The sequence below is a fragment of the Saccoglossus kowalevskii genome, chromosome 6 (genome assembly GCF_978046115.1).
Source record: "Saccoglossus kowalevskii chromosome 6, keSacKowa6.1, whole genome shotgun sequence".
NCBI classification, from domain to species: Eukaryota; Metazoa; Hemichordata; class Enteropneusta; family Harrimaniidae; genus Saccoglossus; species Saccoglossus kowalevskii.
The window spans coordinates 24,408,332-24,470,209 of NC_140646.1; the positions used below are offsets into that span (position 1 = coordinate 24,408,332).

General features: G+C 34.6%; 2 protein-coding genes and 1 non-coding gene across 3 annotated transcripts; 2 read left to right on the plus strand and 1 right to left on the minus strand.

Annotated features, from left to right (window-relative positions):
* Nucleotides 1-336: 336 nt before the first annotated feature.
* Nucleotides 337-36,507, minus strand: LOC100378270 (uncharacterized). Its single transcript, XM_006817277.3, has 14 exons — nucleotides 35,864-36,507; nucleotides 35,451-35,568; nucleotides 22,340-22,413; nucleotides 20,779-20,850; nucleotides 20,175-20,241; nucleotides 12,317-12,392; nucleotides 10,895-11,016; nucleotides 9,734-9,793; nucleotides 9,338-9,404; nucleotides 8,080-8,329; nucleotides 6,830-6,918; nucleotides 6,111-6,334; nucleotides 4,100-5,617; nucleotides 337-3,594 (listed from the first exon to the last, which is right to left on the minus strand). The coding sequence occupies exons 1-14, from the start codon at nucleotides 36,362-36,364 to the stop codon at nucleotides 3,536-3,538; spliced, it is 3,297 nt and encodes a 1,098-aa protein (XP_006817340.2). The 5' UTR covers nucleotides 36,365-36,507; the 3' UTR covers nucleotides 337-3,535.
* A 245-nt stretch (nucleotides 36,508-36,752) lies between these two features.
* Nucleotides 36,753-58,398, plus strand: LOC100378119 (kelch domain-containing protein 4-like). Its single transcript, XM_085500243.1, has 10 exons — nucleotides 36,753-36,969; nucleotides 38,674-38,765; nucleotides 39,872-39,950; nucleotides 45,201-45,299; nucleotides 47,083-47,219; nucleotides 51,151-51,243; nucleotides 52,799-53,031; nucleotides 54,525-55,114; nucleotides 55,747-55,870; nucleotides 58,185-58,398. Exons 1-10 carry the CDS (start codon nucleotides 36,859-36,861, stop codon nucleotides 58,205-58,207), a joined length of 1,581 nt encoding a protein of 526 aa, XP_085356369.1. The 5' UTR covers nucleotides 36,753-36,858; the 3' UTR covers nucleotides 58,208-58,398.
* Nucleotides 40,599-40,739, plus strand: LOC144353224 (U8 small nucleolar RNA). Its single transcript, XR_013420763.2, has one exon. It is a non-coding gene; the product is annotated as a U8 small nucleolar RNA (small nucleolar RNA).
* Nucleotides 58,399-61,878: the final 3,480 nt, after the last annotated feature.

The following is a 61,878-nucleotide window of genomic DNA, read 5'->3' on the forward strand; positions in this document are numbered from 1 at the left end:
CAAAAAGATTGCAGTTGGGTTGCATTTAGGTCTAAAGAGGGCACCATCTATTGAAATCCGAGTTTGTCACATGAATCTTGAATATTATGGTACAAGATGAGAATTTTATCAGGGGTGAAATGTCAAATAACTAAAATACCTGCAATATCTGCAATATATGAACTGAATAAAGATTATATATTGCTTGATAATGTAACCATGTTTGAAAAATATTTGACAACAATTATCTGGGTTATATTGGACACAAGAAACTCAACAACTGACAGACATGATAACCTTTATACCTCACCTTCACTTTTATCACATGTAAGATAATAAAGAGACACTACACATGAATCCATTTTTGTAGATCTTTTTAATGATTTTTTTTTGTAATCACTTAACAGTTAGCTGAATAAAATTATAAGTTCTTTTTTTCCTTACTAGAAATATACTTTGTCAACCTTTCTTAATAATGTATTGTATTTTTGTTTCTGTAAGTATTGAAATTCATAACACTGCCACTTCATAATAATACTGTAAATGAACAAAAAAGGCATCAAACAAACAAAAAATAATCTTCATAAATTATGTACATTTTTTTAAGTTAAGATCTCTATACAATGAAAACATTTTTCACCAAAAAATGGTTTGGGAGCAAATATTCATCTATTAAAGTCAAAAGCAAATGTTTTTTTTTTAATTTCATCTGAAAAATTTGATACAAATTATATATTTCATATACACTGAGATTTGTTGAAACACTGTAACACAATGTGAAATCAAGTATAAATATGAAAGATCAAAACAGTTTCTTGAGTGGTGATGTAATTTTTTTTTTTAACTTTAACATTGTTCTGCAATTAATATGCATCTTAGGATGGATGCACTAGGTCAAAATATATTGCATATAAACTGTTCTACCTGATGTGGCTGTTAATTTAAAATAACTCCAATGTTCTTGGAAGTCCACAATGTCAGAATAGTGATATAAATGATTGAAAGTAGACAATATCTTGTATTCAAAGATTCTAACTACACAAATTACATCATTTCCAGGGAATTATTGTGAATGCACATGTCAAAGGTCAGATGTACCCAGAATGCAATAGGTTGCTAGATTTTTTTTTTTCTTTTTTATTTGCTAATACATTTCAAAATTTTCTTGAATTTCAATGCTAATTTTTAACCAAACAGCCGCAGCATGATATGGCTTATATTTTGACTAATATGAATATTTTGATTGATATCTTGGTTAGAAAAGACTATACAAAGGAGTAATGAAATGTCTCAACAGAATTGTTACCTGTATATTATAAATAATTATGACCTGGTACATACACAGCCGCATAAGACACTATCATATCAGAAACCCAGCATAGACATACAGTTTGAGTAATAAAGTTCACAGCAACATTGGTAAAATATTGATACCAACAATGTTTTTCAGATAGGTTCAACTAAAAAATATGTATCTACAGGCAGTTGTCCCATGAGGCATTATTTTGGCACAGAATCTACTCACACTCACACAAACATACACACATACACTTAATAAAACTAATGTCATGGCAGATTAAAATAAATGTCAGGTATTTTTGCTTCCATATTGCGCAGAATGACATTATGATGTGTTAAAAAAATAGCAGCAAGACTGATATGCTAGAGCTACCTTGTTTTATCCTGTGGCTAGTGTGGGTTCTTTCCTACTCTCGAATTCAGCCAGGCAATAGTGTATGTCTGTTACAATTAAGTGCATCAAAAAAAAAACTGTACAACGCTGTACGAGAAAATGGAGAATGGGAAAAATGAGACGATTTACTTAGACAAGAATGATATACATTGTTTTGTGTGTTCTTGCGACACATAAAGCTAAGTGCAATTCAAGGAACATTAGCCCTAAATAAAATTATTGTTGACTTGTTCATATCTCCTTTTGTTTGTTTGTTTGTTTATTTTTTTTGCAAATAATTAATAAACCCAATGTAACTTAATTACTCTGTAACGTCATCCTTAACTAACAATATTTGATCACTTGAAAAATTTCTGACAGCTCTGTAATTTTATTCATTACTATCAGATATTTCAATTTACTGCCAATGCTTGGGTTGCTACATATTAAACAACTAGTTGCAGTGTATAAGACTTAATGTAATCAATGAATGAATCATAATTTGGAATCCCCATATTCTCTGAGCAAATCTTTTTAATTTTTATCTGACAAAATTGAACTATATCAAAAGAGAGGAAAATTAACAAGGTGCCAACAGTTTTGTTTTTGCCCAAAAAAGTCTGTAGCTCTGTGGACAATATGCATTGATGATATGAAGTGCTTTAGGTTATTCTTTTACCTTGAAATGTGCTCTAAATAAAAAAAAATTATCATCATTACGTCATTTCTCAAACTTTTATCATGTGTTCTCTGGAGTATCCTGTCTTTCACAAAATATTATTTAACACATACTAAGAATTTAAACACAGCAAAACAGTGATTTCTTTTGGACACGCATAGTCCTAGTGTGAAGCGGTTATAAAACAGCACAGGCTGGATGTGTTAACACATGTAATATGGTTTGGCAATACTGCTACATCAATTAAATTCTCGTCTTAATGTATTTTTTGTAATATATGTCAGCATTTCATAATGGTTAGGTGCACTTCAGTTTCTCATATAATGTTAACTTAATATTCAGCTTTTCTATACATGTATTCTTTATCACTGATATCAAAATAACAACTTTCTTACTCTGGGTCACATCGCATTTCATTTCCAACGATGTGGGTGAAATTATTTAAAGCTGTTGATGCAAATTGGGCATAAAAACGTACAGACATACAAGCTGATTGCATCCTACAAATTTAAAACAATGTCCATACAAACAATACAGGGCTGATAATGCACATGGGTAGAACCTCTTATCCCTAACAATGGCAGACATAATTTTATAGAAATTTTTGTTAAAAAAATTATACCCAACAATACTGATAAGAGTTAAAAAAGCTGCAATAACACTGTCATCAGGTGTGAGCTTCTCCACATAGCACACCCGGGATACAATGTTTTTTGTCATACTCTCGCTCTCTGTTTAAAACAAGCATGAGAAATTTTGCATTGTGACATTAAAAATAAGTTCCAACACATTCATTTTATGAAATTCCTACTCGTAAAGTTCAACAATGTTAAACTATTTCAGTAAATTTCTATTAACACTTTGTCATTTTTTGTTATTTTCGCAGAAATATTTATAGACTCATAGTCACTCAAAAAACAAATCCTAAATCAGTTAATTAAAATGCAATAAAGCTGGGTCTCATAAAACGTTATTATAAAGTTGTCTATCAGTAAATCTTAAAATGTTTTTTTCTGCACTTTTAAAGTTTTATCAAAAATACCAGCATGGATATCACATGCGCAATGTTATTGTTTACCGTCATTACAACGATGTACATTGTGTTATTGTTATTGTTTTTGTCATAACAGCGTTGTACATTGTGGTATTGTTTTTGTTATCAAAGTGTGATATTGTTGACTGCCGTCACGCAGTTGTACATCATGTTATTGTTCACTGTTATCAGATTGTTCACTCACTGGTGCATATTTCAGACGGAATTGATCTGTAAAAGAACAAATATATTACCGGTACATCAAGTACATATAACATAATTCATAAATCAGTAAACTGCATATTTCATATAATCATTAATGTGAACACCCCACCCCTCGTATGGTATCCAACAGTGTGCCTTCTAACAGAACTGATTTTGTAGGAACGGTAAGTCAAAATAGAATCTCCTTAAATCAAGTTGAGTCCATCTGTTGCCTGCTAGAGAGAAAAATCTTCAAGAGAAAAATGTATGTGACTGTGACTAGAGATCCGAATGAAAATGCTGTGGTCACTGATTTTCTTCATTTTTACATTAGTTGTTTATATAATGTGAATTTCATTTTACCAAATTACAAATTCTTTATAGTAGGATGTTTTTCAAGATTACTATTATATCAATATATAATGAAATCACAGATCCAAATTGTTTTGATGAAAATAAAATTTAATGTACACACACATTATTTTATGATATTTTATTAATCAAATGTCAGATATTAGACACTTATACTTACTTTGATGTGATTCTAAAGATGTTTCTTTACAATCTGATGACCTGTGTCCCACGGCTCCACAGTTATAACACACAGGCTGCACAGGCAAGTGTTTCTTGTGTCCTACCATGTGGTGATGATTACTCCCATGCTGAGCTATAAGTCCGGGAGATACAAACTGGGGAGCACCGTGCCCCATCATGCCATAATGACTACCATGTCCATATAAAAACTCCCCAACGCCATTTGGATAAGCAGAATGTTGCTGCAGTGGCGTTGTTTGATAGCGAGGCGTGGTTTGTATTGCGGGGTTGACGTATCCATTGGTGGCTACTAAATTACTAAGATTAGCTTGCAGTAAATTAGGATAATGCATGGCATTATTCATGAATCCTGGAGGTAAATATGCAGTATTAAAAGAGAATGGTAAACTGGAAGAATTATTTGTCATCGGATTATTACCCGAACAAGAATGGCCACATGTTGTGCAAACCATACTGTTAGTCGTATTACAAATGACTGACCCTCGAGTGTTTGCAAAAGTGGTACCGCTAGTTGCAACAGGAAAGTTAGTACTGTTGTTACTGGGAAAATTTGTTCCTTGACTATTATTCACGTAATTTGGAGGCATATTATTGTTGTACATTATGTTTTGTTGTTCATTGCCGAACGTGTTACTTGGCGGTTGAGCCGGAGTATTGAGAACATGAGGCGGCGGCGGCGGCAACAGTGGGGGTGTGGTCCGCAATCCCTCACCTCCTCCTCTAGGTGAAGAGCATGTGACTTTGCTTTGAGCTACTATTGGTGCAGGATTTACATTGATAGGGTCCATTTGAGTTGCATTACATACTGGCACACTACTAAATGCAGGGTGAACAACAGCAGGTGTGACAACTGTAGTGCTCATTGCTGCAGGCATAGACATCACAGATGATGGAGGCATCATGGCAATGGCTGTACTAGCAGAAGCACTTGGAACTAGAACTACAGAAGTCTTATATTTTGCAGCTTCAATGTTAGGATTATTTACTGCACTTCCTGTGGATTTCACAGGGATGTTAATCTGCTGTGGCACAATGGCTTCTCTGGGGTATGGTCCTGTTGGAGGCACTGCTGCTTCTTCTTGTGTTGGCAACTTTGGAGTAAACACCATGGCAGTAGATCTCAATGGACTTGCGGCATCCAAGTTTGGATTCATAGGTGGGTAATAGCTCCCTGGTGGTGGTAATGGTAGCGACATCTGTCTGGGCTGCCGGATTGTGGTTTCTGATGCAGGTGAAGAAGGAGTAGAATGCGAGTGACTCACAGGGACTATTGGTGATCTTGAATCGATGCGCTCCATGGATAGAGATTTGACAACATTACTGTAAGATGGGGTAGCCGCACATGATCTGTTAATCCGGTTCGCAACATTTTGTGCAAAATCTCTGTTGATTGGTTCTGAACTGTGTTGAGTAGCAACTGATGTTGTCAATACTTTCTTGATAGGTGGGTTGGAATCAGGTAGTGAAACAAGGGAGCTTTCACTTGCCTCGGAATCTATGAAAGTAATAATATACATGTATATAGTGAAAAATATAATTTGATGAGTCATTTATTGTAGATGTCACATCCATCCAAAGGTAAGAATAGTAAAAAGTAATCATCTGAAACAAGAAGTTCAAACTAGACCGTACAAAAAAAGAGAAAATTTTAACTTCTAGTACACCTATATGGTTATATAAAGTTAAACTATAGATCTGTAAGTAAGCCACAAAGCTAAATGCAAAATGATCAACCTTTCTCAGTCACACCAAATGAGTACTAATCTTCTTAAAAGTTCCATTTTTGTGCTAGAATAGGTTTTAGAGGATAAAAATTAAAAAACAAACAAATTAAGTTTGAGTACAAATTGGAGTACAGGCCTATTCAAAAGATATGGAGAAAAAAATTAAAAAATAGATCTAAAATTTAGACAAACATGAAAATGTTGAATTACTATCAACATTGGTGGTTCTGGTGAGAGTTTGGATCATTTTAAATTACTTAATACCTTTCTCGTTCTCATCAGAGCTCTCTCTGGGACTAGACGGCGACGATGAGCAATCAGAACAAGAGCATTCACTGGTGCATATATGTTGAGACATATAAAAGAGGCTCTGAATAGGTGCAGTATGCGTTGCAGATGAAGCAAGGTATGTCGTAGAATGATTTGTAGGTGACATATACATAACAGACGCCTGTGGTATGATTCCATTAAAGCCTTTAGCCTGAATCCTGTAAGAGACAGAGAAAGATGGTTTACACATTTCAGACTCACACCTCAAGATACTTCAGTAACTTTGATTCAATATACTAGTACTTAAAGCATAGTGGTTATCGTGCCATGCATGTACTCTTCTAATGGAAATTACAAGTATGAGCTTTGATCTGGGCACGACATGCACTAATTATCGCAGATGATTACAATGATACCTTCCAACAATATAACTATCTAATTAAAGCTTGGTAATGTCTCAGTTTGTACTCTGTGCAACAGCCAAAGTCACCATCTTTATTCATATGAGACCCATATTTCACGCACATGTGGTGCAATGACCACCACCCTTCAACAAAGTCATTTATCACATGACCATTGATACATAACGTGCATTTTTATACATCTGACACCGAAAACTAATGAATATTAAAAGGCATTGACATAAAATTAACACAACTGAAGAGGAACTGCAAAAATAATCAAGCAAACAATAAAGACATAAAAAACATTACCTCAATTTTTTCAAATTTGATAATAGTTTATTTTTAGCTCCTGTAGTTATTTTCCAGCTCTCCAGATCCTCTTCACGCAGCTGTAAAATCTAACAAAACAAGCCATGCATGGCACAGTTCCCATTAGTTATCGAATTTAAGATATATAGTTTTGTTTATAGTAATATAGCTGGAATATAAACATGTCAGGAATATGATTGTTTAACATTTAAATGATTGACATTTGTATCTGATCGTCAAACAAGTATTGAGAGATATTGCTCTGGAACAGCATTAATTAAAACAAAATCAGCCATTTTGTCCAACATATATACAAAGTTTAAACAAAATCCATCTGTAAACAGCCGAGAAATGCTTGATTTTGATGATTTTTTAAGCACAAAAATGGCCACCATTCGGCCATTTTTAATAGGATCGTCAAACCAATATATCTGTATATCTATGACATGATGTATAATGAATATTTAAAATTTGAACATAATCAGTCACAGCAAGTCAGAGATATGGCACTAGAACCACATTCATTAAAACAAAATGGCCACCAGTCGGCCATTTTGAATCTTATACGAAAACAAAATGATGTGCATCAAGATCCTATGATGTGCATCAAGGTCCTATAATGTCCAACGTATATACCAAATTTGAACAAAATCCATCTGTAAACAGCTGAGAAATGCTTGATTTTGATGATTTTTAGAACAAAAATGGCCGCCATTCGGCCATCTTGAATCAGATTGTGAAACAAATTGATGTGCATATTTATAATATCATGTATGATGTATATATGAAGTATGATTGTGATTGCTCCAGGCATTTCTAAAATACAGGACGCACACACGAACGGTCGGACGCATAAGTCCCCTATTTTCGGACTATGTCCGAACGGGGACTAAATATACTCATTGACATCAAGTGAAAATAGAAAGTGACTGCCAGCTCAGCAATCATGCAACAATCAGAATACATTCACGCAACCCCTAAATCTGAATGTTTCAAAGGTGATAGATCAATGCAACATTTGTAAGTCAAATACAGTTACTGTACATTCATACTATGTACACATTTTTGTGCATAGTGCAGTTGCCACTTTTCTACACTTTTGAACTCCAACGAAGCAGTATTGTAATTTGCATCCAGTATATTGCTTACGACTGCCAAAAAGTGAGAAAATTGACTTAAACAGCACAATATATGTACAGAATTCCTGTTAATGCAGGATAATGGCATGGTAAAGGTACAGAATCACTCACCTGCTCCATGGTTAAGTCTTTGAAGAATGGATAGTACTTGTGTAACCGCAAATCCTTCAACCATTTTTGAACACACATGAAATGCGGCTCAGTGGAAAGATTGACTGGTGGCGATGCTGGCGGAACCCATGCACCAGGTAAAGGAGGTCTTGTCAAAGGCAGCGCTGTTGGAGCAGGAGGTATGTGGGAAGATAGAGGCGAGGGTAATGGAGATACAGGCAATGGTGGCTGACCTTGTGTGAATGTTGGCCTAGGAAGAAAACAATTTGAAAGATGAAGACAAATATTAATAACAAATATTTAAAAGTAATTCATTTATATATCTTTGCAAATATACTTGAATCCATAGTGATGATATCATAATATCACATTACAAACATATATACAGTAAACTGTTTTATATTTTTGAGAGAAAGAAATTTTTAGAAATTTCAGGAGTTAGTATGAATCATGAAATTTTGTCCTATGACACCAGTGCCACAAAATTTCCAAATCATGGCAGCGAAAATTCACATTCTACAGTATAATCCAGGAGTTATAAATAAAATTTCTACAAAAATTTTTTTTTACACTAATTCTACTGAAAATTATGAATTATTATGCTAAATAAACATATTTTTACCAAAAACTAATCAGGTTTGTACTTTAGATATCAGTGTGAAAGTTGAAAATTGGTTAATTATGAAAATTAGATAATAAATATGCACAATTATTCACTCCAAAACTAATCATTTCTCTGCATATCCTAGAGGATCTATGCTATGTAGCAAGTTTTATTGAAAAGTGATGATTAGTACTTGAGATATCAGTGGAAAAGCCGAAAATGTACTAATTATTATGCAAATTAGTAATAAATATGCACGGATTTTTACCCGTAATTAATCAAATCTGTGCATTAGTTCAGAGCATCTATGTACCAAGTTTCATCAAAATTCAATGAATGCTTCTTTAGATATCAGTGAACAGTCATGGAACAGCTAATAATTAGCTAAATTATCGTGCAAATTAGACAATTAATATGCATGGATTGTTACCAAAAACCTAATCAAATCCGTGCATTAGCCCAGAACATGACATGGAACAGGTAAAAATTAGCTAATTATCATGCAAATTAGGTAATTATAAGCATGGATTTTTACCAAAACATTTTTATATGTCAAAATCATTGTGCTAATGTATACCATTCTGACTTCAGTGCAGGCATGTGAATAATTAAAATGATGTCAGACGAATAGACAGAAACTAAAAATAGTCTCACCTTCCATTAGATGTATTCGACGAAACCTTATTGATAGCGGGTCCCGCTAATGTACTACATGTAGTGACTGAAAAATAGAAAAGAAAAAGATTTTCAATATGTTGCTTATAATAATATATATAGTAGTACAGTATGAATGAATGAATGAATGAATGAATGAATGAATGAATGAATGAATGAATGAATGGATGAATGAATGGATGAATGAATGGATGAATGAATGAATGAATGAAATTTATTTTACCAATTAGGAGAATCATAACTCAGAAGCTGAACTTTCATTTGCCACTCAGACAATCATTAAACATATTAAACATGCTAAAGATATCAAAGGTACTCAAAGTCCAAGTTATAAAGTAATTATAAGAAAACATGAAATGTGAATGTCAGACTCACCTGGGGCAACTGATGGCTCTGGTGACAAAGATGAAGGTCCTAGGAAGGTGATTTCAGAGTCTAAAACAATAAATATAAACATTGACACTGAGTAAATACTGCGTTATTCTCTGTATGTAATATTCGACCCCCATATATAATTAAATGCACTGTAATGATCATGAATACTTCATTTCTACACCGGTAGATGGTTGGTCAGTTACCAAATGCATTTGTAATTCTAGCTGTTAAAGGTAAGTTTTCAGAATATGTACATTACCGTTTAAGTCCTAATATACGGTTTATATTACATACATATTGCAATCACTAAATGGGCAACAGATGTACAAAACAAACAATACACCGTACATGTATAATCTTTTGAATAAGCGTCAGGGAAGAGTAAAAGGCCATAATTTGGTTCTAAAATAGACGTCACAAAATGTTGAAAAATTAGTCAATCAAAACAACACATGATAAAAAAAATACTATATTTAATGTAATATGCATTGTTTTTAATTTTGTTGTAACGAAAAGTATATTCTAAGAGAAGTTTCAGATAAAAACAAACATGAATGCATTGCTTAGTAGTAAATGATCACAGTACAGTAGCGCAATCCGGTCATGCTGTGTTTCACAAGTGAATAACTTACTTATTTTCGAAGTGTTGCAATTGTTGATTGCAATTGCCTATTTTTAGGCACGTCGAAACAAATGAATAAAATTAGGAACAATGCTGTTTTTGACCAGCTGGTTGAAACAATGAAGTCAGTCACGATCTTGTTGAATTGGGGGTGCGGTCAGTAATAGGTACTTTTCGTGTTTTCAATTTTTTTCAAGAACGGAATTGGGGGTGTGGTTACTATTACGTATGCTGTTTATATTAGGACTTTAACGGTACATTACGTACAACCTTAAAATATTCAAAAATCATGTGCTGATTTTCTGCTCATCAACATCATTGCCTTTAAGAATTCAGAGGAAAACATCACAAAGGCAACTGTACACTCTGTATGTGAATACAATCGATACATAATCTGCATAGAGACAAAGCGACAAATATGGCAAACATGCAAGAATAAATATATGACCACTTGGGTCCTCTGTACAGTCTATAACCACTAGTCTAATAATTGAGCAATCATATACTCATGAAAATCACTCTGCTTGTATTAAACCTACCTTCATGCACTGGTTTGGCATTGGCAACAGCTGCACCACCCACTGTGGAAGATACTGGACATTGAAAAAAATTCAACATATCATCCCACTGAAGAATATGCTGAGGTAATGTCACCAATCGCCTATGTAAAAAAAAAAGACACCATTCAATATGAGACTTATTTGACTACTGCATTTGCTATATTAGTAGTGTATCTGTACATAAATTAAATACATTTTTTTCAAAAAAAGTTTACAATGTAAAGATGACATCACTAATATAAATAGCTCTACCTGACCTTAACAGTGAAGCTAAAAAATATAAGAACATAAAACACAAACTTTACATGTATCTTCATGGTGGAGAGAGACATTTTATTTTTTTACTATATGTAACTACTGTAGATACATTATTCATTCACTTAATTATTATTCACCATTTTCACTGATAAGGGTTTTTCTAGAAAAAAACTGCAAGAGGGAGCACTGCAATGCAGTGGCGCTACCAAGTGGGGGAGATGGGATTCTCCCTACCAGGGTGTTTTTGATAATTCTAAGTTAAAATGGTGCATTCTATGGCTTTTCTTGGGACCAAAATTAATATCAGACAGGTCACAGTTGAAGACTGGCCACATGTGATCCCTAGTCATTCAGAATTTTATGGTTGCCAGAGGATCTGCTCCCCAGGGTAAGGAGGCGCATGGCCATGGTATGAGGGCGCTACACTCCTGTTCCCTTGTTTAAAAAAATCCCTGAGTGATATTCGCTATTCCACATGAACATGTGAAATAACAATAGAGCTTATTGTTTTCTTGTCAAATGCATGAACTTAAAAAACCCAGTAAAAATACTCAAAATATCAAAATAGTGAAATTAAATGCCAGTGAAAATAAATGGTTGACAAGTAATCGGACATGATAATATTACAAGTATATACATTTAAGCTTTGGCATCATGTACCTGCTTATGTAAATATATTGAAGATAATATTTGGTAATCGTAGTCCTAAATAACTATTAAAAATTTTTAATAGTTATTTAGGACTACGAGTACCAAATATTATCTTCAATATATCATACTTATCAGTCCGAGCAGCGTTTATTTATTTATAACTACTATTATGCTTATGTAAATGAAAGCCATACAGATAATGTTTGTATAATTCAGTATACAAATAACTGACAATTTACATGAGTTTCTATTGGAAATGTGTTTCTAATCAAGCAAATATGGTAATGTTTACCGGGCTAGATCAAAGATATAGGTCAATATTTTGGTTAGAAACCAGAAAACAGCGCAACTATTTTAAAATGACAAAAATAGACAACAATGGTGTAAAGGGCCTAAACACACAACAAGGTCAAACAATGACCCTGCATGAAGCAAAGTTTTGTATTAACCATGCGCTGCTACCTTGTATGATACACTGCGTATTAAACTCACCTTGCATAGTCTTTAATCTCTGGCAGTCCTTTTTCTGCAAGCTCTCCTTTATGAGTTATCCGACAACTGTGTTTTCCTGCCATGCAAAAGAACAAAGGCTTTCTTTAACAATCTACGCTTTCTTCTGCAGTACTTTAATTACTTTTGGAGCTATTGTGCCATGGTTAACTTGTCTCACCGCGATTGATGTCCACACATGAACACCTGTATGAAATGCGGCAATGGCAGGCATTTGTATGCTGCCTAATTTCACTATTTGAGGATTTTGTGTCACATGAGATTTTTTGTGTACAGTAATGTATGCGATTTTTGTTTGCGTTTCTTTGTAGAATACAATCTATCTGTATGAATAGGATCTTTATTAACTGATACATGGCCATTGGCCCAAAACAGTTAAAACATTTAAATTATTTACAATATTTCAGCGGCTTCCCTACCAAGTTTCATAGCATTAAATATAAAGGCAGCTAAGCGCTGTAGAAGTACATCATTTTGAGTTTTGAATAATTCAAGAAATTTATTTACAGTTGGTGGGGTGCAGTAGTAGTGTGGGATATAGAGACACCTAATGTGATTATAAAAGTTACAAACTAACAAACAAGCAGCCTGTCGGCTGAGATAGCTCCGCTGTTAGCAATGCACATTGCAATTAAAGATCAGAAGATATCATTAGAAAATGAACAATATGTGTAGTTTTCAACAAGAATTCAAAAATATCACTTTTCACCAAAAATAATCATCAAAATTAGATAATTGAAATGACATGATATGAACAAATCTGAGAGAGGTCCACATGTAGTACCTATATATGTAATATCAGAGCAATTGGGCTTGCGGTTTTTAACAACAAGTCAAAAATATCACATTTTACCAAAAATATTCACCAAAATTAGAGAATTAAAGATATCATCATGAAATGAACAAATCTGAGAGAGGACCACATGTAGTACCTATATATGTAGTATCAAAGCAATTGGACTTGCAGTTTTTAACAAGAAGTCGAAAGTATCACTTTTTACCAAAAATTACAAAAATATTCACCAAAATTAGAAAATTAAAGATATCATTACAAAATGAACAAATCTGAGAGAGGTTCACATGTTGTACCTATATATGTAATATCAAAGCAATTGGACTTGCGGTTTTTACAGCGAGTGCAAGATATTTACATACACCTAACTCGTGCACCCGCTAGGTAATTACCGAGGGACTTTGCAACATCCCCAGACACTTTGCTAGACACCCCAACGACCGTTGTAGACGCAATAAAGTTACATACACTCTCACGTGACAGTTAATCAAAACACCGGACGCGGTATGCCTTTGATGTGTGGGCACGAGGAACAGGGGTAGTTGGAATATTCCATTGCTTTGTAGATATAACAATCATTGCTGTGTAATACTTGGAAGAAATATAATACGAACATAAAACTGGAAATGAATATTAACAAGAAACGTTAAAAGTAAATTCCTTCGATTGTTAGTTTGTTGAGATGTTGTCAATGGGTTTATACACAGTCCTATTAAAAATGTCGCGTTTGCGCATAATGGCATGTCCCATTGCCAGTTTGCCATACAGCGCCCAGTCAGTCTTTTCCCAGGAATCTTCTACTTTTTAGTTTTACATACTAGTATATAGTATATACCGTCACCATGTACCAGTTTCAAATATCGTTCAGATCTCGTGTTTTGCAACGATATTCCAAATGTACGAAAACATACAGTGAGTTTGAACGGTTCATTAGAAGTAACGTAACAAGGCTTGCAGACAGTGTCTTTCAAATAAGATATGAAAATGATGAAGGGATCTTTGTAATATTGTCGGACTGCGACTTTGACATGCAGGACATGTTTCGATGTGCCAAGACCAATGCCGATTACCTCCGTATAAAAGTTATAATCACAGAGGGTTGTTCACCAGCACCAAATCGGTTAGGTAATTCCGAATCGATAACTGGCAGTCGACCTAAACAGTTGGAATTTGGAAATATTGCCGAAAATTGCAATCGCCCCAAGAATTGGAAGAAACAGAAAGAAGACGCCCTCGTGAAAGAAATTTCATGTTTAAAAGACGAGAAAATGGCGATAGCGTCACAGAGGGCCGAATTGGATCGCCCCGTTCAAGAGCCTGAGCCTGTTGGTACTAACATCAGAAGTACCGTACGTGCCAAATTTGCCATCGCAAAGGCCGTAACAATGATGGCTGTTTAGTCGGTGAACCGTGTCGTGATTACATATTCTGTGGGAGAAAGGACAAACATAAACAAGATTATGTGGCCCAAATTAAAAAAATGAAAGACCACGAAGCCAAGCTTTAATACAAATAGGATAACAGGCAAAGAAAATGAACTTAAACAGCTACGCGACTTTCATAGCCGTGCAATGTCCGTTTTCACCACAACAATCACACCCAGATTACAAGCAGCTTTCCCGGAGAAGTACAGTGCACGATCCAAGGCGGGTAGATTGGAACTACTGAGAGATATCAGCATATTGCGTAAAGCATACAATAGCAATGTCAATAGTTTACCAACCCAGGACAGCCCACAAACAGACAGAACAGAATTTCTACTTGCTTTTAATAAAGAAACAGTCAGCGGAATTTTCCGGAGTCCAGAACGCACCTGATAGTTGCGAAGTTGTATATGGACTGCTAAAAGGTGAGCCCACCCGATATTTTAATAATTATATTTATGAGTATACTCATTCTTTTTTACACCCTGTAACACATTCATCAATATTTTAATGTTATATGCTGTGAGACTAGCGTCAAATATACAGTATAATTAAATGTGTATTTTTTTTTGTTGCAGACTCTCCAATAAAGTCCTCCCATGACAGTGACGAAGAGTTGTCAGGGCAACCAAAGAGGAGAAAAATTACAGAAAATACCGACTTCGATGAGTCAGAAAATAACACACGTGAACGTTGTCGCCAAAGAGAGCGTATGCAGGACTATTTTAACAACGGACCTTATTATCCACCCTGGCCTTATCCATGGTTTAATGCCACTAATACGGGGTTCTGTGGGTTCCCAGAGTATTATGGGACAGTAGAATATTGTCATCTAGCCCCAATTACACCAGCAACAGCTCCTCGACCCTTACTATCTCAATATTCAAGTTTACCACCTACACCCGAATCAATGAATTTATGTAGTTTGTCTTCTCAAATCACGCCAACTATGGGCCAACATGAACGGCTTATTGGCATGGGACAGGGTCAGTTTACTGACACAGGGCAGATGCAAAGCACCCTACAAATTACCGGTACTGGTACGAGTCATAGCAAATCACCCTGATGTAACTTTGCGGGGCTTGGGACAGGGACGATCGAGCAGGCAAACATCGGGACATTCAACGTCGCAAACAATTTGCATGCACTTTTGGAGGCGGCCGCAATAGCTGGTCAACAAAATCAGTCAACAAACAACAAACAGTAAATTCGAAAATCAGATTTATATTTTGAGTTAGTCAGTATATGCTTTATTTGTTTCTCGTTGGTTTTTAGCGTTTTAGCGCCTACAATATTGACTGAACTAAACTACATCATACGTAATGTTACCGTCATTATGCTATACTTTTGGTGAAAATAAAAAAAACTTGTTCATAATACACTATATTGTACTATGTGTGACGGATAACCACTAATATGTCTATTTTTATGGCCGAGATTCCAAGTTTTTCATGGTTCTCGATGGCTTCGCTTCAGTGCTAAAGTTTAACGCAAGCCATATTTATATGACGTGTATTTCAGGATCGAAATACTACCAACTAGACTTTGCATGTGAACCGAACAAAAACTAATTCATGATGACATGTAATAATTTGTTTTGTCATTTATTCAGGATAATAAATAATAATATTTTGAGCGCGCCCAAGCAACTCTCTAAATTTCAATGACATTTCACATTTTGTTGGCCAAGCAGATGAAGTGTCGCTGCTGCTTTTTCAACTCGGTCAGGTCACGGTGCTGTTGTTGCCGTTAAAGATTCATTTTGATTAAATATTACTTATCTGAGTGAGCGTACTTTCATGGCCACTAAAATTATATATACATATCTAGCCGAAGAACAACAAAACCAAAAAACTGGGTGATACTATGATTTAATAAGGCACACAAACAGTAAAACACACAAATTTTAAAAGATTGATCATTATTTGAAACTCCAGGGAAACGAATTGTTTTGAAAACAAAATAATCAACAATGATCTAACCTCAAACTAAGTAAAGAATTTAAATAATTTCAATGGTTTTATCTCTCCATCCAGTGTTTCTATTGGTCAACCCTAACCCTGTAACAGTTAATTTTAGTAGCAGACCAACCCCCATACGCAACTCATATGAAAAAATAATCAGAGATCGACAACATTTTTGAAGAAAAAAAACATGTTTATTTATCAATTTACACTTTCCAGTAAGTTTTGTGATAAAGCTCCACCAGCAAAATTTAGTATATTTTTAATGTTATCTAGTCTATGGCAATTCCACAAAAACGAAAAAAAATTGCGTGACATCAAGGGCGTTATTGATGCAAGTGCGTCAATAATAACAGTCTCGGTAAATAACATGGCAAACATATCATTTTCTCGTAATTTTCTCTTCACTTGACGAAAACACATTTCACATGAATTAAATTCAGGTGAGTATGGTGGTTGAAAAAGTAGCGTAACATTTCTTGTTGCCAACATTTCACGAAGAGCTGGCTCAGTTATTCGCCGATCGGCCATGGTGAAAACCACAATTATCCATTATTACTGTATCACCTGGTGACAATACATGTTGCCCATTCTCGTCGAATAACTCCATGGTCTCTTCAAAAAAATGAAGCATTTCGAGTCCATTGGAAGGACCGTCTAAAATGTTGAAGTTACTTACACCTCGGGCGTTGTGTAAGAGATTCACTGTAAAATTGACGTCAGAAGCATAGCGTTGAAACTCGACAGCTCTTTGACCGCGTAAACTGTGACCGTAATTGCGATTTGGCGTCGTTCTCTTTACACCAGTCTCGTCGAAAAAGTGCAAAGTTTGTGGATCAAGCTGAGAAACAGTGTCTATATATTGTAATATTCGTTCCATATTTCTTTCAGTAACTTGCTCAGTAGGAGTTTGACTTATTTTTTTGAACGAATAATTCAAATCACTTTTCATTATATGATGTACCATACGCACCGAAGGCAAATTTTCCTGTACGCAAATATTTTCCCTCAAGAGAGACATGCGTATTTCCTTTGCCGTTAGGGATGGTTTCTGTAAGAGACGAAATTCCATAAAATCAACGATTTCCTGTGTAGATTTCAGTCGACGACGGCTGCTACTCTTGTCGGAACGTATCCAACCGGTGCGACGGAAATGCCTCACAATCCCTTGGACCGTTGCCCTCGCTAGTCCAACTTCCTTGGCGATCATTCGCAAACTATTTCCATCAAAGAAAAGACGAATAATCTCGTTCCGAGTGTCTTCGTCTACACGCTTTGGCATAATAGCAATAATTTTATAGTCGGCGAGCAATTCAAACTTGAATCCAGAAACTACACTCAAAACTAAACTGTTCTCGCGATGGTAATTCCATTATATGCTAGGGGTGTTGTATTACATATTTGTATTAACAAGGTTTATTATATTATTGAAACGTTCAAAATAGAATTTATTTATAAATAAATAAATAAACGAGCATATCTATGCATGACATAATAAAGTGTCCGACAACAGCAATGAATAAAACATTGTTTGATAAATGTTTGACTGGGCGCTTACACGTTGTAATAGTTGAACCCATTTGAAAACCCGGACCGTTGTTTTGATTAAATGTCAAGTGTTACACAGATTGTTATATCTACAAAGCAATGGAATATCCCAACTACCCCTCGTTCCTCGTGCCCACACATCAAAAGCATACCGCGTTCGGTGTTTTGATTAACTGTCACGTGAGAGTGTGTGTAACTTTATTGCGTCTACAACGGTCGTTGGGGCGTCTAGCAAAGTGTCTGGGGATGTTGCAAAGTCTCTCGGTAATTACCTAGCGGGTGCGCGAGTTAGGTGTATGTAAATATCTTGCGCTCGCTGTAACAAGAAGTTGAAAATATCACTTTTTACCAAAAATGACAAAAATATTCACCAAAATTAGAGAATTAAAGATATCATTACAAAATGAACAAATCTGAGAGAGGTCTACCCAAGGTGCATATACACAAAGTATCAAACTCATTCAGGCTTGTAGTTTTCAAGAAGAAGTCGAGAGAGTAAAACATTGACACGGACGTTGGACGATGGACGACGACGGACAATCACTCATATGATAAGCTCCGCTCGACAAAGTCGACAGCGGAGCTAAAAATGAAACTCGTTTTTAATAGAATTCATATTGCATAGCTTGGATGTACGTTGATCTCTTTCTAGATGACCTCTGTCTTTTTCAATTCGTAAACAAGTGATGAACATCGGGAATACAACCAATAAAAACATAGTTGAACTTTGATTATCTTGCCTTTTGTTGTGTTCCTTTGCAAGTGTAACAGATTTTATCACTCATAAATTTTACACTTCATTTCAATCATGTCCGAATCGAAAATCATAAAATGAACACACTTGAGAAGACACAATGTAAGCACTCAACGACTGACATGTAAAAACTCTGAATAATGGTTTGAATAAAGTTTGAAAAGTTTGATAAAATTGACTATAACAGGCTGATTAGAATCAGATTAAGAGTGATATGAATTCACAGTGCTCCATTAATCTTTTGAGAGTCATAATTTTTTCCATCCAGATTTTAGTGTCACATTTTGATTGTTTTTTTGTATTTTCTATAATTTTTACAAATACTAGACCAAATGTACATCATTTTCTATTTTCTATTATAAAAATGCAGTAAAAATAATCTGGGTTTTATTTTGTGAATGATGATACGAGTTGACTTTGGTGTTCAAAAGGTAAAAATGCTGAATAAAAAAAATAACAGAAAAACAAGAAACTGTCAGTCGAAACAGTTACAGTCATAAGTCAGTTCATTTACAGATCTCAACAGCATTATTGAGCTATCTGGAAGTTTTCAAAAATAATTTTTTGCCAGAAATGACAAAAATATCCACTGTGTTCAGTTGGGGGCTAATCAGTAAAAATAAACATTATACAAAACAGTCAAAATGTCTTTTTAGTAAAAATTAATTTCAGCTAAAATAAAGTATTTTACATTAGGTTGTTGTCCATTAGGTATTTATGTGTCACTGGGATTTAATTGAAATTTATTGTTGATTTATTGAGCTAAATGAATGCAAATTTTTCAGAATTTCAGATCAAACATGATCCTGTCATGCAGGTATGATCGTTAGAGAACGCATTTTAGTGATTATTGGATGACGACGAAATAGACAGTGTTTGACATAATACTCAAGACAAAAATACTATGTGATACTGAAACATAGCTGCAAGTACTCTATCGCTATCACATATTCTTCAAATTACATTAGAGTCGCATCCATATCCATGTAGTTGAAACAGAGGTGACATATCTGTCTGATTTGATACTCACTGAAAGTTACACATATTAATGCAAGGGATTCTTCACAATAGAACTAAATGAAAGTGATTTATATCTCAAAACGTGTAACTCATGCAGCAAGACATTATCACAATGCACCTAATTGGTACAAGTGTAATATAATAGTTTATGCATTTGTTGAAGCCTTCAGTAAATAGACATACCAAATGTGATTAACGTTACCCAGTTAGTTGACCTAAATAGCATTCATATTTAAGTATCTCACCCGGAAGAGACATCGCATTTACAAGTAACTGTGTCTGTTTCACCCCAAAGCATGGAGCAGAGAGACATGTATTAAATACAAGAAAGACATACCTGGCAGATATGGCATATTGCAATCAGATTGTTGGGATCCTGTATCACTTTCAAACTGATTAAGTAACTGAAAAACAATACAAATAGTATTAAATTGCAAACTCAAATATAAGAAATGCTCTTCTATGGAACACTTGGGGAAATCAATATGGGGGTACGAGTGAGGGTGGTTTTTTTTTATCTAAAAAGATTGCATTCTTACTTTTTTTCCTAATAAAATAATATTTATTTTTATGATATTGAATAGAATTATTTATTATCAGTATTGTGAAATGCACAACACGTGAAATTTGATCTGCAAATACTGTGATTACAGGTAGACGTAAACTGAAATGACAGAGAGAAAGTCACAGTGTCTTCAAGAACAAAACAACCTCAGTGAATTTAACCCCACAACAAAATTTGAGGATTTGTCTGACTCGTACTATTCTCATGAAATAAAAGCAATTCACACGAAAAAAAGGACAACAGAACTTCCTTGTTCACTACTTATACTAGCATGTAGTTGTATTAAATGGGCAAATATATGAAAGTACAGTGAAGAGCTCACACATGATAGGCTATATATAATAGGATATTCTGTAGTGGCATTCACAGGACATACCTTACACTGAAAAGCAAATAACTCTCCATGTGTTCGACATACAGTGTTGACTGACCCATTGGAACAAGTGACCTAGAATTAAAACAAAACTAAAATTTTATTCCAAGGATTACCGGGTACTGACTCTTTTAATCTTCTAATATAGTAACTAGGGAAGAACTGAATGAAAAACTATATAAGAACTAAATAAATAATATTCAAGTATATTTGACATTTTCGTCACTTTTCAGAAAATATTCAGCAAAAATTCTTTTCCAATTAAAAAAAAAAAATCATAATCTAGACCTAAAGCCAATGAAATTTTTTTGACAAAATTAAAAAAAAAATTGTAGAAAAATACATAAACATGTGCAAATAATCAAAGGGTTATATTATATATGAATATGTACAAATATGTATTGATTTTACTTGTACATGTAATTCAATGCTTAGTTGGTATTAGTCCGAGTTTTAAATAAATGCACAGTCACCGATGAGTGATACTGTATACCAACAGATTTTATTCACAAACATGAAAGGCATAAAAACGTATACAATTATTTTAAGAGGACAAATGAACTGAAATGCGAGAAGATTCACTATTTTTTCACTAATTTCTGATATAATATCAATGAATGATATAATTTCACTATTTTTTTACACAACATCTATTTATTTAGCGTCCTTTTAATTCCAACTCAACTGTGAGGGATATACTGTAAATTCTGTATTAGAAACCGCGGCTTCTATTAAAATGGTACAATGCAATAGAGGGGATGCGGCTTCTATTAGAGCATCTACACATATGAGAAATGATGTTTTTTTGGTTCTCAATTTTTCAAAAAGAATGGGTGCGACTTCTATTAGGGATGCGGCTTCTAATACAGATTTTACGGTAATGGAAACACACAATTCACAGTGCCATTAATTATTGGCTCTTGCCTTGTTCTCTTGCAGGTGAGAAAGCATTAATTAAAAGTAAACAGCCGCCATCAATGCATGAAATCCTGTATCATATCCTTCAGCATGGTTGCAGAACCCAGGTATGTAAACCGTACATAAATGTCATATAAATGATTAGATCCAACATCATTTTTTTTAACATAAGGCCAGACTTTTTTTATTCCTTGTTTCTAGAGTTTTTATAAGGCAAATTTTTTAAAGGAGGCGAAAAAAAATATAAAATTAATTCTTTTTTTCAATTAGATTTGTGTGATTCTCAAAGAATTGTAAGTGAGATCATTGATCAGAGAGAAGAAATGAAATAAAATTTTATTCCCGGTATAATCTTGTTTCTCATCTGTGCGAGACTTTGGTACTTTGATCATGATACTCCCACGAAAAAGCAACTTGGATTTGTTATGCGGCGGGTGGAAAAAAAAATGAAGATAAAAATATTTTTTTTAGTAATTTTTTGCACTTACAATTTGGCGGGTGCGAGAAATTACGCTGAAATAAAATTTTTATTTTTATTGTATTTTCGGCTCCTGATCATTCGGCAGGTTCGCGAAACAAGGGATAATAAAAGTCTGGCTTAAATACTTAACTACCAAATAGAATGTCATTTACTGTGAATACATACCTTAAAAATGTACTCGTAACGTTTATCTGAAGAACGTTTATTCAGACCTTCTACTTCAATATTCGTGATATATACTGAGAGAAAAAAAAGAAAAAAGTATTTCTCCATAAACCTTTGAGCCATTTATCCATACAAATCAATATCGATGATACACTACCACTAAAATGCAACGTACATTGTATCATTCAAGTATTTTCATTAATTGATAGGCAAGGACGTTATGAGAAAAGGGAACAATCAGGTCACCACCACTTGACGTGTTCAATGTCGGGTGAATATGCATCTTGATACATATAACAGACCATTTTTCGTTCACTGCGAGAACCTGTGTTATGCATGAAATCAGATGTAAAAACAAGGGAAACAAAGGTCTTAGCGTTTTAGTGGCGTCAAAACACGAACATGAAAGTATTTTGGGGGTATTTCCACACTCAATAATGTGCTATACACATTTGATGGTGGTATCTCATATTTCCCTCTGAAAGATTGTTATTTTGACATTGAACTACGGAATAAAGAAAAAATAAATTCCGGTTCCAAAATCAAATGATTTGATTTCTGTGGCAGACACTCTGCCCATACTTTTCACGCAATACACAGATCTCACAGTGAACGGAAAATTACCTATTTACAAGTGAATACAATCTTTCAAAATATGTAACAGACTAAATGCTCTGGTAAAACTTTTGGTTATGTTCCACAACAAAATTCAGTTCCACAAAGGCTTGATCGTGGTGCATTATTGCTACAATGGCTACAAGACACAGAACTTAAATTACATAATGCGTGACATGATAAACATGTTTGAATCAGAGAAAACATGTCAGAGATATGGTTCATGAACACAAATTTTTGAAAACAAAATGGCAACCAGTCGGCCACTTTGAATCTAATAGATTCATAAATGGCTGTCAAAATCTTGTTGAGAGTGAGAAAGCCACAACTCGATTTTGCTCATTAAAATAGTGTTCCATTCTTTCCCATCATTGCGTCTGATGTTCCAAATACCATAGGTCAGGGAAACAGTGGACAATAAATAAATAAAATTAACATTTGCATTACAAGTTTTACTTGTAAAATAAAATGATAATGCATCTAGGTCCCATGATTCCTCCATGCATGTTTGAGATCATGTTCTGGAAAGGCAGAAATGGAAGTGAATTTGTAAAGCCATGTTTCCAAACTTCATTCGAACTAAAAGGAGTCAGTTAGCTCAAGCATAGTGTGAATTGTATATACCAACTGTGTCCAGAATTAAGTATGGCTACAATTACAACTTGTCACCATATTTCCATTACTTTTACCATATGTTTTATTTTATGCTGTTGCTCATATAAACCACAATAAAAAAACATAATCACTGAACCATTTTTTACACAAAATTAGGTCAAACACTGATGAAAAAGGTGATTTTTAACCCATGTACCACGATAAAATGGTTTTGGCAGATCTCAAAATTACATTTCGGTACATGGGGTATAAAAACATACTCTCAGTTGTCTCATATTTTTGGGAAATTCTGACAAATACTTTTTTTTTTTAATAAAATAATGCTTCAACATAAGTGTTTTCAAAAGGCTCAGTTTCCCTCCAACAAAATATTTAAAACCTGGGTTAAAAAAAGACTTGTGTCAAAATCAACAATTTCGCAACTACCTTAAATTTGAATCATGAACCACTATAAACATGATTTATGTTTTCTGTGTTTGATAAGTTACCTATTAGTATAATAATTAGTTATAAACCATTATAGCTATTAATCATACAGTACTTACACATATGAATGATCAATTTACATAAATGTAATAAATGTCTATAGCTGTACTTTATAACAGTTTTATTATTTACTTGCATGTAAATATTATATTTATTTACCTTATGAAGAAAGATGCTAAATTGCATTCAATACTACAAAGAAGTAAATTACCTAAAACCACCACCTTACCCACTCTTGCTTACACCCAACAACCTGGTCGTTAATGCCAAAAAACCTCTGGGAAAAACACAGATGTATTCATATTCATGAGTTTATTCATTTCAAAAGGTTACATGCGATCTGAACATCACGATAATATTTTAATCCTCTTTGAATATTTTGCAGCTATACAGCCAACTGAAATGAACACTACCAACGAACCTGTATAGTCACTGCAAATGTGTGGAGAAAGTATGCATGTGTAAGACGGAGAGAGAGGGATAAAAACAAACACCACCCATACAATGAATATTAATAACCCGTCTGTCAGGTATATATTTATCATATTTAAGGATTGTGTTGCAGGGAAGTTGGACAGGAGATTTATTATCTTTTCACTGTAAGCTACACCAGAAAAAAATTGTCATGTTCTTACACAATAGCAAATATTAAGACAGCCTTTTCATGTTTTTACAGAATAGCAAATATCTAGACAGTAGTTTCATCATAAATCTCCAAAAGATGATAACGTAAGCATATGTTGAGATTATATCTCTTCTTTATTTGATTTACGTCTTAATTAACTTATTGTTAACTTTAATGCAGTCAGCAAATGTGAAACTTGGCAAGATATGTCTGCTTCGTTAAGCAACTCTGATTCAATGCATTGGGTTTCCTTTTCAATCAAAGCAGGGATATGCGACAGGTTTCACTTTCAATTTCAATGAAAAAATTATTTCCTTTAAAATTAGGATACATTCAGAAATGTGTATAAATAAATGCCTTTATGCCCGCCAGTGCACCATAGGCACCAAGTTCTTTGGACTTTATAGTGAGAAACTGAAATTAGACGAATAGTAGGTAGCAGAGAATGGCTGTTCCCTCATTTCCTATAATTTTTGAAAGTGAGAAGTTTTTTTTCTACACAGGAAACAATTCAATTTAATTATGTAAAATGAGACAATACAATGCATAATCACTTCCAGGTAAAATGTATTAAACCATAGACAGTATAGTAGGAAGGACGCGCAACTGCGGCAAACATCAAAGTGAAACGCTGGATGCCCAACGCAAGCTGGACTGAAATATTCTAATGAGCATGTAAACAATGACGTCATATTTACTTCGATGCGATGTCACTACCGTAAAAACTCGATTAATTCGCGGTAGTAAAAATAATTATTTTTTCAAGTGCACGAATTAATAGCATAAAAACGGAAATTATTGGTTTTTGGTGCGCGAATTAAACGAGTACTTTTAGATTGATTCAAAAAGAAACTGCTTTCATAAATTTATTTGTGATTTGTTTTGTTTTCCAATGAACACGATTACAGGACGTTTTTTTAGTGCCTCTGAGACTCATGGCTAGCGACATTCATGGCATATAGTCGGACAGAGAACACGCACTGCGTCAAGGACCACGCACCATGTTACACTTGAAATGAAACAGTGAAAATCGGCAAAGGTCACTCTGTACACAAACAAACAATGAACACGTGGCTACAAAGTAGCTGTCTGGCTGCACTGCCTTTTTTTATTTTTCTAGGCATCGCCCGGGCGATGTTATGGCAGATATTACAAAGCCCATCTTGTCTGGAAAAATAACTCTGCATTGATAAAAATAGTCTCAGAAAATGTTTAGAAAAAATAATGTTTCGCGTTGACCAAATATAATTATGCAAAGTATAAATTCAAAGTGTTTTAATACATTGGTGAAAGGTCGCATTTTACGTGAACAAGAAGGAAAAGCAGGCCAAAGTCGAAACTTGTTGCGCGGCGATGCTGACATCAAGTGTGTGTTGACCGAAGTTTGACCCCCAAGTCACGCACTGAACTGGCGCGTTACCTTAGCAACCTTTTTCTTTCGTGCCCCACGCGTCAAACTAGTAAAATTGTTATTATACCCGAAGGTACTGTAATTACGCAACTTGTATGCAACTCTGTACTGGCTTGAACATATCAACGTCGTTTACTTAGTGCACTGCTTTTCTAATTACGCAAATTTGTTTACAATATTGTACCAGCTCTGAATATTTCAACTTCGTAATGTATTGCTTTCATGATAATTAGTTTTTTTAACTATTGTTAGGGCACTGACCCGGGGTATTGGGTCTGTGAATATTTCAATATCACCGACTTGATAATGCGTTGCATTCGTAATATTTATGCAAACATAAACATACCATACGTCAAATTAAATTTTACTTTAATACAATAAACTCTGGGTAGCGGATCGCATTATTCACGTACATTTCGACTGAACGCTAATAACCACGCGTTTGAATTACGTGCGGCATTGGGCAATGACATCCAGAGTTCATGCACTGATATTTAAATTCGGGCCACCCAGCTTGACGCAAATCAATATAGTTCATTTGTTTAAAGAATCTTTCAACTCTCACAAATACCATGGACGCGAATTGTTAACTGGGGGTTAAATGAAAGGGAACGTCCTTCTAGGACAAAAAACACGTCAGTACAAGATTATGTGTGCAAGGTTAGATTTATAGAAGGTACATGACCGCTTAACTTTGTGTTTTTTACCGAATCCGGTATAATGAAATGTGATACGAGGTCAATCGCCAGACCAATCAAAAATGTCAATTTACGCACCATAGGGCGGTTCACTTAAATGACGTAATAGAACAATGGCGAACACATGGTCGATGCAACCCTGTGGACCAGTGACGAAAAAGCCATGTACTAAGATTTCCATCACGGAAATTTGTAATCGATGTGCTGACCGATGGATATTTATCGACTAAGTAATAATCTTTCCCAACATCTGTAGTGTCATGGGGGAATGATTTTTTTCACGTCAAATCTTTACCGAACCTAAACTGCTTGCTATTACTGAAAGGCGATGATGACGGAGATCATCTGCGATTGCGGCGACACCAAATACTGATAACTTAAAATTATATGTATATTTTTAATGTCTTCATGCAATATATTCTGAGTTATCCACTTTATTCTGGCCCGCGAATTAATAGGATACAATTTTAAACCTGTTTTTGAATGCCGCGAATTAAAAGGATACATTTAAAAATTAGCGTTCGAAAATAAAATGGGTGCGCGAACTAATAGAGACCACGAATTAATCGAGTTTTTACAGTACTTGCGTATCGAACTACTAGTATCTTTCCCCAAACGAGTCGTTTTCTTTCCGCAATACACATCTTTCAAACACATAATAGTTATTAGTTGTTCTCGTGACCGTGGTTCACTAATATTACTTTTAATATATACAGTATGTTCCCGTTTAATTGAATAAAATTGAAAGTTAGTTTCAGATTGCAGTGATGTTTCCGTACATGTTAACTAAATGTGGTGGTAGCTAAATGTTATATTCAGTTTGTACCCCGTTTCCACAAAACATTTGAATATTTTTGTTTTCATGATACATGAATTTTCTTATTATGTTATTTTTCAACGACTATGCTCGTTTTTTATTGTTGTCTGCCTTGCGATTTTTTTCAAACGGACTTTCAATCCGTCCGTTTTCATGTCTGTCATCATCTTGACTATCTGTTCACACTCTTTCAAACAAAATGCTTGTCTAAGTTTGTACCCCGTTTTCGACAAAATACACGAATATTAATGTTTTCATGATGCATGAATCTTCAAATTTTGTTATTTTTCATCGATTACGCTTGTTTTTTGTATTTCTCTGTCTCGCTTTTTTTTTTAAATAGACTTTCATTCCATCGTCCGTTTTCACGTCTGTCACCACCTTGACTACACGTCCAATCTTTCAGCCTGAATGCACGTCTACCCACAGGTATTCTTCAACCTGGTATGTTTTATAGATTTTATTTTTCATTCTGTTCGTCTGTTTTTTCCAGTTTAAAAAATGTGGAGCCTTCATCCCTTGTCTATTTCTTACACTAGATACCAGCTTAAATCTAAACTATCATAGCATATGTCAGACATACACAAAGTAGAAGTAATGTCTGAAGGACTAAAAATCACATTTTTGTCAGAAACGCGTACATTGGAATATGTTTTAGTAATTCACACTTAATTAATAACAAATATGTTTTTTTACGTTTTATTTACTTTTCATGTTTTTAAATGGAGGCCATTTTCTTAGAATAACAAAATTGCTCTGACATTCCTTTTCAATCACTGGTAGCGAAAATAACATAATGTACAGTAGCCAAAATTAGATTGCTATGGTAACTGAAGAGTGGGCAGAAGGAAGCCTATACATGTATACATCCTCACACAGCTTTAATTAATAAATACAGCCCACAGCATGTTTCATAACATTGTTAGTAATCTTCACTGGGTTTTAAATTCATATGTCCACCAGTAAAACAATGAGTTCTATTGTAATTTCACATGTTCATATATACTACGTTCACGTTACGGGATCTCGGCACGTGCCGAAATTTTTAATCCGTTGTGTTTGCAGAGGGATTACAGCAGTTGTGTTCACGTTATTCAGGACACATTTAGGACCGACTGGGCTCGTGTCGAAATCACGCTCTCATTCGTCGATCTGTTGGCCCAAACGATACGCATATGATGATGATAATAATAATTGTTATAGTGAAATTATATCCATTTGTTACAATGGTGTTTATTACAAGCCATCGTGCACATGAACGGCAAAGAATATTGGAAACACAATTATTTTTTTTCATGTCAATGTAAAATAGAGGTTGCAGCAGCATATATATATACGTCGCTGACGACGGTTTGCATTCATTACTACAGCATCCGACCATATACTAGTATATCTGAATTTCCTGTCATCGTCATTTCATACTTATCAATCAACTTATGTTTTTCTTAAATTTACCACCCAGGGCGTGATTTCGGCTCGTGCCGACCGTTCAGAAAGCAAATCTCGGCACGTGCTGAGTTTCGGTCCCAAGCATCTATCGGGACTGAGATTGAGTTCTTTTCGACACGTGCCGACTCAGTCCCGACCGTTCACACACAATTTTCGGCACGTGCTGACTCGGTCCCGAGTCTCGGCACGTGCCAAGATCTCTAACGTGAACGGCCACTATAGATTTAATTTGGTGATTTAACTGCAAAAATAGAAAAATTAAAACCCAGTGAATAATTAATATATTTACAGCAAGCACAAAGATCATCTGCACATACTGTTTAAAAATGATACTGACCTAGGTTATTACAATGGTTTATGGGTAAAACACAAAAGAATTGCACATACCTACATTGAAAAGCATTTTTTTGAAAGATTTTTTAAACAGAGCAAATGTCTACCGAGGCCTATATCAATTTTGTGTCTGTAGCAGGTATTCAGGATCGGAAATACAATTTATTTAGAAAGATGCTATTTGATGCTTTGAGAAAAACATTTTGGTAAATTTAATGAGTTGAATGTCTGCAAACGACCTTTAAACCAACACCAACAATTTGATACCTAATACTAAAGAAACTAACAGGAAGTATATAGGATTCTTGTTATTCATTAGGTAACTAAGCATTTTAACCCAAAATAATGTTTACGAGAAGTAAAATTGTCAGTGTACAATTAATTTTTTTCGACAGGCAAAGTGTTATAATGTAGCAAGAAATTCAATGTTGAGCATAATCATGAGTAATTTCTCAGTGGGAAGACTGTATTATTATTATGTGACTAATTTGCCATTTAGAAAATTAAATGAATTAAAAAATATGTTAATTTTTCAAACTAGAAATAATTTTTTTAAAACCCCGAATGCTAATAGAAATGAAATACTACCATTGAATATTGTACATTTCATTTAAGTTGTTTATAAAAGAGCACAATCATTTGGCCTTTACATGTGACCACCACATACTGTGTAAAGTCAACTATCCTGTAAATCAGAAATGCCTTGGCTTCTAATAACAAACACCAAAATATCCATCTTTACCTGCATTTTACAGATCTATATGATCTTGTTTTATCCAGCAACAAACAAAATGAGCATTTAAAAAAAAAAAAAAAAAGACTTATTTGTTTTTCAGAATGTGGTTTACTTGCTAAGTATGAGTCATAGACATTGTTGAAAGCAAACTTTGTTTCCTGCTTTCAGCATTGAATACTTGCCCTGAGAGTAGGTGAGGGCACACCCTAGTGTGGACCATAATCACTGGCAAAGTAAATACACTACAAACCACTGTGTGACAGCTGTATATTTAAAAAAAAAAAAACTCCTGTAGCAACTTTCATAAGTTTACATATGACGGGTTGTGAGCTAAATAATTCCTAAAGGCCAAACGGTGATATAATTAGACCATGCACGATGCAGTACAAAACGATCAAACTAGACGTTTAAATTAATACTAGCCATGATATTGTTGCAAACACTACAAACATTCGCATTTTACAGCATAACAACGTTTTGGCTAATTTAAAAATGCTAAATGAGCAGTTTTGTTTTCAAACAAAATCATGGAATGAAAGCGATGATTTTTTGTTATTAATTAATGCAAAATACAAAAGTGATGGTACACATGGTTCATTTCAGGACAATAACACCCTACCTCTCACTCCCACAAACTCCAAAACATGGAGTTGTTGACTAGATGCAAAACACTATAGTTTTTGTTTCCAAATGCAGGCCTCATGAATATAATTCATTTGATTCCACAAATCAATGGAAAAGTTTGTGTGACTTCACAGTAAACATTATGGCAACCACAATAAAACACATCAACATAAACATACCTCCATACAAAAGGTTAAAGGTTAAAAGTGAGAGTGGTTTAAAAAGACAAGCTGGGTGTGGTTAGTTGGTTTTCATATTTTTTTTGTCATTTATATCTCAAAAATCTCACAGAACAACCATGTCTAATTATTCTCAATACTACAACTTAGGCGTTACCCAAATTCATCCCACAAAGGTGGAAATATGATCTTGAGTGGACATCATAGTTTTCTCATTGATGAGGAACAGGGAACTGATATTGATGGCATTTATCTCTTGGAGTAACCCCCCAAACACCCACACCCAACACACACACACACTATTGGAATGGTAAGTGGTGTTCACTAGTTAATAGAACAAAAACGTTAGCATACTGGCGAAGAAATGTTAAATACAGGCTAAATCTAATACCTGGTCCAGACTCTTAGCGCTGGTTAACAAAGTGCAAATGAACACATAGCTTGGCTACATTGTAAGTACCCACTGTGACGACCTTTGGAACGGGATTATTAAGCACATTATCAAATATATGCAATTTTATATTTTCAAAATGTTGAGGGACTGTGTTATATTCAAAACTTTGTGCTCTCGCGAAAACTGGAAGAACCAAGTAACACCTTAATAACCATGTTATTCCGTGATAAAATTATTTCTTTGTAAATTATAACTATTTCACTATTTTTTTCAAGTTTAAGAAAAGATCATTATCAGCTATTGATAACATTTTTTTAAAATTTGTTTACCAGTAAGAAGAAATCAACACGAAAGCCCTCTAACAACAAAAACAGGCCAAAAATACACGTAGTAAAAGTTTTGTGGCGGTGTGTGGTAGCAGAGATACTTTCAATGTTCTAATCAAAAGGAACTCTGGGAAGGAGAATACCAAAACCAAGACAGTTCTATCCCACCAGTCATTACACCTCACTCTTTCCACACTGATCAGACCAGACGGTTGTAGTAGAATGTACGGCAGCTTCAGTTTAAGACAACATAAATATACATTCATGCATTCAAAATACTCTGCATTCTATTGCGCCATTTTGCAACCGTTCCTGTGCACATTGCTAGTGATGTAGAAAAGAGGATTTACATGAATGAAGTATTGGTTACTTTTTCAAATTTTTATTTTGCTTTTCAGTTTTGTTTGGACCACCTACTTTTTCATTTTTTCAAAACAAATCTACATCACTGCGCCACAAAATGTTAACAAAACTTGCAACAGAAGCAGAGCCTCACGTGTGTCAGTTTGTATTTGTTAACAGCAGCTTAGCAAAGGACACCGAATGATGGTGTGCCCTGTGCATGGTCACAATTGGTTCTAGCAAACATAATCTAAGCCCAAACTTGGCGTAGCGGTAATAACCAAGAAGAAAGTAATCTTTAGTGACCAGAAACAAAAACGTTATGAAATACCTGAAACAAGAACAAGACCAGCACATTTTCACACATAACTGTGCATTTCAGAAAATCACTACCGATTTACATCCAGAAATAGACCTAAAAGAAAACTTTCATTCCGGCAATGTTTTAAGTGGTGCAGCATTACAATACTTGTACACACATGATTTTGGTAAAAAAAAAAAAACTTGTATAATACAATCGGAAATTTTAATAAAAGGTAAGATAAAGCTTAACCCCAGGTGACATTTTTTGTTTTGTTTTCGCATGTTTTTCTGTAATAATGACTTGATAATTCTGAAACATTATATTATTTCATGTAGACAAACCTGTGATTATTTAATACGATGAGAACTCACATGATTTTGGCAACAAATGAACTGGGATTTATCTCCAGATTAGATTGCATCTAATATCCGGTAATAACAGATTACAGGTAACATCTGTGTAGTATACATATATTTGTCTTTGTTTTGTTAGTGTGAATGTCACATTGTCCATAAAAGACGGTATTTTAGAGAGGTATAATAATACTGATTCCACTTAATAAGAAATGTAATATATAAATAAAATAATAATAATATGATGCCCATATATGGTACATACTACCAATTCATGTAGTCCTAGGGATACCATTATTCTAAGCTAGTAGCCCACCTAGATTGCTAACAATTTACAAAGAAATGACACTTTGTTTTTCAAAATTGATATATAACAGCATGTCTTAAAAACTTTGTGTAAAGAAACTGAGCAATACAATTAATTTGTTTTCACACTTTTGTGAATGGTTGAAAATACCACCAAACCCAATGGACTTTCTAATAATACCATGGAAGGACCAGCACTTGAAATGGTAGTGAAGTTGAAATCAAATGTTTGCTTTTTTAGTAAGGCAATGAAGTTTATGATTTACGACAATGTTTTCACTGAGTATATCATTCAGATTTTATTATATCATTCAGATTTTCTACTAAGGTTCCATTGATACTAAGGCTTCTGGCACTACTTATCACAATTTTAAACTCACACATGATGCAATTACACAGCTGATTGGAGAAAAACAGTCATTACGCAGTAACTAATAAGCTGCAAGCCAATCAGGTAAAGCACAGAGATTATACAATTGACTGACTGATTGAGACAAGACTTATGATCTCTGTGCTAGCGGAAAAGCTTATCCTGAAAAGGGCAGGGGTTGACATTAAAAGTAAGAGCTGTCTGTTCATTGGTCGGGTTAGCAAATAAAAATGCCTGTCCCAATGGACGAAGCCCCAGCCTACAATAAAACTTGTATTTATTATTCTATATTATCGTAATATTGATCCTCGTTCGTGGACAGGTTTGAAGTAGAAGTGCAGGGGTTCTCACATGATAAGTTTTGTCGCCAATGTAATTACCATAGGGCAAACTACTGAAACTGTTGTATTTCTACTAATACAATGTAGGTCCTTACCGTAACCTCCTGATTTCATTTGTTTCAGGTACAGTTCCAGACACTTTGTTTTATCTTGTTTTCAAAAAAATTGCAAAAAAATGTTTATTTCAACTTCGGGTTTTACTTATGCCCCATAGAGTTCCATGTATTAACTCTTAATAAAGTTATTTCACTTTTTTTTCAAAAATTTGGTCCCAGACCCTAAGCAATCTATTTGTAAAATCTAACAAAAGAAAGAAACTGTATTAAGCAGCCTTAAGCCATTTTTGCCACTCCCCATCTAGCTAGTAAGTGAAAAAGTTATATCTTTATTCATCTGCCCACAGCACACAGGCAATTTCTGAAATTACCTGTCCCAGCTAAAGTTCTGTCAGGGGCAAATTGACAACACATGAAGCAGCCAAGCCTTTTAAAAATGCCTGGGGAGCTTAAAATAACTCTTCTGAACTCAGTAATGTAAGTGATTAGGGATGGTATACGATTAAAATCTCTTGGAAATTATATGTATCAGGACATCAATAATTAGCTCTTCTGGGTCATGATTTGGGTGAGTGATAGGTGAGTGGAGTGATCACTCGTTTTATAAAGTAATGTCTAATGAAGGACTTTGTGTTCCGTAATTGTCAGTACATTTCTATTTCTATCTATGTGTCTTTCAACATTATCCAGTACATCCATTTTTGTCTCAGGGTTTAGAAGAGAAAATGTAAATATTCAGAGCTGCATTAGCCAAAACAGAAAATATTAGAAACTGAGTTGAACAGACTACATAACCTGAGTTGTACTTTCTACAATTAGAATGTCTCAGGTTCAAGGTCAACAGTGTTTAACAGGTTATTCTACCTGACTGTTATTTACTGCATTACTGCTGCACACACACTGTAGCTTATTCTCAAAGAATTACTAATTGAATAGCATTTAGAGTTAATCTACAAACACCATTCTCAATGTATAACATGATGGAGAAATTACAATTTTAATTACACTGTCAAATACATTTGTTCTAGGCATGAAAAAAAAAATGGTGTAAATAATTACATTTGTAACATGATATAATATAGTTAGGGTTAAAATTGAATTATTCAATTACCTGCACAGTCTCAGTTCGATTGAACTCAATGGATAAAAGTACATCAGTAAATTCTATAAATAGGTTTCTACTACATGCACTTCACATATTTACAAAATGAGCGATCTATACTCTATACTCGTATGGGTTTATTGGTTTCCAGACATTTTCTCTTAATTAATTACAGTCTGCCCAATGAATAAAAATATTTGCGGGGTTATAGCTCATACTACTCATCTTAATTACAATGATGAATTACAACAACAATTAACGACATCCATAACCTTCAACAAAAGATGGAGAATAGCTAAAACTGTCTTTTTTTAATTTTCTTATTAGTAAAATATTACTATCATATCTACAGGTTGGGTAAGGGAAAAACAACAATATTGCACAACACATGACAAACATTCACACACTAATGTCAATTTTTGTTAGTCAACGTAGTCCACGCAAATGTCATGAAAAGACACTCCTAATTTGAAGCATAGATGGAACATAAATATAGTTTACCAGAGCATTTAGTTACTGTTGTGGTCCTAAAACAAAATCATAAAAATGATACATTTTTTTTACACTTCTTTTATCCCGAAACAAAATTTCTTGGATGTAATTTATATCATGCATAATTGAATACATACCTTTTTGTGGAATTACCTGACTTGATACTGCTGCAAGTGTAGGTTCTTGAGACTGTATTGGAGATGGAGAAGCACTCTCCTGTCGCTCCAGCGACTTTTCAGTGATATTGCAGCATTCCTAAAATTCAAAGAAATACTTTAACCACTGAAACGAGCCAGCTTAACATGATTTGCAGCCATATTGGAGTGACAATATGTAATGGCTCTAAATAATAATTATTTAAATATCATTCCAGGTGAACTATATCATCTCAATATTTCACAGGCCGTTGATTTACGTGTAAGAGAAAATAAACAAACTGAACGCCATCTAGCAACGACAGCCAGTCCAACAACACAGTGATGCTGATCATACATTTTTACTCCATTCTGTTCAGTGATCAGCCGTCATCTGTCATTACTGCGGCCCTTACCTTGCTTCTCCTGTGTTCTTGTGGCGACGGAATTTTCGGCAACCTGTCAAGCTGGCTTTTGAGGAATTCCTTTTGACGGAATATGAGGGCAGGGTGAAAGGATGCCATAGTCAATAGTAACAAGAATTCATCGTAAACTTCATTCCCTGGCTCCGTGTTTATGTTGTTAAAGATGGTGTCCATATTTTGAGATAGGGTCTTGAAAATAATCTCCGAACATTTCCTATTCGACGAATATAGTAAAGCCATGCTAACAATAAGTTTACTGCGAATTATCTGGTTTGATATATCCGTTAACTGTTCAATTTCTGACTTATTATTTGCTCTGATTTCTGCATCCCTGAGATGAGTGTAGTCTCTTCTCGCTAGATCTTCAATGCAGGCACCAAGAAATCTCAATTCCAACGGCAAACACAAATCCAACAATCCGCATATAAAATCCATACGACTGGATCCATTTAGTCTCCCAAACCATTCATATACTTCTTCCTTATACACCATTGTGTAGATGCCAAGTAGCTAAAGTATCACAGAAGTCATAAATAAGGGTATAATTTAGCCCAAATCAACTGCTAAATACTAAGTAAATCTCCATGAAACTAGCCGCCATTTGCAAACGTAACTTGGAACAGCCAACACATCCGGGTATTCTGACATAGACAACCACATTCAGTGAGTAGGGAGGATTCAGCTATATTTTTTGATGGTGTGCAGTCGTATTGTTGAACACCCGATTTGAAAAATGTAAATATTTTCAGCATGCTTTTATGCAAGGAATAACAAATGCACGACACTAATTTCGTACCTTTTATGTGTCTTGTTATTGAGAACGGAAAACGACTTTTGTCAGAGACTTCCCAAGGTGCAATGCTACTTTCCGATTAAAAAAACTAGCAAAACATGTGTCAGGTCAATCAATCTAAGGTTCTTTAGGTCGCTTGATGTGGGTAGTTGAATCAGTCTGATACTATCATCTCAATAACCGATTGACACAAATGGGTAAGAAAAATAAGAAGAAGGATAAAAAGGGTTATGGAGCTGAAAAAACTGCTGCAAAAACGGCAAAGAAGGCAGAAAAGAGGGCTATAAAGGAGTTAGGAATCGATGTAAGTTAATTAAGTATAGGTCTAGCATGCGATGTACTACCGGTATATGTTCTTCATAGAACCATGCAACTCTTTTTAAAATAGCCCCCTCCATCAATCCATTTAGCTCCACGATCAATCCCACTGCCGACTGTGGTGGTCAGCTAGTCATCTCACAGACTGGTTGGCTGAGAAAACAACCCCAAATGTGAAGATGATTGCACCTTGAAGTCATCCCTGCAGTACATGGTTTACTCGTAGATCATGTGAGTGTCTGTATACTCATGGACGTACAGGTATACTGATTGAAGGAAAAAATATTAATATCTCAAGCTATTGTATTTTTATGAATAAAGTACTCCAATGGTGCTTAATTCATGTGTACTACTTCCTGTTTTGAAATGGTTCGCAAAGAAAGTTGACCTGTGTTGCATTGTTATGTAATCATTCTGTCCTCTTTCAAGCAGGGAGCTTAAATTCCTGTTTACAGAGTACAACTGTAAAATATTTTATTTTACCTGAAATTAATTTTTGCTGAAAAGACATGGGTGTTTTATTTTCACTGATTTTTGATGAGTTGAATATAAAATATGCGGGAAAAAAAGGTATTTTCGCTGGATTTTATTATTCACTGAATCATCCTTTCAGCGAAATATTTTACAGTGAGTGCACATATTATGAGGTTGTTACGAGGATACAGTACAGCAGGAGTATCGACCGACGTGCAGCGGAGGTCGATGCGACAGCGTTATGCCTAAGTGCATACTTTATAATATCCTCGTAATAACCTTATTATTATACATCTTTTCCTCCCAATGAAACATCATGGGAATGCCAAAACCCAAAAGGTTTAGAACAGAATCAGCGAACTTCTTTGTGTGGAATCCGGTCAAACCCTGGTGGCAGCCATGTTTGTTTTTATTATTAGAGAACGCTTACGCGTATAATCATTCCATATTTGGAATTCGCATTACCTAATATGGTAGGATGAAAATACCCCGTAAAATACCGCAAAATTAAGGCATGGATTAACTTATGGCGTTACGGTGACAGATGTATAATAATGGGCTTTACTAAACCAAGTAACAATGGTTTGAGATCCAGGTATTTTCAACTGTTCCTGAAGTTGCTCAACAGTTGATTAAAATCTCCAGTAAACTTGATGTAAACCATTTATGCTAGGGTCTATGAATACACCATGCAAGTTGATAAGACTGCCAGCAATAGCATTTAATTGCATTTTCTTAAAATTTGATCAAGTTGCCACATGACATGAACTGTCAGACTGCTTTCACCATCCAAAATTGTAGGGTTGACCACCTACATTTGTTTGTGGGGGTGGGTGGGTGTTATGTTGCAGAGGTTTTTATAGAAAAAAAGCTGCAAGAGGGAGGGAGCACTGCAATTCTGCGGCGCCACCAAGTGAGGGAGATACGGTTCTCCCTACCAGGGTGTGGAGTTTTTGATAATTCTAAGTTAAAATGAAGCATTCTATGGCTTCCTTAGGGTCAAAATTACTATCAGACAGGTCACAGTTGAAGACTGTGGCCACATGTGATCCTGCGCCCCTGTTCCCTTGTTTAAAAAAATCCCTGATGTTGGCTTTACAAATAATCCGTACACAAGTTCCTTACTGTGCATTTCTTGGCAATACAGCTGTATGATGTTACATCACAATTCTCTAACACCAATGAGTTTAAAAATGATTTGGTTTACATCTTCTAGGAGGACATTGATTCCCTAATTGCTGAATTTGTTGAGATTGATAGAAGAAGAGTTGATGTTGTTGAAAAGCAGACACCACCACCATCGCCAAGGTATTTATTTTTATTCATCAAATTATTAAAGGGCAGTAGTCGTCGCGCCACGCATGCACGAGATATATGGGTCTCATATAAACAAAGATGGTGACATTGGCTGTTGGGCAGATCAATGAGTGCAAACTGAGACGTCACCGTGCTTTTAATTAGGTATTTTTTAGGTGATTGGAAGGTATCAAAGGCGTCACTGGCTGTAATTACTGCAAGTCGCGCGCAGGTCAAACCTCATACTTGTGATTTCCATTAGACGAGTGCATTGGATTGTGGGAAAATCAATGTTTATCAACCCAAATGTCGCACATGCATTGCCCAACAACTACTACAATTATTTTTAAAGTTTCAATGGATTTACATCAATAGATGGTTGCACATACATGTAGGCTTAAAAAAAAAAATTTGGCCAATATCTTTTTCTAAAATCAACACATGAGCAGCTTTTCATTTATTTTATTTTGTTTTTATTCTGAAATTTATGATTTTTCATGAAACTGAATTTGTTTTGAATTTTTTCTAAATTTCTATAAAAAAAAAGATACAATGTGTGCAGTGACCATAACCAACATGAATATTTATTTTTTGGGGCCTGAAAATGAGAATAATAATTTATTTTCATCAACTGTGACAAAGACTTTGAAACTTGAAGATTATACATAATTTTTGTCATAATTTATATTATGGGGTTATGACATTTGGATACTAAATTTAAAAACAAATCAAGGTCACCAGACAATTTTTCAAATGATTAAGAGGTCAAAATATTTTGCAAAATTTTGCACAATATCTGTGTTTGTATTGGTTTCCATAGTGAACTCATTTCTTCATACCTAAGAATATTTCTTGTTGTAAAATGGCTGAAAACATATATTGTTCTGAATCTGAATATTGTCACGAGTTTTATAAACAATTTAAAAATAATTCCGGTTCTGGCATGATAATATTTTTCCCCTATATTTATATCGTACGTCACTGAAATGTTGCGAAGTGCATATATATCAATTGCAAAATTAACCACCATTCTACATGTGAGGGTCAAGAGAACAATAGCTTTACTGAAGTGGACAATACCATATTTACAACAACAAAAAATTTTTATTTTTTTTTAGATGCAACATGACTCTCACTGCACATCCAGATAAAGAGGAACTTATATTATTCGGGGGTGAATTTTTTAATGGAAAGCAGGTAAGTTTACAAAATAACAAAGTTTACAAACCTCATTTACCATATACACATAGGTATGCCTGAAGAAATGTATACCTTGAACTTTGACCTGCATGTGCTTGAATTCTAAAAATTGTCTCATGGACCTGTCATGAAAATTGACCTGAATTTTATTGGCTGATTTTTTTTAAGCAATATACCCCGGGTGCACAGCATTTTCTAGTGTTTTGTTTTTATTTGACAGTTATCATGACATTACCTCCTCAGAGAAATTTCCCCTTACCCCTCACCCCTCATAAAAAAGAACTTATGATAGTATGTCACAACACATTAAAAAAAATCTTAATCAGAAAAAGCAATCTTGCAATGTATCCAGAACTCCACTGCATATCAGTAATCTGAATTTTAATATATTCATAATATATGCAAAGTAGATGCATAAATGGCCAAAATTCATGTTTTTAGTGTTTTTACTTAAATTTATTAATATAACATTACAAAACTAAACAAACAATTTAATAAAAAAATAATTATGTTGGGATTTTGTTTAAATTTAACACTAAAGGTATGTAAATGTGCTGTTTTATGTTTTTTCTCTTTTTTTCAAAAGCTGTACTAGAATGTTGATGCAGTAAGTACATGTAGTTTAAATGGCCAGGCATGCATTACCCATCAGTTTGGTGATCCTTACCTGTTGTCTCCTATTGGAGACTACAGTAAGGCAAATGATGTAAACACAGGGTATGATAATTTATGAATTACAAACCCTGGGAACAAATAGTTAACACCACTGTTTGTTCCATTACTGACCTTTACCACTGATGGGTATAAGAAGTAATTGTTAGTGTTAAGCTTCATGTACATCACACTGTTGTTTTAGAGTTCACTTCTGTTATTCATGGAACAATTTAGGGACCAACATCAAAAGATCGATGTCGGATAAAAAACTTAATTCCTTTAGTTTTTTTCCAAACCCCCCCCCTACCCCTCACTGAAACTTAATTGATAACTATTGGTCATGGCATCAGACTACATTCACCATTAAATATAATTTGATAATCGGACAGTAGTATTACATAGCAGTTGATTGTCGGGTGGGTGTAAAAAGATTTTACAAATGCACCTCATTTGACGCACAGATTTACACTCGTACCAAACTATTTTTCTTTTTCTTTTTTCCCCTTTCGGTTATTTCTGTTTATGATTGGATAGAAAAAAAACGAACTACAAATACTCCAAGATTTTTTTGACTTCATTAAAAAATAAAATCGTTTTTGTAGGATGGAAACTTTTTGAGGTCAAAACCCCCCACCCCCAAACTAAAGGAAATAAGTTTTTTATCCGACATCGATCTTTTGACGTCGTCCCTTAATCAATTCAATAAAGAAATTCTTGAGTGCATTTTTGTGGGTGTAGGGGAGATTGTTCTGAAGTTATACATAGACTGCAGTGTATTTTGTGTAGGGATGTGGGGAAAACAGTCCAAAATAAATTATGAAAAGAGGATACAAGTTCATGTTGCTGTTGAGCCATAGTATGGAAGATATTTTGTTCTTCCAGCTACGGTACTTTCATGGGCCAGTGTACAGAATTGTACACTCTCTTCCACTTTTACTACTTTGCAATTACAAGGTTAGGGTCTGGCCTGTACACCTTCACTACTGTGTATGGTGCGAAACACTTCCTGGAGTTTGTTCATGTTTCGCACTGCAATTGTATGAGAATAATTTTTGTAATAACTGGAATTTCTGTATATTTTTTCATTTGAGCAAAATTTTCGGCAAGCCGAAGGTCAGGGGTGGGTTAAACTCCTACTAATAAATGTTGTTTAAATCAATCAATGTTCCAATGTTTTTTTTTTTTGTTTTTTTTTGTATTCAAATTATGTGTTGTTTTCCAGTTGCCTCTGTATTTTTATTTCTTGGTTGTTAGTTACCTGTTTTGCAATTCACGTAGAAAATTTAATGGCAATCTTGCAAAACTGAAGTTCCATGCGCATGTGCCCCACCAGTAATTGTTGGTGACTTGAGATGACCTATGAGATAACTACACTTCTAACATGTCCTGGCCATATCCACAAATCAGACAACATGATCTACTATCTATTCACTATGAACTAGCTACCGGTGAATATCAGAGTGAGCGTTATTTACATCCGGTTGCTGGCTGCCCTTTCAAACCTTGATTTATACATAGTATTATCTCAAATACACCTCAAATTTGACGAAATTTGCTTAAATTGGGCAATCAAAGTTACTGTAAATACTTTATTTTAGCTGGAATTAATTTTTGTTGAAAAGAATCTTTGGCTGGTTTGTATGAAATTTATTTTCACTGATTTTTGATGAGTTGAATGTAAAATATAGGAAAAAAGGTATATTTGCTGGATTTTATTTTCACTAAATCATTCCTTCAGCGAAAATAGCGAAAATTAAATTATTTTACAGTAGTTAATTGCTGATGTACATACATTTTATGTATACTGCGCTGCGCATCCACCTATTTCACTTTAGCAGATCCATGGCAGTGTTTGAGTTGGCAGCAAGCGACAGAATGCAAATAATGCTCACTCTGACAATGCCGTAGATCCAGAGCTACTGAGGTTGAAAAATGTATGATATATACCAGTAGCTACATAGATAGTGGATCCTGTTGTCTGAATTGAGGAAATGGTCATGACATGTTAGAGTGATATAACCTTTTCTATCATATTTGACCGGGGATCCTAGCCTAGTTACCTACTGTAAAATCTGTATTAGAAGCTGCGACTTCTATTAAAATGGTACAATGCAACAGATGCGGCTTCTAATAAAGCATCTACACATACATGTACGAGAAATTATAAAATTTTGGTTCTCAATTGCTTAAAAAGAATATGTGCGACTTCTATTAGGGTTGCGGCTTCTAATACAGGTTTTACGGTAGTTACCTTCCGCAGTTAGTAGGTGACATTGACATCGATCTGCTGATAAATATAGCACACTGCTAACCTAAGTATGGACTGATTGTTGCCATGGAGACAATAGTGCAATTGCCTCATACTTTCTGCCATTGGAATAAATTTACATGGGTAATGAGCCAAATCAACATTTCCTGGTTGTTATGGAGAGGGACAAAGGACCTGCAGCATAACAGGAAGGTAACCAGGCTAGGGGAACCCCCTGAGGAATTTTACGGAAGAATTTTAAGAATGTAGTAAAAGTTTTTAGGAAGTAAAATTCACTCTAATTATTTTCATAGAAAAATTGTTACAAACCATATAAAAAAGTCACATTTATTAAAAATTTATGATACATGATATGCAGCCTTCCCATGGTCATGTGACTAAGTAAGTTTTGAATATTCAGATGAATACTGTGAGGTAATTAAAATAGATACCACATTTTTTTTGTGAAATGAAAAATGCAGAATAAAACATCAGAACATAAGTCAAAGCAATTAATTTTAATACTGTAAAGGGATTAATTATTCACTGGGTTTTAATTTTACTTATTTCGCTAACCCACTGAATATGCCAGAAATGGTAAATCAGCAAAATTTAAACTCAGTTATTCATTTTACAGTATCTGTTTTTGCATTTTCACTAGAATATGTGGTTAGTTTTTACATCCTCATAGTAAGATCTTTAGAATGCATAAATTTAACAAAAATCACTGATGAGGTATCATTCATATATCCCACATTTACAATGTCTGAAAAATGTGAAGAAATCTGCTAGGTGCCTGCTGAGTAGTAGTTATTTGATGGACTATTTTGACATCAGAATTAAAGCAAAGATATAGACTAATGTACATATCAATAAATAAATAAATACAAATGTAATTGCTAAAGCATTGATATTTTTTTACATTTTCATGAAATCTTCTGTAACCAATGTTTTGATATTCAGTAAACAGCAAAAATTATTTCTAAAATTATTTCATACTTTTTCATACGTTTATTAATTATTTAAAATATATGCAAATATGCAAACTTAGATATACTTTATTTCCCTCTCTGTCCCTCACATATATAGTTTCTGCTATTGTTTGGTATTTGTTATACACAGGGACAAATTGGAGAAACTTGACACGAGTGGGTTTGTAACGGCGAGATAAAAACATCAAGTTTAATTGACATCACAATGTTTCACATATTATTTCACATTTGCTGCACTATTTATATGCAGTGATAATGCTTTGATGTGTAGTTTAATTATTCACATTCCTCTAGTATTTCTATAGATATTAAAGTTTACGATGTTTTTCACAACTAATTGTCTAATACCATGTGTACACTTGTGCCAACAAAATTGGTAATCCGGCATCACGCCGATTTAGTTTAAGAGGTCCTAAAATGGCAAGTCTTGACACCTCGGCACCTAATACAATTTTAGCATGTATGAACAATAACGCCGCCTTAAAAAGCATGCCCTCAATGTCAGCGTCGTTCTGGAGTTCCATGGTAGCCGATAACAACGCCCGCTCAGTTTAGTCTTTATACACGTACGAATAAAGAACCAATTAAAACCACTGATAATGATTGTTTACTAAGTTAGTCAAGCCGGTTCTGTGGTAAACATGTGATGGTATTTTTATTATTGCAGACACAATTGACTCGTTATATAACTATTTTGTCAATAACCTATTATCATGATCATTGATAGGCTTTCCAATTCACCAATCACATCTAGGTCATATTTAGGTCATGAGAAACAATGTAGCGAGTCGCCCGCCATGTTCCTGCCGATGTATTTTCAAGTGTTCCATGTTTTACCAAGTTAGATATAGCTATCGATTCTAAAAGTATAAAAAGTTTATTTTAAGGAACATGCACAAAAAAAAAGCTCTTTAAAATCCTTAAGATTTTTATTTTTGGGTAATAGCATTGTAACACTATTAAGCAATAGCCTGGCATGGCATTTAAAAAGTACTGCCACGATGGCTGTACAATATGAATGTTTCGCCATCAAAACTGCCATTGCATGTAAATGTCGTAAACCTAGTTCATAATTCATCAGCCAACGGAAATAGTGAAAACTGGTTTAGATGTGAATCTTGCACAGTTTATTATTACAATTGGTTGTAATTTAATCGGTTCACCATCAAGTGAGTGATTTCTAAACCTTGAATAAAGGATGTGTCAATATATAAATCTTACAGATTGGGCATGTGCCATGGTGCCTATACTTAAAAAAACTTGCTTTATCTCCAGATTTGACATTCAATATTCTCATGAGTCATAATTCTCTTTTGTATCTGATGTTAATATAATTTTATTTTTATCTTGCAGACATTTATGTACAATGATTTGTATTTTTACAACATCAAGAAAAACAGTTGGACCTTGGTTAAAATTCCAAATGCTCCACCTCCTAGATGTTCACATCAGGTAGGACACACAGGCACATATCTTTTTAACCATTAAGATGCTCACATCAGGTAGGACACACAGACTCACCCCTGGGTCACCATTAAGATGCTCACATCGGATAGGACACACAGACTTGTCCGTTTTTCACCATTGAGATGTTCACATCAAGTGGACATACAGACGCATCCCCCTTTTACCTTTAAGATGCTTACATCAGGTAGGACACACAGACTCACCCCTGGGTCACTATTAAGATGCTAACATCTAGTAGGACACACAGACTCACCCCTGGGTTGCCATTAAGATGCTCACATCAGGTAGGACACACAGACTCACCCCTGGGTCACCATTAAGATGCTCACATCAGGTAGGACACACAGACTCACCCCTGGGTCGCCATTAAGATGCTCACATCAGGTAGGACACACAGACTCACCCCTGGGTCGCCATTAAGATGCTCACATCAGGTAGGACACACAGACTCACCCCTGGGTCGCCATTAAGATGCTCACATCAGGTAGGACACACAGACTCACCCCTGGGTCGCCATTAAGATGCTCACATCAGGTAGGACACACAGACTTACTCCTGGGTTGCCATTAAGATGCTCACATCAGGTAGGACACACAGACTCACCCCTGGGTCACCATTAAGATGCTCACATTGGATAGGACACACAGACTCACCCCTGGGTCACCATTAAGATGCTCACATCAGGTAGGACACACAGACTCACCCCTGGGTCACCATTAAGATGCTCACATCAGGTAGGACACACAGACTCACCCCTAGCTGGGTCACCATTAAGATGCTCACATCAGGTAGGACACACAGACTCACCCCTGGGTGACCATTAAGATGCTTACATCAGATATAGGACACACAGATTAATTCACCCCTGAGTGACGATGAAGATGCTCACATCAGGTAAGACACACAGACTCACCCCTAGGTCATCATTAAGATGCTCACATCAGGTAGGACACACAGACTCACTCCTGGGTAACCATTAAGATGCTTACATCGGGTAGGACACACAGACTCACCCCTGGGTCACTATTAAGATGCTCACATCAGGTAGGACACACAGACTCACTCCTGGGTAACCATTAAGATGCTTACATCGGGTAGGACACACAGACTCACCCCTGGGTCACCATTAAGATGCTCACATCAGGTAGGACACACAGACTCACCCCTGGGTCACCATTAAGATGCTCACATCAGGTAGGACACACAGACTCACCCCTGGGTAACCATTAAGATGCTCACATCAGGTAGGACACACAGACTCACCCCTGGGTCACCATTAAGATGCTCACATCAGGTAGGACACACAGACTCACTTTTGGGTAACCATTAAGATGCTCACATCAGGTAGGACACACAGACTCACCCCTGGGTCACCATTATGATGCTTACATCAGGTAGGACACACAGACTCACCCCTGGGTAACCATTAAGATGCTCACATCAGGTAGGACACACAGACTCACCCCTGGGTAACCATTAAGATGCTCACATTGGGTAGGACACACAGACTCACCCCTGGGTAACCATTAAGATGCTCACATCAGGTAGGACACACAGACTCACCCCTGGGTAACCATTAAGATGCTCACATTAGGTAGGACACACAGACTCATTTCTGTTGGTCAAAAGAAACTTATTTGATATGTCATCAAACTGACCCAAATGTGACTTTGTATATAATTATTTTTCTCTACCCTTACCATTATGATACATATACGCCTAATCTGAATGATTTCATTGATATATCTGTCATGAATTATTCCAACAGGCCGTGGGGGTAGCTCAGAGTGGTGGACAGCTTTGGATGTTCGGAGGAGAGTTTGCCTCACCAACCCAGTCAAAATTCCATCACTATAAGGATTTATGGATTTTACATCTTTCAGAAAAAAGATGGGAGAAAATAAGGTGATCTTTTTTGGTTTATGCTCAATGGCTTGACTCAACAGCTGTTTATATTTGCTACCTACAATGGAGGTCGCACATGTGTTTGTATAAATTGCAGAAGTGTCTATAGTCAAAATAACTAATCTTTTAATAATCTAGCATACAACAAAAATGTATCAAAATCACACATTTCTTCCATTCCAGAACAAGATCTCAGTTGTGCATGGATGGATTTTGTTCAAACTTCACACATACATCATATCTGACATATGCACATGCATTTGTTTCTTGGTCCAATTCAAGAAGGCCAAATGGCAGCTATTTTAAAGCCAAAAATGCATCAAAATCACACATTTTCACCATTCTGGAGCCGGATCTTAGTCGTACATGGATAGATTTGTACTTGATGCATACACTGATTGTAATGGGACCATGATACATGCCATTTCGTGCCATCCAATATATCAGCATGGATTTATAAAATGAGGAAATGTAACTGGTGTGATACGCATTGAGGATCTCAATATTAAGTCACATGAATTGGGAGATGAATACAAAATTGCAAAACAAGCATACTTTTCTTAGAATACTAATAAAAAATGAGTAAATCTGTAAAAGAAAAAGTGATAGAATGTTCATTTCCATTTATGCAATTGAACAGGATAAATTACTAAAATATTGCATACTGTGAAAGGATTAATTATTACTGGATTTTAATTTGATTATTTCCCTGACTGGAAAATGCGCTAAATTAAAACCCAGTGAATATGTAAAATTTAGCATAGAACACATTATCTAAATGATAAAACCGTGAATTCAAAACCTTCTAAATATGCCTGAAATGGTAAATCAGCAAAATTTAAACCCAGTGAAAATTAGTCATTTTACAGTACTATATACCTATAAAACTTACTCCTGGTAATGTCTTGATATCATGTAATACAAATTTCAGACACCAATAAACTTGAATGAATTCATTTCAACCTCATCGAAAGCAAAGATATAGGAGATTTGAGATTTTGTAAATCTCCAGGAATTCTCTGGTTCACATAAAGTTCTGCCACTCTTAAAATAAGCATTTTTAGACACTAATAAAACATTTCATTAGATTTGTCTACAAAATTAATTAAAATATGTAAACTCCATTAAATTTCCTAAAAAGGATGAAAATTTTACGAATGTTGTGTCCGATGTTGAAAACCCCACTGCTAATTCTAATGTACTATAGCGACTTTGATCGTTGTGCTTAATTATAAGACACTGTAATTGGTGGATGGGGTATGTAAGGAATGGTATATTATTCAAATGAAATGGATGTCTGTGGGTGATTTGAAAAAAAAAGAAATACTAGCATTAACTATTCTTAATTCCTGGTATGATTGGAACATAACTATTAACTATTTAGGAATCAAAGTCGATATTTAATGTACATTGTTGCCCGATCAAAACTTGCATTCATGCTTGCCACTGGAAGAACTTATTGGATTGTGAGTAATTTATGCACATGTTTTGATCGAACTCCACTGCCTTTTAAAGTAGTTTACAACATACCGTAAACACATTGTCATCATTCTCAAGGTACGCTTACCGGTATTATACAAAATTGTTAAAAATGTATCAATATTCTAGTGGAGTACGAATACAACAGCTAGGTGGCTTTCTATAAACGTACCGGGTAATGCCAATTTCCCTTTCTGCTATGTACGGTGGCCCAATTGTTGTGTTTTGATCAGTTAAACACATTAAATTGTCATCATTTCTAGTCACACTTATAATGAAATTATTTTAAAATTTTGTATTTTCTATATCCTAGTGGTATACAAATATAGCAGGTACAGGTGTAGGTCTCAACTCAATCTTTACAAACTACCAAATGAACCTACTGGGGTAGTACCTAGTTCTTTTGCTTGATATGAACCAAGGCTCCATTGTTGATGGTTTGATCAGTTAAACTGATTGTATTAAACAATAGTTGACGTCATCTGGCGGTCATCACGTTTGTTACCATATTCACACATCTATTCCTAAATCCATACATCTGTCAAACTTTGGAGTTGTAATTTCTTTAAACAGTTTCATTCATGTCTATTGGTCTAATTCTGAATGATGCATGGTAGTTTTACCTTGGATTGTGTCAAGACCAGGAGGTAAAATACTTATGCACAATGAAAAGTTATAAACCACATTTCAAAAAGTGTCTTTAAAACTGAGCTTTTTGTGAAATTTTTAAACCACTGCTCAATTACATCCCAACAAGGTGGCTGTTTATAAAATGCATACAGCAAAAACTTATAGATTGTCCTAAAATTTGCACATAAAGACAAACTTCAACTGATTTATTTAGTTTCTAAAGGTGATCTAATCCTACTGAATGTTCTGTGTATTTAACAGGTCAGTGAAACGTTCACCTTAATTTATTCAGTGGTATGATATCGATTTGTGGTCAGGCTAAGTAATTCACCCACGGACATCCACCTCATTTGAATAATCTGTCATTCCTAAGTACATTCCCCATCCACCCCTAAATAAGGTGTTCTAGCAAGACATGCAGTAGATTTAATTCCAGTCTGATCTAGTCTCTACAGTGAGAATTGCGTCTGTCTGAAATGCCACAGGCCAGAAATTCTTAATTAAGTATTCATATAGTATAGACCCACTAGACGAGGCATTCAATTTGCCATGCAGTTATGTTGTTGATCCCAAGTGATCCGTTGAGGGCATAGATCTTAGACTGTCTGCATACCGGCAATGTCGGTTAAGTAAACCAGCTGCCTCTGTTGGCTGTGGGATTAAAGCTAGCAGGTTTCTTTTTGAATTATACAGTGGTAAATTACCTCGGCAAAACTCTTGACAGTGATAGAAGTGATCTCAATTCGATACAAACATTGGTTGCATTGAATAGAAAGGTTTCATCCAGTAAAGGAAAAAAATAATTACAGTAAAAAAAAAACTACTGGTAAACAGCTTTTGAAACTATATTTAGTGTGGGTGGGTGTCTCTACAACTATATTGTTAGCTGATATAGACATTCACTCCACAGAAATTAAAAGTTACAAATATGTGAAGAGATGGCCATAATTGTTGGTTGTTTTCAATTTCCATAAGCAGATAGCAATCAAAGATGTAATTAAAAAATATTTGACTTATGTTTTCTCCAATTTCCATATTAAGTCGTAACATTAATTGTCAAAGTTAGTTGTTAAATTTGATACAGTCCAGAAAGTCTTGGATACATAGAATTACCTGTTAGTAATTCAAAATAGGCTAAATATGGACATGACCTCTTAATGTCTGACATCCTGGTCTTTCTGGGGGTATTTGTTCTGACAAAATATTTCAATTGTTATATTAAATTAATATATTTTCTGCCTCACCAATGGTGTTTGTCTATATATGACATACAATGTGTTAACACATTATTCGCTGAAAGCCTACATAGATGGCTAAAATGAATGGGAAAAAACAGTGTCAGTAGGCAAAATGTTAATGAGTATGTCATAGGTCAAACTAAATATTTTTTTGTCAAAAAATGCTATTTTCAACTTTTTCTTTAAAATTGTTAGCCCAATTACTTTGATTTTTATATGCAGGCACCTTAGATGGACGTCTGACAGATTGTTTAATTTGTGGTGATACATTCAATTCTCTAATTTTAGTTAATATTTTTGTAATTTTTGGTAAAAAATGTTATTTTAGACTTCCTCTTTAAAATTTGTAGCCCAATTTCTTTGATATTTTATTTGTAGACACCTTAGATAAGCCTTTGACAGATTTGTTAATTTTATGACAATGAGTTAAATTTTCTATTTTTAATGAATATTTTTGGCATTTTTGGTAAAAAATGCTATTTTCAACTATATATATAGACAGCGAAGCTATATCAGGTTGCTTTTTTGAAGATTTATGTTTGTTTCTCATTTATTAATTACTACTTCTATAATATATTTTGCAGTGCACCTGGAGCACCGTCTTCTAGAAGTGGTCATCGGATGGTTGTTTGTAAACGACAGTTGATAGTGTTCGGAGGTTTTCATGAGAGCATAAGGTATTACGGGTCACAGTGTTTTATCTCTGGTGATTGTTATGTGTTTTTTTTAAATAATGATTTTAATATTATATTAATTATGAAATATGATATGCATCTATTGTTCAATGTACTACATGTATGTGGGGTAATTTAGTCACATGATGTAAATGGATATTATAGTAGTCATGATAACAGATACTATCTATTAGTGTTAAAGAAGTTTCATTCAAAATGGCCATCAGAGAGTCAGAAGAACAAAATTATGGTTTACATGAGAACACCTATTCCCTTTTAGCTCCGCTGTCGACTTTGTCGAGCGGAGCTTATCATATGAGTGATTGTCCGTCGTCGTCCGTGTCAATGTTTTACTTTTTCGACTTCTTCTTGAAAACTACAAGCCTGAATGCTTTGATACTTGGTGTATATGTACCTTGGGTAGACCTCTCTCAGATTTGTTCATTTCATGATGATATCTTCAATTCTCTAATTTTGGTGAATATTTTTGTCATTTTTAGTAAAAAGTGATATTTTCAACTTCTTGTTATAAACCGCAAGCCCAATTGCTTTGATATTACATATATAGGTACTACATGTGGACCTCTCTCAGATTTGTTCATTTTGTAATGATATCTTTAATTCTCTAATTTTGGTGAATATTTTTGTCATTTTTGGTAAAAAGTGATATTTTCACCTTCTTGTTGAAAAGCGCAAGTCCAATTGCTTTGATATTACATATATAGGTACTACATGTGGACCTCTCTCAGATTTGTTCATTTTGTAATGATATCTTTAATTCTCTAATTTTGGTGAATATTTTTGTAATTTTTGGTAAAAAGTGATATTTTCGAATTCTTGTTGAAAACCGCAAGTCCAATTGCTTTGATATTACATATATAGGTACTACATGTGGACCTCTCTCAGATTTGTTCATTTTGTAGTGATATCTTTAATTCTCTAATTTTGGTGAAGATTTTTGTCATTTTTGGTAAAAAGTGATATTTTCGACTTCTTGTTGAAAACCGCAAGTCCAATTGCTTTGATATTACATATATAGGTACTACATATGGACCTCTCTCAGATTTGTTTATTTTGTAATGATATCTTTAATTCTCTAATTTTGGTGAATATTTTTGTAACTTTTGGTAAAAAGTGATATTTTCGACTTCTTGTTGAAAACCGCAAGTCCAATTGCTTTGATATTACATATATAGGTACTACATGTGGACCTCTCTCAGATTTGTTCATTTCATGATGATATCTTTAATTCTCTAATTTTGATGAATATTTTTGTAATTTTTGGTAAAAAGTGATATTTTCGACTTCTTGTTGAAAACCGCAAGTCCAATTATTGCTTTGATATATTATACATATAGGTACTACATGTGGACCTCTTTCAGATTTGTTCATTTTCTAATGATATCTTCTGTTCTTTAATTGCCATGTGCATTGCTAACAGTGGAGCTATCTCAGCCGACAGGCTGCTTGTTTACTTACATTAATGCACTATTATTAAAAATTATGAATATATAATTCATGTCAGGTTTTACAGATTGTTAATATTTTTACTTAACAGAGATTACCGTTATTTTGACGATCTCCATGCATTTAATTTGGACACTTACAATTGGATAAAATTAGCGCCCTCTGGTGTCGGCCCAACTCCCCGGTCCGGGTGCCAACTTTCTGTGCGTAATGATGGTGCAATTCTGGTCTATGGTGGTTATACGAAGAAACAAATAAAAAAAGATGTTGATAAAGGTGTCATACACGAAGACATGTATATACTTAGTAATTCAGTTAAGGAAGGTAAATATATATATAAGTTCTTTTTCATTGGATGAAATTAACCATGTGATCAGATACAATGCATTGTGGGTTGTGTATACTGTACAGTTTCAAACTGTATCTACATTTACGCTAAGTATATACGAAATGGAAGCCTTTTTTTCTAACAATTATTTTTAAAAGCAAGTCCAGTGTTATCCCAAAAAAATGGAAAAGAGTATAAGCTAATTTGCATCATATATATGTTAATCACCTCTACTATGTATTGTTATTCTAAATTGGCTCTACTCTATTGTTTATCCATAATTAAACGGTTGGAAACCCCTTCTCTATAATCACCTGGGTACAGTAGAGCCCTGATGTCCTGAGATGAAATTGCTATAAGGTTATTACGAAGATACTTCAAAGTATGCACGAAGACAGTACAGCGGCAGTATCGACCGATGCGCAGCGGAGGTCGATGCGACAGCGCACTGTCTGAGTGAGGTATCTTCGTAATAACCTTATTATTATACATCTTTTCCCTTCAAGGATACATCATGGAAATGCCGAAATCCAAAAAGTTTAGAACAGAATCAGCGAACTTCTTTGTATGGAGTCCGGTCAAATCCTGGTGGCAGCCATGTTTGTTTTTATTATTAGAGGACGCTTACGCGCGTAATCATTCCATATTTGGAATTGGCATTTCCAAATATGGTAGTATGAAAATACTTCGTAAAATACCGCAAAATTATGGCACGCTGTAACTTATGGCGTTACGGTGACAGATGTATAATAATAGACAATAATCTATAAAGAAACACAAGTAGCACTGACGAAATGGTGTCCATTAATATTTTATTCAATAATAAGTTTTGGAGATAAAATAGACAAATCTACATGAAGTACTCCATCAGACAATGTTTTATAGTGTATGCCATGTTGACTCAATCATTGCATGAACATTTGAGTAACTCTTTAAAAGTCATCACACACAATATATCGACATATATTATTTTTTTTTTGACTAAAATTCATAGCCTTCGGGAAAACTCATTCTAAAAAAAACAAACATGCAAATGTACAACTGTGGAAAATCACATTATTTCAGCATACTTGGATTGTTTTATTCTCGATGTCAAGATCGATAATTTTACTTCAGATATATAGGGGAAATAAGAGCACAAAAATAAATTCATACTGTCATCTCCAAAAGTTAATAAAAGGAAAATTATAGGAATAATATATTAAATTGTTGGTGACATACATATACAAACACCAAAACCGTTGAATGTTGGAATGAATGTAGATATGTTTCAAACTAATTGTGCGGGGACGATACATTGCGATAACGAAAAATTAGTATGCAAAATTATCTGTTACACAAGCAGCACGAATCACCACAGTAGAAAGACTTGTAACAAACTCAGGATTTGTTTGCTAACGCTCTATACATTATCTGAAAGCTTTGATATCAGCGAATACAGTCAAAATTGAATACACTTGATTTACTCAATTTTATTTAAACATCTAAGGGAAATCTGGAGGTGATGTAGAAGCTACAGGTGCAGTGAAATGGAAATGGAACAAAATGAGCCAGTCTGGAATAAAACCATCACCTCGATCCGGAGCCACAATGGTTGTCACCACGGGAAACAAGGTAATGATGTTTGGGGGAGTGTTCGATCAAGATGATGATGACGATGATGAAAACATTGAAAGTGAGTTTTACAATGAAATGTACAGTCTTGACTTGGAGAAAGGAAAATGGTTTGAAATGTCTTTAAAATCAACCAAAACAAAAAAGAAAAGACGAAGAAGAAAAACAAAGGATAAGGATGTTGCCGAGCAACAACCAGGAGAGACAGATACCTCAGGTGATAAGAATGAGGAAAGCGATAATGAAGATGAAGAGGATGGTAATAAAGATGATGATGACGTGGAGGAATTCATACCGTGTGCTCGTATGAACACATTACTTGTGGTAAAACACGGCATTCTCTACTTATATGGAGGGGTGTACGAAATAGGTGACAAAGAAGTTACGCTAAACGACATGTACTCTATAGATGTACACAAGTTTGACAAATGGAATACTTTGGTTGCCATGGAAACAAGAGACCAGGTCAGTGGGATATTCATATTCAGCGTTGAATGATATAATGTGATCTGAAATTAAGTCATGTACTTATTGCCGGTTTTAAAAATTCGTCGTTGTATGTTGAGGGCGCTCTTCAAAAGTATGAGGCTTTATTGGCCACTCACAGGCTTTCAGTGATACAAGCAATGTGGTTCACTTAAGATGAGACATATTCTTACAAAAAAGTGATTTATCCAGAGCTAATTCTTGGAGCAAATCTGCCGTACATTTGATGGACGCAAATTTTGCCAATCAAAATTTACAGTAATCAAAGCTTTTAAAACTGTATTTTACAAGTACTTATTTCAATTTTACCATACATCAGATCAAAGGATGGGAAGATTAGAATTGTTGAAGCCTATATCTATGACATTATAACACTCTTGTTAATAGTCTGATATAGCCAGTCCAAAATTGTTAAAAATTATACCCTGCTGTCAGGAAAAATGTAAAAAAAAAAAAAAATCATCCCTTGTGCTAAGACCAATTAATCAAACATTTCTTCAAACATTCCTACAAAATTAAGGGTTTTAGTGTCTCGATACCCATCATCTCGTCTCATTGTGGTTGTCAAAACATTGTTTACCAGGAATTTTCCACTGACATTGATTTGGCAGGATTGGGAAGACGAAGATTCCTCATCTAGTGATGAAGACAAAGATGATGTTGCTGATGAGAGTGACAAAAATGATGATGTCGGGGATAAAAAAGATGATGAGGAATTACAAGGAGCAGTAGGGGGTGAGTTCTTTGTGAAATATAAAGTTTACTACATAAGCAGGTACTAGTCTCAAACATACAGGAAATGATAAATGTGCACAAGGTAAAATGACAGGCCTGCTAGGTTTTTTGATAGATAAGTTTAGAGGACAGAAAACTGTGGTTCATCTGATCATTCATTTACATAAATTAGCCTATTTTTAGTTTTTCCACTGATATATCAATAACTACTCATCAGATTTCAATGAAATTTATAACATAGGTTCACAGAGGTGAATATTAGTTAGAGTTAAAATTAATGAATGTAAATTTCCTAAATTTCTATGAATTTTGCATAAATTATTTTATCTTGTCCTTCTTGTGTATGTTACTGCACATATACATGTATGCAATGCATTATGGGAGATAACCTCCCATTTTATATAATGGGAAAACTGGTAACACCCAGGAAATTCAATAAATTATATGTAAATTTTTTGAAATGATTTCACAATGTCAGATTTCATATCCATAATAACATATATTTTCCATGATATTTCGAAACCTCAAAAAATCATCAAGTGATCCTATTTTGTTTTTTTTATTATTTATTTTCGCTATTTCGATGGTATGAACTTGTACATGTAATAATATAAGTATGACATATAATCTTTCATTTGCCTTGGACTTCCCTAAAAAGTTTTAAATATACCCCATTTCTAGGAGGTTACTGTAATAGACAAGGTTCTATCATGGCTATACAGATTGTGTATCTTGCCACACCCATTTTATTTCATCAGAACTTGTAAACACTAACTAAAATGTATATTATCAGAGGTACATTACTTGGGGTTTGCAACTACGGTAACATGATACCAAGATCCCGTTACAATCTCGCTCTCGCATAAGCGTTCCAACTCAGAAAAATGCGAATGCGCATGCCCGAGGTAACTAGGATACTGGGATGTCCAGGTGGATCAAAATAGCTGCCCACGATATGACGGATTACGAGAACTATATTTTCTGTACATTTTCGATGTATTAAATTTTTCACTATGATAGTGGCAAGAAAAGTTTTATTTTTTCATTACAAACCTTGATCATTGATATGCGTCATGTCAGAAGGTCGTAGCCTCAGTCTCGCTATCCAGGAGATGAGACTTGAATGGGATCTTGACATGATGTCACCATACAGTACTATGCGAGTTGCAAACCCCAAGTAATGTACCTCTGATATTATGTATATATATATATATATTTATCTCTCTGATATGACAATTATTCACAAGGCTGCAAATTTGTCATCTCAAATTCTGTATTTTGCTTGTCAAATTCATGACGTGGTATGAAATGGTTTCAGCAGCAGAAACTCCAGCATTGCATGCATGGCACAACAATGCATGAGTTAATATACAGCAATCATCAATCAATTCAGTGCACTCAATGACCTTCACCCAAAATAGCTATGGTATGGTATTTATAAAAGTACATTTGATACCCTTGGGTTAGACAAATAATACATTTATCTGTTGGTGCGCCCTCTATGGTAGTTTTAACACACAAAAATAAATAAATATTCAACATACCAGAGGTGCGTTTGTTTTGCCCGATCAGGTTTAGGATTTATAGCAAGCAGCATGCAAACTTATTTTCTGCTAATTTTGTGTGATTTTTCATTTCACATTTTTGACATTTGGTAAAAAAATAAACAATCGTGATTATAAATTACGAGTTTTGTTTGAAATCGAGGCTCTAATCATGATAGAGTACTGTAGAATACTTTATTTTCACTTGGAATTAATTTTCGCTGAAGGAATGATTCAGTGAAAATAAAATCCAGCGAATATACCTTTTTTTCCCTTTATATGTCAAAAATCATTGAAAATAAATTCTATCCAAAACACCCAAAAAGTCTTTTCAGCGTAAATTAATTCCAGCTAAAATAAAGTATTTTACAGTGAATCAAATGCACCTCAGACTGAACATAGTTTTATTTATAAAAGGTCAAAGTCCTGTACTGTAAAATGACTAATTTTCACTGGGTTTAAATTTTGCTGATTTACCATATTTAGGCATATTCAGTGGGTTTTAAATTCACGGTTTTATCATTTAGATAATGTGTTCTATGCTAAATTATACATAATCACTGGGTTTTAATTTAGCGCATTTGCCAGTCAGCGAAATAAGCAAAATTAAAACCCAGTGAATAATTAACCCTTTTACAGTATTTGTTAAATTATCTTCAGCATGCAGGGACTTTTTCATTTACACAGTATGGATCTATTTCTGTCACTGTAAGAGGAATGTCCCACTATCCTTGGCTTGTAATTTATCCAGAGATTTTGTTACTTTTCAGGTATTCAGGCTACTGTGATGTAACTGTAGACTCAAATATACGTCATCAGTGCATGGTCAGATCACCACCAGAGAGCTCCGTTGTATGCTCCATTCATGGGATTCCACCACAGTATATCTGAGCATTCCAAACACAGTATGTCTTGGTTGAAAGTCACATTCTTATTACATTGTACAATGTGTTTTTCAACTTTAAAAAATGAGAAAAAAGGAAAGAGTATTGTGACAGTACTATTTATGAACTAGAGATGTGTCTTCTCTTACATACTGTGAAACACTTTATTTTAGCTGGAATTAATTTTCACTGAAAGGACGCTTTGGGTTTGTACTGAATTTATTTTCACTGATTTTTAGTGAGTTGAATGTAAAATACAGGAAAAAAATATTCGCTAGATTTGATTTTCACTGGATCATCCCTTCAAAGAAAATAGACAAAATAAAGTAATTTACAGTACATAAAACTTTGATAATTCTTTCCATGGAATAAATAAGAGTTCACTCCCTGTATAGCAGCCACCCCCCCCCCCCTCTATCAGTGTGTATCCACCAGGCATGAGTACAATTTGACAGTTTTAAATGTCATGACCAACACACTACCCTAAAACATACCACTTAGTACCACAAATGTCAGTCAAAGTCATTTCTGTGACTTGAACTTCAAGGTTGGTTGAATGACTGATTCAAAATGAATATGGCTGTTCAAGGAGAATGGAATTTTAACAAACTGAAATGAAATGTTTTTTTTGACCTTGCACGTCTTTCCTTTGAAACAACCTTGACAGGTGCCTCGGATCAGTGGGAACTGAAATGCAAAATAAATTTCTCAGTAAAGGTCAGACAAGAAGCAACTATGTCAATTAAAAATAATTAATGCACTGTTTTCACAAGAAAATTCATTAAAAATGGTCTTCACATTCCATCACTGCAAGGCACATGGTTCATATTTGATCAATGCAGGACTCATAAACCAACCTTAGGGTATAGTGATTTACAGTTTATTACTAGGGTTGACGTACCAGTACTGGAAGTACATGTATTAGAATTGATTTTTCTCAGTGATGTGGAAATAATAATGCTGGTAATGGGTAAAACCAACTTCAACTAAAATACTGGTTGAGTTTTGCCTTTTAGTGGTATACATGTGGACAAGAAATTGCTTTCCAGTTTTGACTGGTCTGGTTACCCATTTCTGATTTTGGGGATCCTTTGTCTCTCACTCATAATCTGAACATGATGCCCAGATTTCGCTCATTAACTATGTAAATTTATTCAAACTTCACAAAGAATGGGGTGGTCATACTTTTATCTCTGAGGCAGCTTATAAAGCAATGTGCAAGGAACATAACTGTCATTGTTTGAAAAATGTGGATATTCAGATTAGCAGCCTACTATATTTATATATCCACCAATCAACCGCAGGGTAACCCACTGATCATACAAGCGTAACCTAGGCAACAAGTCCAGGCTATTATGGGGAGGGACGAAGGATCCACAAAAAAAAAAAAGAGCTTGGTAACAAGGCTAGCTTTGATGGGACCATGCACCTACATTCTCCTCTCATAATTGTAAAGCAAAACTACCCGGTACATCTGAGTTCTCTCAACTAGTACATGTCTAGCATTAATAAAGTTGTATTCTCTCTCCCCACACAAATTGTAATAATTTAATTTCTTCCTGAAATCCAAAACAATTCTTTAACACACTCTCTTAGAATTTGTTTTCATTGCTGATAAATCATTTGGTAACGGCCATATTGGAATTTATCTATTGTTATTTTGAATAGTGGTGTGTTACTGTCACATTACAGATGTCATATTACCAATTGGGTTTGTGTGCAAGTAATTTCCGGCAAACTGGGAGCATTTTAATTGATGATTTTTGAGTTCTTTGTAAAAAACAAAGTATATTCTATTTTTACCATCAGTGGGCATGCATGGGGTCACTACATATACTTCTGGTTATCAGAGCATATGGCACGTGATATGGCAAAACATACTCAAGAGTTTTGACACCTTAAACATCCCATGCTGAATGAAATTTGTCAAGAAGTAAATCGCAATAAATTACATTTAATTTTTTGAATTTATTTGGTTGATTGTTATTATATTAATCTGTCAGTTTGAAATTATTGCTCATAGCTCACAAAATTGCATCACAGTCATCACGATGCTTGTAATGTTGTTTTTGTATTTCTCTCAGAAATAGGCTTTACTGTTTTCTAGTGACACAACTGTTTAATCATCATTACATATATATACTTGTACAAACTCTGTGAACCTTATATAGTAATCAGTTATCATATTTTTAATGTACAGGCTGTTACCTGACTCCATTTCCAGGAATCAAATAATTAAAACACAGCTAACTCTGTCATCCTCGTAAAATCAAACATTGAAGAGCAACAAAATATGTAATTTTAACACTTACCGGAACTTACACTTATTGGAACAGTAATGCCCATTCACACTACGAGTTCTTCTTTAGATTGGAAATTATTTTTCACTGTACACATTTATATAAGTTTTGTGCAAAAATTCTCAAATGAAGAATTTGCGATTCATTTGATTCACATACAACCGATGAAAATCAAAACTTTTTGATTTTTGTTATCCCGTTGTACACAAAATTTAAACTGTATGCGCAGATGATACATTCGCAGCACCCTCACACAACAGAATGGAACATTTGAGGGGGCTCACTTATATGTTAGTTATGAGACTGACGTTGGACTATTTATTAGAATTGAGAAGTGACATACATGTATGTATAAATAGGAGAGTGTCAATTTGGCATTTCCAAATCTGATCAACTTTTTCTGCACTTTTTTCTGATTTTCTTCAATATCTCTGAAAATTAGCGCTAATTTTGGAGCCAACAAACAAAATTTGAGTCAATTTTCAGTTTTTACTCAAAAACTTCTGAAGGAAAGTGCAGACTATAAACGCGACTATTTAGGGAACTGGTGGTGGAAAGGTTAAGAAAAGTCACACAAATTAATGTATCAAAATATTATTAAACAATAACTGGTCAAGTCATGGAGAGAATGATCTCAGACAACCAGTTACTGGACATGAGAAAATTTCAATCCAGTTTAGATCCCATGATGCTTTAATTTCAACCATGCTTTACAGTGGGCACAAACAAGATTAGTGCGGGGAGTTAGCAAATCCCTAGTAATATAGCGAGGGACTTTATTACCGCTATCAAATGATCTTGTGGTATGAAAACGATTTGCTACATTTTGTGACAATCTCGCTTCCCCTGGCACCACTTGATTTTGTTTTAATCAATCTTTGTCTAGGTATCTACTATGACCAAGTCTGTTTTCATATTGCAACCTTGTTGCGGCTATACAAAGGAAGTTGTAATTATTTGTACAAATCTTATTTGCGGTGTCTTCAACCGTCTGGGAAAAATTGACGAGGCCTTGTAACGGTGGTAAAGACTTTCCCAAGGAAGATACAAGTTACTGGTACCCGTATGCATCTTGTTTGCACCCACAATAAAACTGAAATAGACAATTTTCAGGACAAACAAAGGTTTCAGTGTCAAAACATCGCAAAGTATTTGGGGGGCATTTCCACGCTAAATAATGTGCGATACACATTTTATGACGGTCAGTGTTGATAAAATAAGGTATTCACAATTCCATATATCCTTCTGAAAGATCAACATTGATCCAATTCAACCAGCAT

Coding starts and splice junctions, on each gene's coding strand:
- LOC100378270 (XM_006817277.3), bottom strand. CDS start 36,364: ATGGTGTATAAGGAAGAAGTATATGAATGGTTTGGGAGACTAAATGGA. Junction 11,017..12,316: donor GAGATTAAAGACTATGCAAG/GTGAGTTTAATA, acceptor TTTTTTACATAG/GCGATTGGTGACATTACCTC. Junction 6,335..6,829: donor TCAAATTTGAAAAAATTGAG/GTAATGTTTTTT, acceptor TGTCTCTTACAG/GATTCAGGCTAAAGGCTTTA.
- LOC100378119 (XM_085500243.1), top strand. CDS start 36,859: ATGGGTAAGAAAAATAAGAAGAAGGATAAAAAGGGTTATGGAGCTGAA. Junction 39,951..45,200: donor AATTTTTTAATGGAAAGCAG/GTAAGTTTACAA, acceptor TTTATCTTGCAG/ACATTTATGTACAATGATTT. Junction 51,244..52,798: donor GGTTTTCATGAGAGCATAAG/GTATTACGGGTC, acceptor TTTACTTAACAG/AGATTACCGTTATTTTGACG.